At 48.5% G+C, this 59305-nt stretch overlaps 1 protein-coding gene and 1 pseudogene across 3 annotated transcripts; one reads left to right on the top strand and one right to left on the bottom strand.

Annotated features, from left to right (window-relative positions):
* Window positions 1–5846: 5846 nt before the first annotated feature.
* Window positions 5847–54693, bottom strand: LOC106996457 (SH3 domain and tetratricopeptide repeat-containing protein 1). 3 transcript variants are annotated; one of them, XM_078005039.1, is made up of 9 exons: window positions 54577–54693; window positions 31754–31803; window positions 31502–31619; window positions 16523–16703; window positions 15197–15347; window positions 11094–11216; window positions 10232–10388; window positions 9075–9271; window positions 5847–6247 (listed from the first exon to the last, which is right to left on the bottom strand). In XM_078005039.1, exons 2-5 carry the CDS (start codon window positions 31778–31780, stop codon window positions 15314–15316), a joined length of 360 nt encoding a protein of 119 aa, XP_077861165.1. In that variant the 5' UTR covers window positions 31781–31803; window positions 54577–54693; the 3' UTR covers window positions 5847–6247; window positions 9075–9271; window positions 10232–10388; window positions 11094–11216; window positions 15197–15313. The 3 variants fall into 3 exon arrangements, with proteins under 3 accessions (XP_077861165.1, XP_077861164.1, XP_077861163.1); XM_078005038.1 differs by lacking the exon at window positions 54577–54693 and having other exon boundaries at window positions 31754–33014; XM_078005037.1 differs by lacking the exons at window positions 31502–31619; window positions 31754–31803; window positions 54577–54693 and adding an exon at window positions 17226–17543.
* A 2358-nt stretch (window positions 54694–57051) lies between these two features.
* On the top strand, window positions 57052–58124 carry LOC144341283 (uncharacterized; annotated as a pseudogene).
* The last annotated feature ends 1181 nt before the right edge of the window (window positions 58125–59305 follow it).

A 59305-nucleotide genomic window follows, 5' to 3' on the forward strand; every position in this document is an offset into this window, starting at 1 on the left:
GGGGACCAATAGCCACCCCCTCTCCCCCCCTTGGCTATTGGGAGCCACCTCGCAGGGGGGTGAGCCACCCCCCGCGAGGTGGGGACCAATAGCCACCCCCTCTCCCCCCCTTGGCTATTGGGAGCCACCTCGCAGGGGGGTGAGCCACCCCCCGCGAGGTGGGGACCAATAGCCACCCCCTCTCCCCCCCTTGGCTATTGGGAGCCATGGTGGACTCACAGCCTGGTTCCTATATTTTGAGTAGTATCATCTGCCTCTCTGGAAATAATGTACTGTTTCACAGACGGGTGTACACCCTCAGTGTATTGCTCTAGGAGCAATAATATAATTAATTATTATGCATCAATGATCGATTTTAATAATTATCAGTAATACTATCAATTAATAATTTTCTATTAATTACTGATAAATGTTTGAAATAGATTATGATCTACTCCGAGAATTATTGTTTAATATTAATGTCATTTATCAATATTATTATTTCTTAATATTAATTATTAATTTTTTGCCAACATCCCTTAGTATTGATTTAAGTCACATTAGTTGTTGATATCATTATTTTATTATTAGTTGTGTTAATATTATTAATTATTAGTAATTATTATTAATTATTAATACTAATCGTTAACATTTTTCACCAGTATTTATATTATCTTAATTGTGGTTTTTAATATCTGTGATTAATATTAATTTTTATATTTATTAATATTAATAATTAATAATCTTGTTTCTGATATCCTGCCAAGAGAGGATTATATTACTCCCAGTGTCGCAGAAAGTATACACCCCTCTATGATGTTATTCCTAGTAGCCAGGGGGTAAAGCATGACATTATTGAAACTACCGCAGTGTGTGTACATGCCGTCGGTCAGCTTGTTCCTTCTATCCAGGGTGGGAGAGGTTGATATGACTCCTAATATCACCGTGGGCGTGGACCTCCACCGTGATATTTTCCCTAACATCCAAAGGTGGAGAGGGTGATGTTTCTTCCGATTTCGCTGGGGTTGTATACCACCCCTGTTATATGTTTCCTACTATCCAGCTGGCGAGAGGATGATATCAGTCTCAATATTGCAGGAGGTGTACACTCCTTGGTGATATTGTTCCTAATATCCAGGGACGGAGAGGATGATATCACTCCCATTAAAGCAGGGGGTGTACACCTCTTCTGTGACATTGTTCCTAATAGCCAGCCAGGGAGAGGAAGATATTACCGCCAATATCGCAGGGGTGTACACCCCCTTATGATATTGTTCCTTATATCCTGGGAGAGAGACGATGATACTAGTGGCAATGTCGCAGGGGTTGTACACACCCACTGTGCTATTGTTCCGAATAACACGATATGACTCCCAATATCACAGGGGGGAGGTACCTCCTCCTGTGATATTGTTTCTTATATTCAGGGGGAGAGGATGATATGACTCCCAATATCACAGGGGTTGTACACACCTCCTGCAATATTGTTCCTAATATCCCGAAGGGGAGAGCATAATATTACTCTCAATATCTCAGGGGGTGTACACCTCCTTTGTAATATTTTTCTTCATATCCATGATAGGAGAGGATGATAAGACTCCCAGTATGGCAAGAAGTGTACAGCCGGCTGTGATATAGTTCCTTATATCCAGGTAGGGAGAGGATGATGTTGCTGCCCATATCGTACAAAGTGTAAAACCCCTTCCATATTTTGCCTACAATCCTGAGGGGAGAGGATGATATTACTCCCAAAATCGAAGAAGGTGTACACCCCCCTGGGACACTGCGCCCAATATTCACGTTGGGAGACGATGACAATATGCCCAATATCGCAGGGGATGTACACCCACCCTAGGATATTGTTCCTATATCAAGTGTGGGAGAAGACGCTATTACTCCCAATAACGGAGGGGCTGTGGCTGTACACCCCTCCTGTGATATTGTTCTTTATATCCTAGGGAAAAGAGGATGATATTACACCCAATACTGCAGGGGGTGTACACCCACTCAGTGATGTTGTTCTTAATGTACTCCACCTCCCACCACCAGGGATATCGTTCCTAATATCCAGGGGAAGAGAGGATAACATTATGCCCAATATTGCTGGGGAGTATACACACCCTCTGTGATGTTGTTCCTAGTATCCAAAGGTAGAGACGATGATATTACTGGCCATTTCGCAGGGGGTGTACACCCTTCTGTGATATCGTTTTTGACATTCAGTTGGGGGAGAGGATCACATTAATCCCAATATCGCAGAAGGTGTACAGACCCCTGTGATGTGGTTCCTAATGTACAGCGGAAAGAGAAGAATATTATTCTCAATATCGCAGGGTATGTAACCACCCTATCCCCTGTATATTGTCCCTAATATGCAGAGGGGTGGAGGCTGACAGTACTCCCAATATCCCAGAAGGTGCACACACACCTGTGATATAGTTTCTAATATCCAGCGGGAAAGAGGCTGATTTTACTTTCGATATCACAGTGGGTGTACACCGTCCCCAACCCCGGGGTATCGTTCCTAATATCCAGGCGGGAAGAAGATGACATTGCTGACAATATCGAAGGGGGTGGACAACTCTTCTGTGATATGGTTCCTGATATCCAGGGGGTGAGTGGATGATGTGTACACCCCGCCTGTGATATGAATCCTAAAACCTAGAAGAAGAGAGAATGACATTGCTTCCAAAAACACACGGGGTGTACACCCCCCGCTGTGATATTGTTCCTCATAACTTGTAGGGGAGAGCGTGATATTACTTCCAATATGACAGTGGCTTGACACCCAGTCTGTGATATTGGTTCTGCACACCAACTCTGTGCCCCTCTTTTCCATGCGTTCTCTCCTCACTGTTGGAACCTCGGGGGAGGCTTTATCTCTGGTTACAGATGAAGAGACGAGGGGTCTGAGAGGTTAAGCAAGTTTGTTACTGGAAAGGGGTCCCGATCCAGACTCCAAGAGAGGTTTCTTGGATCTCACAGAAGAAAGAATTCGGGGCGAGTCCATCAAGTGAAAGCAACTTTATGAGGAAAGAAAAGGAATAAAAGAATGGCTACTCTGGCCGGGCGCAGCGGCTCACTCCTGTAATCCTAGAACTTTGGGATGCCGAGGCAGGTGGATCACCTGAGGTGAGAAGTTCGAGACCAGCCTGGTCCAACATGGCAAAACCCTGTCTCCACTAAAATACAAAACATTAACGGTGTGGTGGCAGGTGCCTGTAATCCCAGCTACTAGGAAGGCTGAGGCAGGAGAATCGTTTAACCCAGGAGGCGGAGGTTGTAGTGAGCCAAGATCATGCCATTGCATTCTAGTTCGGCCAACAGAGCAAGACTCCATCTCAAAAAAAAAAAAAAGAAAAAAAAAGAATGGCTGCTCCACAGGCAGAGTGGCCCCAAAAGCTGCTGGTTGCCCATTTTCATGGTTATTTCTTGATCATACGCTAAACAAGGGTTGGACGATTCATGAGTGTTCCAGGAAAGGGGTGGGCAATTCCCAGAACTGAGAGTTTCTGCCTTCCCTTCTGAGACCGTGTAGGGCAACCTCCAGATGTTGCCATGGCATCTGTAAACTGTCGTGGCGCTGGTGGGAGTGTCTTGTAGCAGTTAAGGCATTATAATTAGCACATAATGAGCTGTGAGGGCAATCAGAGGTCACTCTCGTGGCCATCTTGGGTTTGGGGCTTTGACCGACTTCTTTACTGCAACCTGCTTTATCAGCAAGGTCTTTATGACCTGTATCTTGTGGGGACCTCCTATCTCATCCTGTGACGAAGAATGCCTAGCCTACTGGGAATGCGGCCCAGCAGGTCTCAGCCTCCTTTTACCCAGCCCCCATTCAAGATGGAGTCGCTCTGGTTCACGTGCCTCTGACAAGCTGGCCTGGGTTGAGTGTCCCCTAGTGTGTGGTTGTTGGAGCTGTTCCTAGGAGTAAGAGGGATTGTCAGTAGGAAACAGGCCTCGGTTAGCCCTGGGGCTGGCACTCTGCCCCAGTATGTCGGTCTCATTTTAGTGGTGACAAAACTGGGGCTCAGAGACATCAACTCCCTCACCCCGAACCCCCAGACTGTGCGTGGTGGGCTGGGGTTTGAATGTGGGGCTTGAAGACCCATCATCTCCTCTGGTCCCCCAGTCTCTGCTGCCCAGGAGAAACAGGATCCCAGGATCCAGGCCCCTCATGGCACCAGCCAGGGTGGGTGGAGATGAGGAGGCACAGTTCCAAAGACCCCCGGACTCTGAGGCAGGTCGGGGGCCGAGAGCAACCCGGACCTGCGGACCCCACCCCGAGAAGAATGGCTGCAGGCCCGGCCCAGCGGGCAGGAGGTCTGTGTCCTCAGTCAACTTGACGGCGCTTCCCGCTCCTCCAGCCAGGCCGTGCCGTCTTCACGTTTCCAGTCATGCGGCCTCCTCTCCAATTCCCAAGCCCAACCCACAGAGACAACGATCTGGGGTCAACGTGAGGTTTGTCAGCAGCTCTGACCCGCTGCTTCCCGCCAGCCCCGCGGCCCGTTCTGGAAAACTCTCTGCTGTCCCCTGGTGGGGAGGCTCGGGGCAGGGCTCTGGTTGCAAGCATGGGGTCCCAGAACCTCCTGGCTCTGTCACCTCTGCTGGGTGGCAAACCAACCCAGGACTGAACCAGTGACACCTGTGGCGCTCCCAGAACCTCCTGGCTCTGTCACCTCTGCTCGGTGGAACACCAACCCAGGACTGAAGCAGCAGATGGGTGCCTGATTCCTTATTATCAGAGCTCCGCCCACTGGCAAGTCCCTCTCCGGGCCTCAGTTTCCCCTTCCATTAAACAAGGGGCTTGGGGGATACAAAGGAGAGGTAACAGCTTAGTGAGGATGGGAGGTTTCTTCTGGGGAGATGAATACATTTATGAAACTTGATGGCGTGAGTGGTTGCACAGGACTGTGAATGCACAAATGCCACATTATTTGCGTTGAAATAGTTCATTGCATGCGATGTGAAAGTCACCTCATTTAAAGTGTTTAAAAGAGGGGCCTGGGAGAGTGCAGTGTATGTGAGAATCACGTGGGACACCCACAGTCTCTAACCTCGGTTTCCTTGCCGTAAACTGGCAGAGACCGTGTGAGCTGTGTTCCTTGGGCCAAGATTCCAAGAAGGAAAACCTGGGTTTCCAGGGACTGGGATGAGGGCCGGAGGCTGGAAGGGGAGGGGTATGTGGGGACGGCTGGGGGGCAGCCCAGATAAGGCTTTCAATACTGGGTAGCAGCGTCTACACAGGCGGAGATCCCCGCATCTCACTTCCCGCAGGGCTGACCAGTGGTCAGAGGTGGGACTGGCCAGGCCCGGCCCAACCAAGTCTGGGAGCAGAGGACACTGAGTGAGGGATCCCTGGGGCCACCCTCACTGGCCTGTGGCTCTCCTGACACCACAAGAGAGGTCCAGGAGCTGACCTTGGGTCCTAATGGGGGACATCTTCCTGGCTGCAGGCTGGCAGGGTGGTGTGGTGGTCAGTGTACTGGGCTCTGCGTCTCCGCCCCTACCTGCTGTGTGACGGTGGGCCAGACACCTAACCTCTCTGTGCCTCTATTTCTTCAATGGCGAACAGGGACACTAGCAGCCCCCACATCCAGGCACAGTGGCCTGAAGGTTAAAGGCAAGGGCGGCACGAGACCTACAGCAAGAGCTCTGAGCAGGGAGAGCAAGGAGCTGCCCAGAGTTCCACCACCATCTCCCCTCTGGCCGCCGAGGAAACCGAGGCTCATGATGACCTGGCCCAGGTCTGTTGGACTCACAGTTGTTCTCATCCCCAAGATCAGCGGGCTGCCACCAGGGAAGGAGATGGCCCCCAGACACAGCCCAGGAAGCACACAGGGAAGGATGCCCTGGGGACTTCGGTATGTTATTGCAAAAAAAAAACCATTTATTGCTATTTGAACCCTGCTTTCATGCCTCCATTTCCCAGAAAATGAGCCACGGGAGACACCAGGAGAGGGAGGAGACCATCCTCCTTGCACAAAACCCACTCCCTCGGATGCTGTCCTCAGCGAGGGTGGCTGGGGGCCAACCAGGGGGCCCACCCGCAGAGTGGCAGAGGAGGCAGGTTGACCCTGCGGATGTTGAGCTCTGTGGCGAAGGTCCTGGCCTTCTGGTAGAAGAGGAGCGACTTCTCACGGTCCAGGAGGAAGTTGTGGGAGATGGTGGCCGGCCGCGTGTAGATCTTCAGCTGTGCCTTCTTGTTGCCCAGGTCCACGGCGGCTGCCAGTGCCAGCTGGTAGTACCCGGCTGCATCAAACGGGTCCTGAAGGGGACAGGTCATGCTCAGCAAAAGGGGGACTCGGAGCCCGTCTTCCCAGAGGCCGTTCCTGTCTCCAGGTCATTCCACATGTCCAGCCAATGCTGGCTCACCCCATGATCCCTGAAGCCTGTGACACTGCTGTGGTCTCAGCTGCAGGAGGTGGGGATGACCCTGACACCCCTGGAAGCCTTCCTGACTGCCCCTACGCCCCACTCACCCCAAGTCTCCTGCCCCAGTGCCACCCTCTCTGCAGGCAGTGGCTGCTTTCCCCATGGGCTGAGGTCAGGGCAGATCCTGCCTGCTCTGAGAGTTCCATGCAGGGCCCGTGGCTCCAAGCCACAGCAGGGGCACAGCGTTGAGTGACCCAGGCTCCCCTCTGGCCCCTGTCCATGCTGACCATTTCCAGGCCCTCCACGGGACAGGCCAGGTACAAAACCATCTCACAGGTGTTCTCTCTGGCAATGTTCCCTGAAATATTGACGGAGTGTGACTCCCCAGACATCCACTCCCATTTTCAATGCATCTTTGGCTCAAACTCACCATCCCTGGGTTGGGATGCCGTCTCCCAGACCTCCTCCTTGACCCTCCCATCCCCCACCCGGCTTCTCCCCAGGCGCCTCCTCCACATGGGGTCACCCAAGGGACCTCTCTAAGACCCATGCCTAGCCTGTCCCTCTTTACCATCTCAAGATGACTCCCAGGGCCAAGGACAAAGTCCAAGATGCAGCAGTCCATTCCCCCACTGCCCCGCCCCACACACGGCGCAGGGGCGTGAGAAGGCCCCGAGTCACCGCCACTGCTCATCCAATGCCCCCCGGCCCAGCCGAACACTGGACTCTGTGCTGGGTACGTGGCTGAGCCTAATGTCCTTGCTCCCAGTCTGAGGGACCTGGGAGTGAACACTGACCACACAGGGTGGCCCGGGCTGTGGCAGAGGGAAGCCCAGGAGCCTGTGGGGGGCCCAGGAGGCCCCAGACTCAGCCAGGGGTGGAAGGCAAAGGCTTCCTGAAGGGGTGGGGGCATCCCAACTAAACAGGAAGGAGCCAGCCAATGCATATGTCTCTGCGTGTGCCTGTGCATGTGTCTGTGCATATTTGGGTGCCTGTGTGTCTGTGCGTGTTTGTGTGCCTGTGTGCATGCCTGTGTGTGTGTGCGTGTCTGTGTGTGCGCGCCTGTGTGTGCGTGTGCCTGTGCCCGTGTGCATTTGCGTGTGCATTTCCATGTGCCTGTAGTGTGTGCAGCAGCTAGTGAGTGGCAGGCTGAGCCAGGACACACCTAATCCTACCTATTCCAGGGCTCGCTCTCACGTGTAGACTAAAGGGGACCCCTTTTTAGAGGCAATCGGCAAAGATGCCCATTTACCCCTGCCTCTCTGCCAGCCTTCCAGGCCCCATGCAGCCCGGCTTTTTCTCCTACTCCTCTGGGCCCTGGGTCCAGAGCCTACTACACAAGGAGGAGGGTGTAGCCTTGGAAAGACAGCCGCCCTTGGGGAATTCCAAGGGGGCCTCCCTGTGGGAAGCTGGCCTGCGCTGACAGCATAGTCACGATGAGGCCCAGAGGGCTGTGCATGGGAAGGAAGACTGTGCATGGGAAGGAGGGCTGTGCATGGGAAGGAGGTGAAGGAGGCCTCTGCCCCTCAACCCCAACCGTGGACTTTGGCCTCTCAGGTACTACTTGGCCCTTTCCTTCCTCCTGGGCAGGCGGAGTGGGCGGCAGGCTTGACCAAAACAGAGAAAGGCCTCTTCTGGGAGGCCCGTCCACCTGGGTCCCAGGCGAGCCCCTGAGCGGTGAGCAGCGTCCCTCTAGGTCTGACACTTGGCACCTCCCTGTCTGGCTGGGACTTGGGAGGCCACAGGGACCACTTCTGACCACCAGGTGTCGTCAGCACTGGGCGGGGGCCTTCCGGGCAGCCCCAGGCCTGCGGTGGGGGATATGCGGCGGGGTCTTAGGGCTGCCCCAGCTCCTCATGTTGTTCTAAGGCCCCCAAGATCTCGGCCGCAGGACTGGAGTGTCCTGGCCCCTCAGCCCATAAGGAGCACTGACGCGGTGCCGGTGCGATGCTGAGGAGGGGCGGTGCCTGCTGGGCAGAGGGGTGGAGACACCCCAGGTCTGAGTCTGACAGTCCCAGCTCTCCACCCCTGCAGGGCTGGGGGCAGAGGGAGCACAGCACCTCCCCTCGAGACAGACCCGACCCAGCAAGGCCTCAGCCTGGCTGGCTGGGGCCCCGCCCCACCGCACCTGCCCTGAGCTGGGGTTTCCCTGTCTGTGAACCCAATGGTAAGACACTGGTCCCACCCCACCCTTCCTGGGTGATGTGAAAATTCAAGGTGTCTTGGAACTCCAGGAAGGAGTTGCCCAGTGCAGGCTGGCACCCTGGGCAGGCTTCCTAGACGAGGCGCCAGGATTTGGGTTGGATCTTGCAACGTTGATTCAATGTGAGGATGATGCCGTCCTCCGAAATGTCCTTCTCCCGACCCTGTTTTCTTTGTTAAATGCAACTTGACACTTGACTGTCAAGAATCAGCTTTGGTGTCATCTCCTCCAGGAGGGCCCCCCGACTGCAATCCTCCTTCTTTATCCAGAGGACACCATTGCCTACTCATGTGTCAGCCTCCCTGGCTGAGACTGAGTTCTTGAGGGTGGGGCCTGGCCAGCTTGGGAGCTAGATTGTATCTGCTGACCTTGCCGGCTCCTCCAGCCACTTGCAGAGCTCCATGGAGGCCACTGGGCCATTCCTAAGGAAGGCTGGAACCCAGGCCTCTGGGGTCTGGGTGGAGATCCCACTCCAAGGGGGCCGGGAACACCCCAAGCCCTGCCCCTCCCCACCCACCTTCAGGTCGTAGAAGATGATGTCACCGAGCACCTGGTACACATTCACGTAGTGGAGGGTCTCCTCGTCGAACTCCAGCGGCGAGTTGCAGAGCTATAGGGCCTTGAGGTAGAAGTGCTCTGCCAGCTTGCCATGACCCAGCTGATGGTGCAGGGCGGCCAGCCGGTGGTAGGCCATGCGCTCATTCAGCTGGTCCCCTGGGGTGGAGGCCAAAGGGGCAGGTGTGAGGATGTGGCTCCCTGGGGCAGGGAGGGCACAGGCCCCTCTGGAGCAGGTATGCAGACCCCAGGCAGTACACCTGGCTTGCCTGCAGGCACCTGCGGTCACCTGGGCAGCTCTGGCCGGTCCCTTCTGGGTTCCCAGACTCACTTTCCCATCTGCAAAGCAGAATTAATAAGGCCTGCCCCTGTCTACTGTGAGGCTTTGGCAAAGTCGGACTTGGATGGCCCAGCTCTGTGCCTACACATAGCCACCTGCCTATGCTCACTGGTTTTAACCAGGGGAGCCCAAAAGCCATGCAGTCCAGGTGCTCCCAGGCACCCCGGCTCCAGGCAACCCACAGACATAACATCCGACTCCTCCTGGGTGTGTCACAATCGGAGCCCCCTACTTTGGGGAGTCAGCTGCACACCTACTGTGTACTGGGCCACAGGGCACAAGGCGCTGGGGCATGCGGCCTGCCTAGGGTTCCCTGTCTCTGGAGGGGGACAGACGACCCTGGCACAGCACCAGGGGATGCCCGGCCTTAAGGGGCAGACTGTTGGAAGGGGAATTGGGATTTTATCAGCCAGAGAGCTGGGTGGTTGATGAGGGTGGGAAGGGTACAAGAGAAAGGGAATATGCCACTCAGCCTGGCACATACAGGGACCAACGAGATGCCTGGCATGTCTGGAAGGCAGAGGGCACACTGGGCGGCCCTTGTGGTCAGCAGCGGGAACAGGCAGAGGAAACAGAGCTCAGTCAGGCAGGGAGCTCTGCACTGCGTGAGACCTCGGGCTGTGCCGCACAGCTGGACGGGGAAGCCAGTTGGGCAGATCTGCCTGCCTGGACAGGAGACCAGGAAAATCCAGCAGCTGTTTCAGCTCCTGCCCTGCAGTCCTGGAGGCTGGGCTCTGGCAAAGTGTGGGTCCTGGCAGGGTGGGGCTCAGGGGACTTACCCAGAGTGATGCTGAGTGCTAGGGCCACGTAGGCAAACTCCAAGCACTCCTGGGGATTTTCCAGTGTGGCCAGCAGTGCCACCAGCTTGTTGCACAGCTGTAGCTGCAGCTCCGCCTTGCGGTTGCCTGTAGTCATTGCCAGGGCCAGGACCCGGTCCTACCACACAGGCAGGTGGGGTCAGGTTTCCCGTAGCACCCACCTTGCCCAGCGCCCTCCTCAGAGCTCAAACATGTGCTTGGAGCTTCCCACACCCCAGCTACACCTGTACCTCCACACAGCTCTGTGCTCTGGGATAACACACAGTTCAGACACCCAAGTTGGGGGCTGAAGAGTCACCTGAGGCCCATCCAGCTACACCCGGCAGCCTCAGACCCGTATTTCCCACCTGGTCACCGGGGGTCTGACTCGGGGGAGCCAGCACTCCTCTCTGCTCTAAAAACACCACATTTATCTGTGCCCAGGGCTGAGCCACACCGTGAGCTCAGAGGAAGGGAGAAGCCGTCCCACTTCGGGGTGCATGCAGACCCGGGCCTCCCACTGACATGCTGTGTGTCCTCTGACATGTCCCTGTGCCTCTCTGAGCCTCAGTTTCCTCATCTGAAAGATGGGGACAGAACTTCCCGCTCATGGTTGCTTGAGATCATCAGGTACAAGGGTAGAGCCATTGTCACATCCAGGCCCCGAGCGTTTGTCCCGGGCAGGGGCACGGTCAATATCATGCCCGGTGAGACCACTTGGAAACTAGCATGTGCATGGGTGGCCCTGCCTCCAGGTGGGAGGCCTCTGCCCTGCCACACCTGTGCCTCAGCCCTCCAGGTGCCCCCCTGAGGCCCACCCACATCAGCCCACAGGCCAGCTCACCCAGTAGAAGGACACAGCTTTCTCCTGCTCCCAGGCCCCACTGAAGAAGATGTCTCCAGCTGCCTCAAACAGCTCCGGCCCCAGGTTGGGGTCACCTGTGTACAGGACCACATTCTGTGCCACCTGAAAGGAGACAGAAGTTCCCTCAAGACCCACACCTGGTGAGGTGGCCATGCCCACCTTTTCCAGCCTCCTTCCTCTCACACACTACAGGTACACCTGAGCATTTTTCAGACCCTGTGCATTAGGGCTGCCCCCACCACTGGCATGAGGACAATGAACTGATGCACCTGAGTGCCAGGAGATGACTGAGCAGCTGCAGCCCAGGAGCCCGACACCTGTGAATCCTACCACCAGGGCTAGCCCTAGCCCACTCCCCCTGCACTCAAACCAGTCTCCGTGGCCCCCAGATTGCTGGGAGCCCATCCCCTGGCTCCTTTCTGCGTTGCCACATCCCTGCCACATCAACAGTGTTTGTGGGTGGGCCTGGTCCCCTCTTGGCCATGAGCTCTTGATCCCTCTCCTCAGCTCAAGGAGGTATACAGCAGGTGCTCAGTAATGAAAGCTTCACCAGGCTCGTGGGCTTCACAATTTGTTCCGGACCACACTGTGTTTGGGAAAGCCTCTGAAAACAGCCACTATGATAGATTCATTTTGTAAGGAGATGTGCCACGTGTTGCTTGGAGCAAGTTCTTCTGTGTGTTAACTGAGTGGTCACATTATTTGAGCATGTGCTGTATTTGAGCAGGTGCTGGGCACTGTGAGGGGCTGCGCCTCTGCCCTCAGGGAGAAGATGCTGGCCACTGGGGGAGGATATGAGGGAACCAGTTGGAGGGAGGAAAAAGGCACACAACAGGTGCTCAGCAGTGGCTTAGGAATGAGTGGATGGATGGATGAATGGATGAGGAGATGTAGACACATGGATGGATGGATGAGTGTGTGGATAGATTAATGCTGGGATGGATGGATGGACGGATGGATGGATGGATGGATGAATGGATGGATGGATGGATGGATGGATGGATGGATGGATGGATGGACGGACGGATGGACGGACGGGTGGGTGGATGGATGGGTGGATGGGTGGATGGTTGGATGGGTGGATGAGTGGATGGATGGATGGATGGATGGATGGATGGATGGATGGATGGATGGCTGGCTGGCTGGGTGGAATGATGTGTGTATGTCTGTATGTATGTATGGGTGGGTAGATAATGTATGGATGGGTGGAGGGTAGATGATGTATGTGCATATGGATGGATAGATGGTAGATGAATGTATGGATAAACAAATTGACAGATAGATGAATGGAGGGATGGATTAATAGGTAGATTGGTGGGTGGATGGATGAATGATGGATGGATGGACGAACAGTGAATGGATGGATGGGAGAAAGGATGGATGGAAGGATGGATGGATGGATGAATGGATGGGTGAATGGATGATGGATGGATGGAAGGATGAACAGGAGGATGGATGGATGATGGAAGCATGGATGGATGATGGAAGCATGGATGGATGATGGATGGATGGATGAATGGATAAAAGGATATGTGGATGGATGATGGATGGATGGAAGGATAAACTGGTGATTGGATGGATGATGGAAGGATGAACGGACAGATGGATGGAACAACAGGTGAATGGATGGATAGACGGGTGAATGGATGGATAAAAGGATGGATGAATGATGGATGGGTGAATGATGGATGGATGAATGGACAGATGGATGAATGGACAGATGGATGGATGAATGGACAGATGGATGGATGATGGATGGATGGATGGATGGATGGATGGATGGATGATGGATGGATGGATGAACAAATGAATGGATGGATGATGGAAGGATGGATGGATGAATGGATAAATGGATAGATGGATGAATGATGGATGGATGGATGAACAGGAGGTGAGTGGATGGTCGATGGAAGGATGGATGGATGACAGATGGATATATGGATGAATGGATAAATGGATGAATGGATAAATGGATGAATGGATGAATGATGGATGGATGAATGGTGGATGGATGAATGATAGATGGATGGAAGGATGAACAGGTGGATGGATGGAAGGATGGAAGGATGAACAGGTGAATGGATGGTTGATGGAAGGATGAATGGACGGATGGATGGATGAACAGGTGAATGGATGGATAGACGGGTAAATGGATGTATGATAAAAGGATGGATGATAAAAGGATGGATGGATGAATGGACAGATGGATGGATGAATGGACAGATGGATGGATGATGGATGGATGGATGGATGGATGATGGATGGATGGATGAACAGATGAATGGATGGATGATGGAAGGATGGATGGATGAATGGATAAATGGATAGATGGATGAATGATGGATGGATGGATGAACAGGAGGTGAGTGGATGGTTGATGGAAGGATGAATGGATGATAGATGGATATATGGATGAATGGATAAATGGATGAATGGATAAATGGATGAATGGATGAATGATGGATGGATGAATGGTGGATGGATGAATGGTAGATGGATGGAAGGATGAACAGGTGGGTGGATGGAAGGATGAACAGGTGAATGGATGGTTGATGGAAGGATGAATGGACGGATGGATGGATGAACAGGTGAATGGATGGATAGACGGGTGAATGGATGGATGATAAATGGATGTATGATAAAAGGATGGATGATAAAAGGATGGATAGATGAATGGACAGATGGATGGATGATGGCTGGATGGATGATGGATGGATGGATAAATGGATGGATGGATGGATGATGGATAGATGGAAGGATGAACAGATGAATGGATGGATGATGGAAGGATAGATGATGGAAAGATGGGTGGATGATGGAAGGATGGATGGATGGATGAATGGATAAATGGATGGATGGAAGGATGAACAGGAGGTGAGTGGATGGATGATGGAAGGATAGATGGATGATAGATGGATGGATGAATAAATGGATGAATGGATAAAATGGATGGATGGATGGATGAATGATGGATGGATGGAAGGACGAACAGGTGAATGGATGGATGATGGAAGGATGGATGGATGAATGGACGAACAGGTGGATGGATGGTGGCTGAATGAATGGATGATAAAAGAATGGATGAATGATGGATGGATGAATGGATGGATGGATGGACGATACATGGATGAATGGAAGGATGAACAGGTGAATGGAAGGATGAACAGGTGAATGGATGTATGATAGAAGGATGGATGGATGGATGGATGGAAGGATGAGCAGGCGAGTGGATGAATGATGGAAGGATGGATGGATGATGGATGGATGGAAGAATGAACAGGTGAATGGATGATGGAAGGATGGAAGAATGGACAGAGAGATGGATGAACAGCTCAATGGATGGATGGATGATAAAAGGATGGATGATGAATGAATGGATGGATGGATGGACAGCTGAATGAAAGCATCATGGATGGATGGAAGACGGTTGGATGGATAATGGAAAGATGGATGGAAGGATGGATGGAAGGATGGACGAACAGGTGAATGGATGGACGAAGAGGTGAACAGAAGCATGATGGATGGACAGATGGATAGAAGGATGAACAGTTGGATGGATGATGGAAAGATAGATGGAAGGATGGATGGATGGACGAACAGGTGAATGGATGGATGGACAGGTGAATGGATGGATGATAAAAGGATGGATGGATGATAGATGGATGGATGGACGGAGGGATGGATGGATGGACGGAGGGATGGATGATGGATGGATGGATGGATGCGTGGAAAGACAAACAGGTGAATGGATGGATGATGGAAGGATGGAAGGATGGATGGATGGATGATAGATGGATAGATGGAAGGACCCACAGGTATATGGGAAGATGATGGAAGAATGGATGGATGATGGATGGATGGATGGAAGGATGAGCAGGTAAACAGATAGATGATGGAAGGATGAATGGATGGGTGGATGGACAGGTGAATGGATGGATAGATGGGTGAATAGATGGATGAGAAAAGGATGGATGAATGATGGATGGATGGATGGACAGATGGATGGATGGACAGATGAATGGATGGGTGGATGGACAGAGAGTGAACAGCACAGGGGTCCTCCTGCATCCCTTGCCACTCACCTGGATGTACAGGTCCACCAGCTCGCTCTGCTGCAGGCTGTAGTAGATCTTCCCTGCTTGCAGGCAGGCACGCGCCTCCTTCTCTTTCTTCTGAAGATCAATGAAAATCCCCAGACTTCATTTAGTGTAGTCCAGAGTGGATTTGTAGGCCCTGGAATCAGACACAGGTGTCAGAACAAGGGCTTTCATCCTCCTGGAACCAGTCTGCCTCCTCCTGTGGGTCTGGTGACAGATGAATCTGGAATGTGCGGACTGGGAACGGCCCTCTTGTGTGTGCAGTGTTCTGCCCTTCCCAGGCTACTGGGAGGGCCAGGGTGAACACACACAGCATGGAAAAGATGAAGGATATCCTTCTGAGGGAATTGAGCATCATGCTGCCCTGTGGCAGGAGGAGTGTGCTAGTCCATCTCCCCTGCCTTCCAGACATGGCCTGTGTCTTCTCCAGACGCACCAGGAGCCGTTAGTGTTCAGAGGCTATCTGGGCCGATGGTTCTCAAGGTGTGCAGGTATCACAGTCACCCGGAGGCCTGTCCCTATAGCTTGCTGGCCCTGCCCACAGAGCTTCCGGCTCCACAGGCCTGGGGCAGGCCCTAGAACTCCCACTTGCCACAGGCTCCTAGGTGACATGGATCCTGCTCTGCTGGTCCAGGGACTACACTTTGAGAAGCATGGCTCTAGCACACTGGCCCATTTTCCTTCTGTGAACCTGAGGCCAAGACTGGAGCCAGTCTCCCAGGTCCCCATGGAATCTGGCTCCTTCCCTGCTCTCTCAGTAAGTCTGACACTCGAGGGGGTGTGACTGCAGCAATGTCACTGGGCCCTGTGGGTGGAGTGGCCAGGGCCATGGTTACCCCACCAGGTCAGGATGCTTGGGGGAAGCCGAGTAGGCCACATATGGGATGTGAGACCTTGAAACCCTGCCCCAGGGAAGCAGGTGACACAACTGGCTCTGTCTTCTGTGGGAGAGAAGCCACAGGTGGCTGCTGTGGTCACATTTAAGGGGACAGATGAAGGCCAGGAGTAAAGATTCGGGGCAGTCAGAGGTCAGATGACAAAAGCCACCATAGTAGGAAGAACAGCCCGAGTGCACGTACTGCCTCTGCTGGGGTGGAGATGACCTTTGACCCAACAAGGGAGGCTCAAGCTGGGACTCACGGGCCAGCAGCAGCCCTGGAACGACCCCAGGCCCACCAGCTCAAAGCATCTGATGCCAAGGAACCAAATGATCAAAAGGAGAGGGGCTGCTGGGGTCCTGGGCCAGATTTCTTGTGCCCCCCTCCCTGCCCTGCCCGTCCCCACCTCCACCACTGCAAAGCCAGCCCTTACCGCTCGGTACCCAGGGACAGGTAGAGCTGACTGATGGTCTCCAGGAGCTGCCCCTCCAGCACCTTGTCGGCCACCTTGCGGGCCAGGGAGAGCTGGAGCTCATGGTAGATGACACACTGGGCCTCACTGGGCATGACAGTGCCGTAGAAGTAGCACAGCCGCTGGAAGGACCGCAGCTGGCCTGGGCAGAAGACAAAATGGAAGACGTTAGTCTCCCAGCATTGAAGCGAGGCTGGCTGGGCTCGGAGGACCCTGCGCCATGCTTGCCTCTTTCACACCTCTGTGAGCCTGGGCCCCATAGGTGGGGAGACTGAGCACAGACAGGCCATGCACCCATTTCAGGACAGATTCCGAACACACAGTTACATGGGCACACCTTGGTGCAGATGCTCATGGTAGAGGCCGGCCTTCTTTACAACTCCCAGGGCTGAGGTCCTGGCCAGGCTCGGCCCCTGCACCAGGCCATCTATTTCTGCTTCACAAAGCCTCTCTGGCCAGGACCAGGGCCGCCTTCAGCCTGAGCTGATGAGGCCAGGGGCACAAGTAGCCCCTGTCGCAGATGGAACCCTGAGAGAGCAAAGCCAAGCATCATGTCTGCCACATACGGCATCATGTTGGGGGAACGGGGTTCAAAGCTGGGCCCTGGCGTTCCCACACATGCTTCTCTCATGCAACCAGGCTCCCAAGCCACAGGCTCACTGACCTCTCCCAAAGCCAGGGCGCTGGGAACAGTGGAAAGCTTCTGATTTTCTAGTGCCAGAAACATTCCGGAGATTAACACAGGAAACCAGGTACGCCAAATGGACAGCTGTTACACACACCACCCAACAACAGCTGAATACACAGTCCTCTCGAGCACCCATGGGACATTCCCCATGACAGACCATGTGCCAGGCCACAAAATGAGCCTCAGTGAATGGAGAAGGTCTGAGACCAAAGCAGAGGTGTTCTTCAGCTGTACTGGCATGAAACTGGAAATCAACAGTGAAGGAAATGTGAGAAATTCAAAAATATGTGGAAATTACACACTCCTAAACAACCAGTGAGTCAAAGAGACCATCAGGGAAACTGAAAACTAATTTGAGAAGAATGCAAACAAATGCACAGCCCGGGCCAGCGCGGTGGCTCACGCCTGTCATCCCAGCACTGTGGGAGGCTGAGGCGGGAGGATCGCTTGAGTCCAGGAGTTTGAGAACAGCCTGGGAAACATGGTGAAATCCCGTCTCTATAAAAAAAAAAATATAAAAATTAGCCGGGTAGGGTGGTGCATGTCTGTAATCCCAGCTACTCGGGAGGCTGAGGCATGAGAATGGCTTGAACCTGGGTAGAAGTTGCAGTGAGCCAAGATTACACCACTGCACCCCACCCTGGGCAATAGAGCAAAACTCTGTCTTTAAAAAAAAAAAAAAAAAAAAAAAGCACAGTGTATCAAAAATTCCAACATGCAGCTAAGGCAGTGCTGAAAGGGAAATTTATAACTGTAAATGTCTACATTCAAAGATGAAGAAAAATCTCAAATCAAAAACCTAACCTTCCACCTTGAGAAACTAGAAAAAGAATGAACTAAACCCAAAGCAAATAAAAGGAAGAAAATAATAAATATGAGAGTGGAAATGGGAAGTAAAAATACAGAGAATGGAAAAACAAAAGAGATAATCAACAGAACCAAAAGTGGGTTTTTTGAAAATAATAACAAAATTGACAAATCTTTCACCAGACTGACCAAGAAAAGAAAGAGGGACACAAATGACCGAAATCAGAGACTGAGCACCATGGCTCACGCCTGTCATCCCAGCGCTTTGTGAGGCCGAGGTGGAAGGATCGCTGAGGCCAGCATTCAAGACTAGCCTGGGGGAACATGATGAGACCCCATCTCTAATAAAAAGAAATAAATAAAAAATTAAAAACCCAAGTTTCTAAAATGAGAAATGAAAGAGGAAACATTATTGCCAACCTGACAGAAATAAAAGGATTCCATGAAAACACTACGAACAACTCTACACCAACAAATCAGACCATCTAGACACAACAGCCAAACTCCTAAAATGACACAAACTACCAAAAGTGACTCAAAAATGACCCCAAGTAAGCATGTGGGGTATCAGCGCCGCCCTCGGTCTCCTTGACCATTCAGGGCAGGGTAGGGAGATAGGGAGGCATGATCCCCGTTCCCTGGCCTGCATTTCCAAGTCTGAATCCCCCAGCACCCTGGGGAGGGCCTCGTAGGAGGAGGTGCCACAGGCTATTGTGCCAGGAGCCACGGGAGGCTGCAGTGGGGGTTGGGGCGCTGGATTCCTGGAGGGTCTCCTTCCAGTCAGAGAATGCCCCTGGGGAAGAAGCCTGGGTCTGAACCCCCCACCCCTCCTTGGGCAGATATGTGGGACCGGGGCCCCTTCACATGGTCCTTCCCAAAATCTCATCCCTCCTAGGGCCAGGAGTGGGTGCCAGGCCTGTGCTGGGAAATGGGCAGATTTGGCCACAGCCCCTGGGGCTCTGGTCCAGGCCACAGGAGGCAGCTCTGAGTGCTCTCACTATGCCATGACAAAGCACTGCAAGGCAGAGGGGACCCACAACAGTATCCCTTGTCTCGGCCATTTCCCTGGACTCAACTTCCTCATCTATCCTCTGCGGCCTAGATTTCGGACAGCCCTGCCCACCTACTGTCCATTCACTGCTCAGTCTGCAGTGACTGTTGGATAGCACTCCATGGCTCCCCAGTGCTCTTGGGGAAAAGGCCAAGCCACAGCCTGAGGCCCCAGGCCCTGCTTAGCTCTCCAGAAGAGCTTCTCACCATCCAGCACCCAACCCACGCACTCCTAACTCTGCACCTCCCTGCATAAGCCCTGCTCACTCACCCCCGCTCACACCCCACTTATCCCCGCTCACACTTCCGCTCACTCACCCCAATCACACCTCCGCTCACTCACCCCCACTCAGTCATCCCCGCTCACACTCCCACTCACTCACCCCATCACACCTCCGCTCACTCACCCCCACTCACTCATCTCCACTCACACTCCCGCTCACTCATCCCCACTCACTCACCACCGCACCCCACTCATCCCGGCTCACACTCCTGATCACTCACTCCCATCACACCTCTGCTCACTCACCCCCACTCATCCCCGCTCACTGACCATCACACCTCCGCTCACTCACCACCACTCACTCATCCCCGCTCACTCACCCCCACTCAATCACCCCCACTCACTCACCGCCCCTCACACCCCCTTTGTCCCCGCTCACTCACCCCCACTCGCTCACCCCTGCTCACACCCCACTCATCCCCGCTCACACTCCCACTCACCCCCATCACACCTCCACTCACTCACCCCCACTCACTCATCCCCGCTCACTCACCCCCACTCACTCACCACCACTCACCCCCACTAGCTTATCCCTGGTCCTTCACACAGGCTACACCACCAGCCCCTCCACCACCACCTATTACTTGACTAAATCCTCTCAACCCTCTGGTCCCAGACTAAGAGGCTTCCCTAACCCGGGGCCAAGTGCTGCCCCGCCATCACGCCACTCACCCTTTTGTGGCTTCTCTGGCCTAAAACTCACATTCCCACGCTCAGTCCCTGCCACCCGAGGACCCCACAAGCCCCATTTATGGGTGGGGCCTGGCACACACTGCACAACGAGCTGCTTTTGCATGAACTGCTCTGCGGCTTCGGGCAATCACCCGCCCCGTGTCCTTTGTGAAGTGGGATGACAGGTGCGCAGCCTGCCAACACACCAAGCAGATAAGACGGGAACAAGAACCGGCGTTCAGGGCCTGGCTCATGGAGGGGCCCCAAGTCCCAGCTCAGCAGAGCCTGTCTTGATCCCAGGGTTATGGCTAGGGATTCCCAGCACGCAGGACTTTCCGTGCTCAAGGCAGCATGGTCCCTGGGCAAACTGGGAAGAGCTGGCTGCCCCAGTAGGGCAGAGGGCCTGGCCTTGCATGGGAACCGCCTGTCTCCAGGGCGCTTGCCAACATCTGCTGCTGGCCATGACTCAGCACTTTCGATGGTGGAAAAACCACCACTTGTTTCTGAATCACAAACCCCAGGTGTGCCCTGATGCGAGTGGCCCCGGAAGGTGAACAGGAGGAACCGGGGCACTCACTCTCCACATGGCCCATCTCCACAGCGACTGGAAGGGCCCACTCATAGTAGCCCTTGCCCTGCTGGGCCGGACCCTGGTGGGTGCAGAGGTGGCCCAGCTGCAGGAGCACGTGGGTGAAGTCCCGGCCACACTCCCTGCAGGGCAGCCTTGAGAACAGCCGCACGGCCTCCAGGAGGTGGTGCTGGGCCAGCCTGCTGGCACCCGCGTGCAGGCACAGGGTCCCGAAGTTGGCCAGCACCACTGCCTGGTTCCTCCGCTGGCCCAGGTCCTGAGCCGCCCGCAGGGTGCGGTAGTAGCCCTAGGCTGCCTGTCTCATCCGGCCCAGCAGGGCAAGGGCTACTATGCCTTCAGAGCCACGTCTCTCTCTTGTCATCTAACCCATTTAAACTCTCCTTTCAAACTATATGCCAGACCTAACCACTTCTCACCTTTCTCATCATTTCCAACCAGGTCCAGCCCTCATCACAGCGCTCTGGGTTACTGCAAAAGCCTCCCAATCGCCAGGCACAGTGGCTCATGCTTGTAATCCCAGTACTTTGGTAGGCCAAGGCAGGTGGATCATCAGAGGTCAGGAGTTCAAGACCAGCCTGGCCAACATGGTGAAACCCCTCTACTAAAAATACAAAAAATTAGCCAAGCATGGTGGTGGGTGCCTGTAATCCCAGCTATTCGGGAGGCTGAAGCAGGAGAATCACTTGAACACAGAAGGCAGAGGTTACAGTGAGCCGAGATCGTGCCATTGCACTCCAGCCTGGGTGACAAGAGCGAAACTCCATCTCAGAAGGTTTAAAAAAAAAAAAAAAAGCCTCCCAACCTACCTCTCTCCTTCCACCTTTCACCCTACCCTGCATTCTACCTTCCACTCTCAAACATTTCAGAAAAAAAAAAAAAGTTATATCCACAGAGAGAGAAAGAGAAAGTACAAATGGGGTGAAATGTTTGGGGAATCTGAGGGAAGAGTATATGGGAATTCTCTGTACTATTTTTGCAACTTTTCCATAAGTCTGGATTATTTTGAATTCAAGAGTTAAACAAAGAAAAAACAAAAACCAAAACAAAAACAAAACACTATCTCCATTTGTGAATCCATCCTGTCTTTCCCCTGGCAACTGAAGGATGCTCTCAACTAAGCACATCTATTTTTTCATGAACACTAAAAGAATCCTTGCCTAGTTTTGACTTTCTGTGCTTGGCAGTAGAATTTCATATATGTGTGTGTGTACATATATGTGTGTGGTGTGTGTGTATATACAGAAAGGGAGAAATATATATGTGTGTATATATATAAATATATTGTAAATTTATAATGGTAATGTGTATATATATAAATATATGTGTGTGTTTAGATATATATAATACATACCCCATAGGCTGTCCTTAACCAGTTCTAAACTTAGTCAGAAAAACACATACCTAAGCAGAGAATTTCAAAATAATAAGATGAATATTTTGATAGAGGGATGTGTTGCTATGGAACATGCTGCTAAGACACAAAACCTCCTAGATGGGGCAAAGAATGAACGAAGTTTTGCACCTATAGGCACCCCCTCTGATATCCCCTCAAACGTTTATATTTATATGCATTTGCTTCCCCCAGGACCCCCGTTTCATAAGGGTTAGTCCTAGAGCCTAGCAAGTTCCTACTACAGCTGGCACACATATGCCATTCAAGAAACAGTGGCTGAGTGAATGACGAGTTAAGAACCATTTGTCAGCCAGTGCTCAGTAATACAAAATGCACTGGTATGCAAACTATATTTTTGTTGAAAGCAAGGGCAGGATCACAAATTATCTTTCCAGAGAAACCAAACCTCAAAAGCTTCTTTACCCTACTAAAGCACGTTATAAGAAGCTCCCCTTACATAAAAGAAAACCTCCTCATTCGTTATCAATGGCATGGAAACCTAATAAGCCTTCACCTCTGATGACATCTCTTCCATCCCCAGGGCTAGAAGAAGGAGGTTCTGGAAACCCTGGTAGTTGTGAAGGTGGCTCCCAGCTCTGACAGTCTTGAACCCTGCGGGTGCGGAGGTCACACAGCAGAAGAACAACAGAGGGAAGCATCATCAGGCTTTGAATATGTTTGAACCAGAGATGGCAAATAGGCTGCAGCCAACTGAAAACACCAGAGATTCATGGTGGCCACCTGAGGGGTTGTGCTCTTAAAAAACAAAAATAAAAATTAAAAATTAAAAAATTAAAAAAGGAAGGGGTCAAGAATCCATCAGGTCTGACTGAGATGTGTATCAGTGACTAACACCTCATATGGCAAAAGTACTCCGGTGCGCTTTGGGTACTCACAGCTTCAGCAGTATTCAAAGGCGTGTGCTTCCCTAAGACTAAGCCACGGGAATACCCCCAGCAACAATGCCAGGAGAAACGTCTAACATGGATTTGGCTAGAAATACAGTTGTCTTTAACAAATTAACACTGAATAAATCCTGACTTATTAGAGCCTGCGAGAATGACATTCTCAATAACAGTTATCACTACAATCTCCAAACATCTGCAATCCTGCAAGGAGGAACTGTGACAGCGCAGGCCACGTGTCCAGACGGCTTCCCAGACTGCCTGTCACAGAATAAAAGAAATGAAACCCCCCCTAAGAATGTCTTCACTCTCATTTAGCCAGTTGTTCCTTTGTGTGCATCTCTTTGCTAAAATGGCCATTCTTCCCCACAGCCTGAAGTCATACACTAAAATAAATGAGACTCACATGAAGCCAGAAACGTGCAGATGCCAAGGAAACCAACACAAACGAAATGGGCTGGAGAGTGTGGCCAGGAGGATGGTACTTCCCAGGAAGCAATTACTTCATCTCTGCCCATGAAGCAGGCAGCTGTCACTGTCCCCCAGGCCCACGCCAGCCACTCGAAGTAGGTTCTAACCAAACTACCTCCAACAATCAACATAAATACACCACACAATTGGCTTCTGAAAGGACACCTTGCAACCAACAAGAAACTGCTAGCACAGCTTTGAAAAACTGTGCAACTAAAATCCTTGGAAAGGGATCAACACTGCCACATTTTGACTCAAATACTGTTTCGTGGTAGCACTGCAATAATTCACTGAAACAAAAGAATGAATGAGGAACATTATATAAATGAATATAAAAGAATGAATGAAGAATGAACATTATATAAATGAATGTTTATATAGGAATCAGAGGAAGCATGACTAATCATTTAAAGAAATAGGTCAAGAAACTGCTAGGTTCAGATGCTACCGTGAGACACTGTCAGGGCCTTAGGCAAATTCACTTCTCTTGGTCCTGTTTCTAGGTTCATCAAAAATCAGCTTCGGATTAGGGAATCTGTTGCTTTCCAATGCCTTCCTTCTGCGATTCCAGCCCAGATTTTAGGACTGCTCTCCCACTTGGTATATGAAAGCACTTTCTATGTACAATAGCAAGAGTACATTTCTGTGTTGAATGCGGTTTGGGACCTACTCTATGAGGCAGAATATCATCATGTAATTTTAAGCATGACAACAAGGCACACTCTAGATAAGGATAACACATAAGGCATGGCCATACACCTGTGTGTGCCTGGCAGGGAGATGGGGAAGTCTCATTTAATGAAGCCGGGGTGCCTGTTGCACCTTAACATCCTCAGTCCACATCAAGTTCACAACGTCCTTCTGACATCAAACCACAGGTATCACATACTTTTCCATACTTTCCACCCAAGATTAAAATATGCAGAGCACACCGTGATAAAGACGCCTCCATCCCCAGCATGTGGGCTCACATTCTGTAGAATTACATACTTTCAGGGCAAAATGGTGACCAGGTTGTAGTGGCAAGCAAGACTGGGCTCCGTGGGGACAGCAGGCCCTGCAGCAGCCACCACTCCAGTTGCCACAGTCTGATGCAGCTGCAGAGAAGCTGTGGCTGAGGCCATTCACTTTGTGAGAGAACCGCACAGGAGGGAAAAGGTAGGGAAGGTAGGGAAGAGGGCAATGTCAGGCTTCTGAGCCCAAGCCAAGCCATCGCATCCCCTGTGACTTGCACATATATGCCCAGATGGCCTGAAGTAACTGAAGAATCACAAAAGAAGTGCAAATGCCCTGTCCGGCCTTAACTGATGACATTCCACCACAAAAGAAGTGAAAATGGCCGGTTCTTGCCTTAAGTGATGATATTATCTTGTGAAATTCCTTTTCCTGGCTCATCCTGGCTCAAAAAGCTCCCACACTGAGCACCTTGTGACCCCCACTCCTGCCCACCAGAGAACAACCCCCCTTTGACTGTAATTTTCCTTTACCTACCCAAATCCTATAAAATGGCCCCACCCTTATCTCCCTCCACTGACTCTCTTTTAGGACTCAGCCCGCCTGCACCCAGGTGATTAAAAAGCTTTATTGCTCACACAAAGCCTGTTTGGTGGTCTCTTCACACGGACGTACATGACAGGCAGGTGCAGAGCCAGGGAAGGATCTGTGATGAGACCAGAAAGGAATGCGCCTCCCTGTACACACACTCGGAGTTTATGACAATGTGGGTAGGGGGCTGAACTGGATGCCTGAGAACATTCCTCCAAGTTCCTTTGCTGATTTTCTAAATATTGGTGTAAACTCTGAACTCAGAAAATTTTTTTAAATCACTTCAATCAACATCTTTGTCTGGTGCTCAGCATCATCATGTCTACATGATTATCTAGAAAACCAACTTCAGTTCTAAGGCTCACGTCCTCCTACAGTGTCCCAGGGATTTTACAAGGGAATGCACCTCTCATTCGCATCAAGAACACACACAACTACCATTAAATAAATGCTTAATTTGCTTACACAATTTTTTAAACACCCAGATTTGAAATACAATAGAGAAGACAACTTTTTGATAGCTCTGCTTGCCAACTGGAGAAAATAACCTGCCATGATTTCTAACCAGTCAACCACCTGTCTTCCCTGGCTGCAGTAGGAGCAATCTTTCTGAGCTCAGGATGAAAAAGAACCTAGCTGGTTAAGGGACAGATAATCATCAGTTCTCAGCAGGCCTCCTGGGTCCCAAATCCCCATGTGATACGTGGAAGTAAAAAGCTATCAATGACCAAGCATCTGGACGCTTATCCCACCTTGCCATCTGCTTCTCCTGCCATGCAAATATAAAATTAATAAGCCTGCTATTAGAGAACAGAGTTGGTGCTGCATCTGTCTTCCTAAAATTACGGATAATTACCAGCCCACAATGGCTTCTAATCAGATTTGAGTGGTCCCTTAGACAGGAAGCTAAAGTGCCTCAGCCCTAAACTGAGAAGAAAACAGAAACTGGAATGTTCTAGGTTTGATTTTTTTCGCCCTTGTTCTAAAGTTGCTGTCCCCAAATCTCCTTCTACTGTCTTGTTTATAAAATGTATGAGAAACAGGGAAATTTAAAGACACTATAGAAATGGCCACTTTTTCTAGGTACAAACTTCGTCAACATGATTTTCAGCTGCTGGGCTTTTTCTCCACAAACTGTGAGCCTGGAGTACATTTTTCTCCCTCGTGGTTACACATTCAGAGTCAGGGAAAGTGGCTTTAGCAGTAAAGAGGGGAGTGCAGTGAGAAGTGACCGGGCACTGAGAAGGGCAGACAGGGACTCTACCTCGGTGGCCTGCAGCATTCCTGGGCCTCGGCCTTTACTTTTCTATCTGTACAAGGGATCTAAAGGCCCGTGATTCTAGGCCACGACAGCTCTTCATACACACATACGCAAATATCACACGCCTATGTGAAAAGCTGTGACACTTGGCTGATTTCCTGAAGAAGTTATCTTGTATCATTTCTACTCAAGTACTCCACCTCCTTCCAGACAAGTATCTGAGGATGATGGGCGATCCCACAGCAATGTGTGTAACCTCTCCTGCTTATGATCCCTGTTCACATAGCATTTTCCAAAAGCATTTGGTGTGAAGTGCCAGAAGAAAGAAGAAGAAGGTTCTTTTAGCCCATTCATTCATTCAACAAATATTGACTGACTAACTACGTGCCAGGCACTGGTGATATAACAAGGAACATACATATTTTTGTAGGTAGAGACAGACAACCAAAAAGTATGTTAAAGAGTGATCAATGCTGTAGAGGAAAATACACCAGGAAACAGGAAAGAAGAATACCCCTAGCCACCCTACACTGGGGTGATGCTAGCGTTACAAAATGGAAACAGCGGCCGGGCACGGTGGCTCACACCTGTAATCTCAGCTCTTTGGGAGACTGAGGCAGGCAGATCATCTGAGTTCAGGAGTTCAAGATCAGCCTGACCAATACGGCGAAACTCTGTCTCTACTAAAAACATAAAAATTAGCTGGACGTGGTGGCACACACCTGTAATCCCAGTTACTCAGGAAGATGAGGCACAAGAATCACTTGAACCTGGGAGGCAGAGGTTGGAGTGAGCCGAGGTCGTGCCACTGCACTCCAGCCTGGGTGACAGAGCAAGACTCTGTCTCAAAAAAAGTAAAAATAAAAATAAAATGTAAACAGAGAATAAGATACCAAAAGAAAGAACGTGAACGATTAATTGTAACAAAAGCCTTTGTAAGCTGATACTTTCCTTCCTGGATCCTTTTACCTTACAAATGGAAAAAAACGGTGGGTAGGGGTAGCATCAAAATTATGGTGATGTTTTAAGATGGCTTTGGGTTTCAGATATCTGACAGCCATACTCATGTACTTCAAGGAGAAAGCTCTAGCTCTGTAAGCCATCTGGGCAATGGTTTAATGTCTTTTTTTTTTTTTTTTTTTTTTTTCCCAGAGGATTTTTAAAGTACAGGAAAACGTGTGTGTTTATTTGGCTGCTCTGTGCCCGCACACGTGCAAACTGTGCTAACAGGTTTTTCCATGTTTTGCTGAATTTGCCAGCTTGCCATAAACAGGCTTCCATGTCTTAATTGTCTATAAATAGCACGAACACACAAAAATGCAAATCAAGACAAACTGTCCCTTCAACTGCTGCTGCCATGATGACAGCGAGCGACAATTGGCCAAATCAATACATGGAGACTGAAGCTGTCCGGCAGAGAGCACAGGGCCGACTGCTTTTCCCATAGCATTTAAAGAAACAAGCGGAAACAGCTCTCCACACAGGACAGACACGTCCTTTGTTCTTTGAATAAATGCTGCCAATGCCCAAAATACTTTCTCCATCACACTATCTATATGGAATTCAAGTTCCTTCCAATACCATGAGTAACACCAGTGATAGACTATGTTTAGCCATAATGACCCATTAGCATTCTTTTTCCTCTAAAATGTTGAAATAATAACATTGAGTGTGCACTCACGAGGTGCCAGGCTCTGAGTTTGATCTCGTTTAGTTCTCATTGAAATCCGGTAAGATCAGTACCATATTCTCTCATTTTTCATAGATGAGGAAACTGAGTCATAGAAAGGCTAAGTAAGTTGTCCATGGTCACAGGTTATTTAGGAACTTTTCTCCAAACTTTCAAAAGTTAACTACTGCCACTATTACTAATGGGTTTCTGTTTGTTTGTTTTTCTTTTTTTTTTTTTTGAGACAGGGTCTTGCTCTGACCAGACTGGAGTGCAGTGGCGTAATGATGTTTCACTGCAGCCTCGACTTCCCGGGCTCAAGTGATTCTCGCACCTCAGCCTCTCCAGTAGCTGGGATTACAGGCATGAGCCACCACACCTGGCTAATTTTTTAATTTTTATTTTTTGTAGGGATGGGGTTTCACCATGTTGCCCAGACTGGTTCCGAACTCTGGGCTCAAGAGATCCTCCCAGGTCGGCCTCCCAAAGTGCTGGGATTACAGGTGTAAACCACTGTGCACAGCCCTACAAATGCGACTTGTACAAAGTCAGAGCAGTGAGCAGGAAGAGAACAGAGACTTCAGTGAGTCTCCTGGCTGTTGCAACACCATATCCCTCCTCCATACCGTAATGTGTCTACACCCACCAAGCTCCTAGATGTTGAAGGCAGGCCAGCTCAGAGCCGAAACAGCAGTAAAGAAAGAGAAGATGCAGACATGCGTCTTGATTTCAGTTCCAGCGTGCGTCTCTCCCCTGCAGCTGCACAGGCAGAAACCAGGGGCCTGAGTCTGAGGCAGTGTGTTTGGTTCCTGGCAGGTAATCTTTTGGGAGACCATCCCATACAATTAGTGTTACACTTCTCAAAAAGGAAGTGAGACTTTTATAGAAAAATCGATTCCATTTGGGAGAAAGGTCTAATAAAACTACAAAAGGATAATACAACAACAAATTAAATTCATCTGTCCAAACTGAAATCCCAAAGCCCTCTGGGCACACAGCTGCTTTTCTGAGCTGAAATTCAGCTCCAGCTAAGAAACAGGTCAACTTTTCTAAAAAGATTCTTTTTCACAAGCCTTCAATAAAAATTCCTTTCCCTCACTTGTCATTTTCCAGATTTAATGGCTCCGTTGGCCTTCCTCTTATTTAGGCCATGAGCACTGACTGCATGTCTGCTATGGCTGGGACTCCAAGGGAGGCACCCTAGGGAACACAGATGACGGCAGCACAGCGACACCCTCAAGGAGCACACACGGGGAAGGCAAGATGATACCATGGCAGCCTTCAAACAGAAAAGAACTTGGCCTCCATACCCCGTCTCATTTCTAGAAAACAACGATGCTGAGTCAGTAACATTTACCGAACAGCCTGCAGTGTGAAGGCAGGCACGAGGGGGCTCCATGCGGGGAAGAGCACCTTCAGAAGGGGGCATGCAAGCAACGTGCAGGCAGGAGACACTCCCACTCACAAGGGCCAGCCTGGGGGCCTGCAGAAATGCCCATGCATCTGGGAGGAGGGAGAGAGGACAAGATACTTAAATGCTCCAAAATGAATAGAAGCATCCCAAGAACCTCCCCCAAAATGGGGCAGGGATTTACGAAAGACCAAACCGAGCATGCGCAGTTACCTGAGCATAGCGCCACCAGAGCGAGCTATCAAGGAAGAAACAGGGTCACTAGAAGCCTGAGCCTCTACTCCCAGCTCTGCAACTCATTCACCCTATGACCTTGGTGAAGGCTCTTAGCTTCTGTGAGCCACAAGAGAATCACGGGAAAACAGAAGATATGAAAACTGCTCTGCCTTTTTCACAGAACTGCTGAGGGAATAAAATCAGATAATGGATTTTTAAATTCTCTGTGAATTACGAAGCAAAATACAAACGTATGAAATCATTCTTACCATTAATAACAGCACTGTAAAATTAAGAGCAGAGTTAAGACCACAGCATTTTCCACCCCCCGACTCCCGAGAGAAATAGTGAGTCCAGCTGATGTATTTGGGCAACCCCAGTATCTAGGCTTTGAGAGCCTCAAACAGCTCAGGAACTCTGACAGTATCACTCCAGCCCAGTGCTCATTAAGTTCTCCAAGACAGCCACTGACATAAAATACTACAGCTTTTTCAGCTGGGCTTGAAGCCCTCCTCCAAGCTCACAGCACAGCTAAACAATGAAGAAGAGGCTTTCTGCTACTAGGCTCAAAAGCTGGCTTTTGTAGATTCCCATAGAAAGAACATTCAAGGCCAGGCGTGGTGGCTCATGCCTGTAATCCCAGCAATTTGGGAAGCCGAGGCAGGAGGATCACCTGAGGTCAGAAGATCAAGAACAGCCTGGCCAATATGGCGAAGCCCCGTCTGTACTAAAAATACAAAAATTAGCCGGGCATGCTGGCGGGCACCTGTAATCCCAGCTACTCGGGAGGCTGAGGCAGGAAAATCGCTTGAACTCAGGAGGCCGAGGTTGCAGTGAGCTGAGATCACGCCACTGCACTCCAGCCTGAGGGACAAGAGCGAAACTCCATCTCTAAGAAAAAAAAAATAAAGAAAGAGCATTCTTTTTTGCTGATGTTTAATTTCCTGTGCTTAATACAGAGAAATCATACAACACTGAAATCCTGAAAAACATATCATAAAAAGCATTTAGTGACTGAAAAGACATTCAATATAACCTGTAACAGTGAGTTCCCCTCCTCTTTCCAGCGAGCTCCACTAATGCTGTGACTCTTAACAATGCTTTCACTAACACAGAGAAAATTTAATAGGACCGCTTACCCCTCTCAGCTGACAGCTAAACCAGTGCTTCTCCCTGGGCTCACTAAAGATTGCCTTTACCTACAACCAGGCTGCAATGACCCTGTAGATGTTGACTAACAATTTCAAAATTCCCATATTCTTTGTCCACTCCTAAGGAAGGTGAACTGAAGCCAGGTGTCTCCAAGTCAGAACTAACAGAGGCCTTAAACATCAATGGCCCATCCCCTTCTTTGACAACCAGGGGATCTAAAGCTGAGATTATGGAAGAAAACAGCCTGCTTAGGAACAAAGCGGAAACCAAAGCCTAGTCACTTAACCTCTGGTCCAGAAATCCTGTGACAATCCAGCACCCATATAGGATGAGTCTCCCTAACCAGAAACTCCGAAATCCACAACTTTTTGAGTGCCGACGTGACGCTCAAAGAAATGTTCATTGGAGCAGCTCAGATTCTGGATTTTTGAATTCAGGATGCTCAACCAGCAAGTGCAATACAAATATTCAAAAATCCAAAAATGCAAAAAAATCTGAGACACTTCTGATTCCAAGCAGTTTGGATGAGGGATATTCAACCTGCATTTTTTTTTTTCCTCTAATGAAGGAAATTAAAAATGAGGACCGAGCAAAGTCATTCAACCCATACTAAAGTCATTCAATAGTTTAATTAGTACCCATTTAAAGTTAAGTGCTACCCGCAGATATTTAAAAGGATGAACACATACATGCCTATAATCCCAGAACTTTGGAAGGCCGAGATGGGAGGATCACCTGATGTCAGGAGTTCAAGACCAGCACGGCTAGCATGGTGAAACTCCATCTCTACTAAAAATGCAAAAATTAACCAGGCATGGTGGTGCACACCTGTTATCCCAGCTACTCGGGGGGCTGAAGCACGAGAATCGCTTGAACCTGGGGGGAGCACGTTGCAGTGAGCCAAGATCACACCACTGTACTCCAGCCTGGATGACAAAGCAAGACTCTGTCCAAAAAAAAAAAAAAGAAAAAAGAAAATTAATTTAAATTGTGTTTTCACATGCAGCCCATGTTCCCAGAACACAAGCCCTGCTCTGTGCTCCAAGGGCACACAGGGTGCCCCTTTATCTTAATACTCACCATATTCCATGGCAGCCATTGGCACATGTCTGTCCATCACACTAGACTTCCTGTGCATGAGGCAGGGATCATATATTATTACCTTTCTGTCCCCAATGTCTGGCCTAGAAGACACTCAGTAAATGATTACTGAACTAAGTCAGTTACTAAGACATGTTAAACTTGTATTAACAAAAATGTCTGGCCTAGAAGACACTCAGTAAATGATTACTGAACTGAGTCAGTTACTGAGACATGTTAAACTTGTATTAACAAAAATGTCTGGCCTAGAAGACACTCAGTAAATGATTACTGAACTAAGTCAGTTACTAAGACATGTTAAACTTGTATTAACAAAATTAATTCAATAAGTTTGCCAATGCAGCGTTCATACCACACAGCTTAAATCTCAACCTGCGGATTTATCTTGTGTTCTGCTAGATTATCACCTATTAACATTCAGGAGGCACCTAGTATGTGCTAGGCATTACTAATTGCTGGGGACCTAGCAGTGACAAAACAACATTCCTTGTTCGAAGAGGAGTTCTAATAGAAAGAGGAATAGAAGGAACAGGCTAGATTGATGAGAGAGCTAAGAAAAGGACAGGCTGCCATGGGAAGCACCTGGTCTTGTCTGGATGGTACATAGTTAACGACGTCTGAGTGCTTCATATGGCATAAGATCATCTCCTCCAAAGAAGCGAATGAAGCTTTGATTCCCCAGTACCGGAAGTCACCATAAAGATGCACACAGCCACATGCTTAGTGTAGGAAGTGAAACCAACCAACCAAACAAAGCTCCAACTTCCAGAGGCAACAGTCCAATTATGAAATCCTCTGGCTACGTTCAATTGAAATTCAAGGTATTCAAGAGGCTAATATTTAAGTGATAAATTAACCCAACCACTTAAAACTAAACTAGTCTTTGGTTCAAGGCGTAAGGGTATATACTACCTTTACAAATTTATTAGCTCTTAATATTTACATTTAAATATGATGATGATGGTGTAATAATAACTTTACTGAGTAGTTACTATGTGTTAGGCACCAAACTAAGCACTTTACACACACATTTGCACAATCCTGTGAGATGATAATGACTCCTTGTCATCCCATTTCATAGCTGAAAGTCAGGTTTATATAAGCTTAAAAACTTGCCCCAGATGACACAGCTAGTTAGCAAGACGCAGGCAGCCTGACTCCATAGGCCTTGTTTAAAGAAGGAATATTTATAAACTGTCCAGCACAGCAGTGGTACAAACAAGAGTTCAATAAATGCCTAAAGAGTACTTCATACCCAAAATTGTTTCCCGCCAATCAAACTACACTTACTCTGGTTCTGCATAACCAACTGTCAAATCATTGTTCCATGAAGAAAAGGTGGAACGGGTAGAGATCAGAATAGAGTGAATAACTGGTAAATATACTTCATGGCAGGTAGTAACAGGAGGTGGCATTTAGGCTATTTCCACATTTGTTTGCATAACACTTTTTTTTCACAGTTCTAAAGCACAAGAACCATTCTAAGCTGGTGAAAGCATAAGGCATGTCTATGATCCAGGACTCCAATTCACTGTGGATCAGTGGATCTCAACCTTTATGGTATATCAGTTTTTAACAGCACTATAGCTGCCCAGGCTCCATTCCTGCAGATTCTATTTCAACTGGTCTGGAGTAAGCACGCATGCTTTTTTCACAGTCCCCCAGATGCAGCTAGGTTTGCAAACCACTATCCAAGATGTTCTCACACTTCCGCTCAGTTCAACACACACTCACTGAGATTCTAAGCACTACGAATCGGGCTAAGTTAACAAGTCAGGCTCGACTCCCTAATAATATTGGCAAAGAAACCAATATCAGAGATTTATTCCAGTCCAAACCAAATAAATTGCCGGGTGAAAAAAATGCCCAGGCAAAGTTTGCCACACAAAACAACTTCCTGTATCTTCCCGGTCCGTAGCCTAGAGACTGACTCTGAGCCATGAGAATTCAGAATCAGGGGAAAATGCCAGTCTGAGGCATCTGCCACACTCCTAACACACCCCCAAAAGTGCCCAGCTACATTTCACATCCACTGTCCTAACAGGGGTCGAAATAGGGAAGAGCAGTGCAATACAGAAAACAGAGCCTGCTGGGTGCCAAAAGGCTGAGGAATTCCAGTCCTAGCCCTGCTACCAATCGGTCTGGTCACTTCTCTCTGGTCCTGGTGTGGCCAACAGTTACGCGAGAGGGTGAGGCATAAAACCACAGATGTCAAGCAAGCTCCAGCATCCAAAATACATAGAAATTAAAAAGCATTAAGGTGATATCAAGGAATATATGCCATCAACCAGAAAAGTAACTGAAGTATTCCTTTTCCCATTCATAAGAAATCAAATGTGGAAGCAGAAAACTGAGCAATCAGCCTACCAAGTTGACTGGGGCAACAGAATACACTCACGGATTCTGTTCAAAACAGCGGGGGTGACAGGCCAAAAGGAGAATGGCAGAGCGTCCCTCTCTCCTCTGTCCACCCATGCCACCAGCACGTGAGTGCGTCCACACGCAGCGCCCAGTCTCCTGTTGCACTGACGCCAGCGTCCACTCATCGCAAGCCTACTAAGTGCCACATCTGCTATGATGCTCCCTCATCTCATCACCATAGACATCCCTGCTGGAGGTGAGTATGTGACAGACGAAAATCACGGAGGCCTAGGGAGGTTGAGACCTGCATTCCCACTGCGGTGAGGGCGTGCTTGAGAGGGACCCCACGGCTGGGCTCTCCATGCTGCTCTCCTCAGTAACCACTCCCAGAGCAGAGCAGCGAGGGGGAATTTTCTTCCTCTCACTATTTTCAGCCCCTTGGCTGACCCAGCATTCCCCAGAAAGCTATCGAGTCCTGACAGCTCTGAGGCCACAAAGCCATAAACGCAGGGGACACACAGCCCATCTGTCTCTAACGGGTCTTTTACTTGTCATGCTGGTCATTTCTAAGAGCAGATGGGTTAAGAAAGACGTGGCAGGTTACCACGAAATGACCCCTCCACTCCTCCCTGGGGGAAGGCTGACTAGCGAGCAGTCAGGCCGGCTTTCTCCCCCCCACTCCCTGCATTCCTGTCCCTAGGGAACCACAGACAATTCCACCAAATATAGGCAGGAGACAGCCACCTCCTTCCTACAGCTGGAGGGGGGAAGGGTCCTCTCGGGCCTTTCTAACTGCATGAAAACCAAACTGTGAGCCGTACTGACCCGGGCCTCACTCATGTTGCAGGCATGTACAACACAGGTGCCCAGTGGTATCATCAGGCAGAAATATGAATGTGCTTTCCATCGTTTTCATACAGTGATTCCAGAACCGCTATTCACACAGCTCCACTTCTCACACATATAACGGGCTTCATGGATTACACAGCATTTTCACCAAGCCCCTCATCCGCTCCTCCCAGCAGCCTTGTGTGATCCCTTCAGTAAGCTTCCTCATCTCCATTTCTTAAGAAATGGAGTTTCTGAGGTTATGAAACCAAAACTTTCCCAAGAACATCCAGCTGGTGTTAGAACCAGGATATGAGGGCTTCTGATTCTACAACCAGTATTTGTGCCAATATTCCACATGGGCCCCTCCAGGGATTTCTGCCTGATCTTAAAATGCAGACAGCAAATCCGTCTCTCTAGAGTTCTGGGGTTCCCTATAGACAAGAAGTAAAACTTCTAACAGAAAGCTTATACTTATTTGGAAGGCTACGTGGGATATTCCTTTAAGTTAGTTTGTTCATGTTTTGGAAAGATTGTTCCAATGACAATGCGGGGCATCAAGTGTAGAAAGGATTCCATGATGAGGCAGAGAAACAATTCAGTGGCTCTTACAATAGTTCAAATGAGGCATGAGGCGCAACCAGAAAGGACAGAGGGAAAATGCATTGGAAAGAAATGCAAAATGAAGTCCACTCAGACCCAGGATGGAAAAAAGGGGATTAAGCATGATAGTGGTTTCTAGTTTGAAAGACTGATGAACAACGATGTCATTAACTACTGCAGAGTGGTATCTGGGGCCTGGGTGCACCAGTTTGTTTAACCATTCACCTGCTGAGCAGTTTCCAGGCTGTTTCCAGTTTCTAGCCTTTATAAATAATGCTGCTATGAACAGATACATAAAGGCTTTTGTGTGAACATAAGTCTTCATTTCTCTGGGATAACTGCCCATGAATGTGACTGCTGCATCCTATGGCAATTGCACATTTAGTTTTTTCAGAAACTGTCAGCTGTTTTCCAGAATGGCTGTACCATCTTCCATTCCCACCAGCCAAGTGTGAGTGATCCCATTTCCTTGCATCCTCACCAGCATTGGTCTTGTTACTACCTTTTATTTTAGGCATTCTGATAGGTGTATAGTGATGTGGCTTTAGTGTGCATTTTTCTGATGGCTCATGATGTTGAACATCTTTTCCTGTGCTTATATGTTATCTGAAATGCCTCTTCAGGTCTTTTATTCATTTTCAAAGTAGATGATTTGGTTTCACTGCTGAATTTTGATAGTTCTTTATATATTATAGATATGAGTCCTTTATCAGACATCTGGTTTGCAAATAGTTTCTCCCAGTCTCTAGCTCCTCTTTTCATCTTTATTTTGCACTGTACATTTTAGTCCATGATCCATTTTGAGTTAATTTTTGTACGAGGTATAAGGTTTAGATCAGAGTTCAGGTTTTTTTCCTATGAATAATCAGGTAGCCATTAACATTTTTTAAGAGACAAGGTCTCACTCTGTCACCCAGGCTGGAATGCAATGACAAGAACAGAGCTCACTGCAGCTTTGACTCCTGGGCTCAAGTTATCCTCCTGCCTCAGCCTCCTGGAGTAGCTGGGACCACAGGCAGGTACCACCACGACCAGTTAATTTTTTTAGTTCTTGTAGAGACAGGGTCTTGAGCCATGTTCCCAGGCTGGTGTGGAACTCCTAGGCTAAAGTCATCATCCCACTTATATGCGGCCAGGCAGTGGCACATGACTGTAATCACAACACTTTGGGAGAATGAAGCAGGAGAATCACTTGAACCCAGGAATTCCAGACCAGCCTGAGCAACAGAGGGAGGCCCTGTCTCTGCAAAAAATTTTAAACATTAGCTGGGCATGGTGTTGTACACCTGTGGTCCCAGCTACTTGAGAGGCTGAGGTGGGAGGATCTCTCGAGCCTATGAGGCTGAGGCTGTAGTGAGCCATGATTGCACCACTACATTCCAGCCTGGGAGAAAGTGGAACACAAAAAAAAAAAAAAAAAAAAAAGAAAAGAAAGAAACAAACAAACAAAACATGCTAGAGCATCACCCATATGAGACAGGTATTGTCTTTTTGAAAATTTAATTACAGTTATATAATAGACATGTAAAATGTCCACTTTGAAAGCTTGAAAAATATATAACTCTAAGTATTCTTACCTTAAAATTCTGATTCCTACCTAAGATATCACATACTGTTTACATAAGTATCACAATGCCTGGACAACAACTAAAAATGTGTACGAGGGAGAAAAATGAGCATGTATGCCTATTAATTAAGGTATATTTCCCCCTCATTACACAAAAAGTCATCACGGCAAACCCCTGTGACTGTATCTAAAGCAAGCCTACAGTTTTACTTCTCTGTATAATAAAATGCAAGGCTAAAATTCAAATACTAAACATTTCCTGAAGCCAAGGGTAGTTTACTTAAAATAAATGCCCCGGGTCTATATCAAAAATATGAAAAAGCTAGCTACTTAGCCATTGCAATCTAAGTTCAGCTTTTTCTTTTTAAATTGACACATAATTGTGCACTCTACATATGTATGGAGTACACATAGTGATGTTATATTACATGTAATTTATGTGATCAGCGTAATTAGCATATCCACCATCTCAAACATTTATCATTTCTTTGTGTTGGTAACGTTCAATACCCTTCCTCCAATTATCTGGAACTATATATTCTTTTTTTTTTTTTTTGTGAGACAAAGTCTTGCTCTGTTGCCCAGGCTGGAGTGCAGTGGTGTGATCTCAGCTTACTGCAACATCTGCTTCCCAGGTTCAAGCTATTCTCCTGCCTCGGCCTCCCTGGTAGCTGGGGTTACAGGCACCCACCACTATGCCCGGCTAATTTTTGTATTTTTAGTAGAGATGGGGTTTCACCACATTGGCCAGGCTGCTCTCAAACTCCTGACTTCAGGTGATCCACCCACCTCAGCCTCCCAAAGTGCTAGGATTACATACATGAGCCATGGTGCCCAGCCTGAAACTATATATTCTTGTTAACTATAGTCGTCCTATGTTATAAAACACTAGAACTTACTCCTATCCAGCTATAATTTTGCATCCTTTAACAAATTTCTCCCTATCTCCCTCTTCCCCCACCCTTCCAACGCTCTAGGATCCTCTGTCTACTTTCAACTTCCAAGAGATCCACTCCTTTTGCCTTCCACATAAGAGAATATATGCTGTGTAACTTTCTGTCCCTGGCTTATTTCACATAATATCTTCCAGTTCCATCCACATTGTTGAGAATAACAGGACTTCATCCTGTGTTATGGCTGACTAGTACTCCACTGTGTATAAAGACCACATTTTCTCTATCCATCATCTGCTGTTGGACACCGAGGCTGATTCCATACCTTGGCTATGGTGAACAGTGCTGCAGGAAACACAGAGGTGTGGATGCCCCTCCAACACTGATTTCCTTTTCTTTGGGTATCTACACTGTAGTGGGACTGCTGGATCACACTGTAATTTCATTTGCAGTTTTCTGAGGGACTTCCATACTGTTTGCCATAGTGGGTGCCCTAGCTTACTCTTACTCTTTTTCATTTTTCTCTTTGAGACAGAGTCTCACTGTTGCCCAAGCTGGAGTATAGTGGTGCAATCTCGGCTCGCTCACTGTAGCATCCGCCTCCCGGGTTCCAGTGGTTCTCATGCCTCGGCCTCCTGAGTAGCGGGGATTACAGGCGCCTGCCACTGCACCTGGCAAATTTTTGTATTTTTTAGTAGAGATGCGGTTTCACCACGTTGGCCAGGCTGGTCTTGAACTCCTGGCCTCAAGTGATCCGCCCACCTCAGTCGCCCAACAGTGCTGGGATTACAGGTGTGATCCACCATGCCCAGATAATTTTTGTGTTTTTAGTAGAGACGGGGTTTCACCATGTTGGCCAAGCTGGTTTCAAACTCCTGACATCAGGTGATCTGCCCATCTCGGCCTCCCAAAGTGCTGGGATGTCCGCGTGCACCCCGCGCCCAGCCAGCTGCTCTAGTTTACACCCCCCTACACCCTGTAAGAGCTCCCTTGTCTCCATATCCTTGCCAGCACTTGTTATTTTTTGTCTTTTTGATAATACCCATCCTAATCGGTGAGATGATACCTCACTGCGGTTTTGATTTGCATTTCTCTGATTGTAAGTGATACTGAACATTTTTTTCACATATTTTTTGGCCATTTGTATGTCTTCTTTCAAGAAATGTCTGTTCGGTTGGGTGTGGTGACACAAACCTGTAAGCCCAGCACTCAGAACGCTAAGGCAGGAGGACAGCTTGAGCCTAGACCAGCCTAGGCAGCATAGCAAAACCCTAGCTCAAAAAGAAAAAAAAAAAAAAAAAAAAGAAATATCTGTGTCTGTTCAGCTTTTTGACCTCCAAAAATTAAGAGCCCATTTTGGAATCGGACGACCTGCCTGATTCAGAGACAATCTGTGTTTGGTTCTACTCTGCTACTTCCTATGTGACTTTGGGAAGTTCCCTTAGCCACTTTGAGCTCAACTTCCTCAACATTAACCAGGAATAAGTACCACCTGCCTCTGCTGGTTAACGCTGAGGACTGAAAGGAGAACCTCAACGCCACTTGACGATGCTGCCTGGCGGAAGCCCCTCAATGCGGGACTGGTAGGATCATCTGAAGCTAAGTACAACTTTCCTTTCCACTGTCCTAGGCTCACTCTGCATGCGATTAGAAAGGAATAGCGAATAAAGGAAACCAAAATAATTGCTTAATTTTTAATAAGAAATTTTTAAAAAGTGGGGGTGGTGGCAAAATAGGAGGGAGAGGAGGGGAAGGAAAAAGCAGCCAGTCCCAAATTCTAGTCCAGGGCTCATCCCTGGCCTCCTCACTCAGGCAATCACCAGTCCCCACCTCCTGGGGAGGGGTACTTTCTCCGCTGGATTCACCTACAGGGAAGGCACTGCCACAGGTGTTCAGAAACCAGGAGCACCTTGAAATGGGCAATGTGCTTTGGGTAGGAGACCTACAATTTACCCAAAGAAACCACGGCACAAAAGTGACCCACATAGGAGGGACCAATGGCTGTAAATACTTGGTGGCAAAAACTGATGTCATACCGTCTGTAAAGGAGACACACACCCAAATAAAATTTGCCAAAATAGCATGAAAAAAATTCAGCAGACATCCAGTGCCATTCTGTTACTGAAATATGTATATCCCAAAGCCAGGGACCTCTCTGGAACACTGTCTTTATTTCCACGTTTCATGGAAGATGTTTGAGTGCACTCACGTGTGTCTCAACAAACCTCCAGTCCCTGCTCTAAACCCTGTGACTCCTCAGCAAAACCCAAAAACAAGTATCAGTTTTCCTTCCAAATGGGAAATTTCCTGACCTAGCGAAACCAGCATCAAATCCACTTATTATGAGATAGCTGATTACAGGCAAAGCCCTCTATAGTCCAGGATGACTCCCCTCCTGCAGGAGCGGGAAGGATGGGCATAGCACTGGCCTTCCAGACCACATCTCCAGGCAGTTTGAAACCATGGCTGCTCAGGTGAGCCATGATAAAAATCAAAACCAAGTATCTCTGAAAAGTGTACATGTCAAGACCCAGACCTCGGACCAGACTCAGCAGAAATGGATGTTGCAAGGTTTGTTCAGAGACCTCCTCTCCATACCCCCTCTCCCCGGGACCTCCCTCCTTGCACTAGCGGTCCAGGGCCAATGGACCGCTCCCTTACCTCTAGCCCAGTGCATTTTCAGGACCAGCTCCCAGACTGTACCAGACCCTGAAATGTATTCGCTGAATGCACTATTTCTTGAAATGATCATAAATCACCTGATTATAGCAACAATTGTTTTAAAAGTGTTCTCTCCCTCTCAGGAATCATGCCATGAGTTTGAGCAAGCAGCTTTGCTTCTCTCTACTGCAATTCTATCATTTGCAAAATGTTAACAATTACTGTGTTCACCCATAGCATTGTTGTAAAAAGCCTTAAGACCCACTTCATGTAGCCTGCCTGGAGCACAGACCCTGTCACATGGTAAATGCCCACTGAAGGTGAGTTATCTGTAGCTATTATTACCTGCCCCTCCAGCGAACAAAAGGAGTCGATCAGGTCTCATCGTATCACCATGAAAGGATGTCCATGTAGACTGTGCAGTGGGAGTAGGGGAACTCAATGTTTATCAGGTACTATTTTGTTTTTTACAAAGTGTACATATATATTTGTAGGTACACTGGAAAAGATCTGGAAGGAAATACACCCAGTGTTAATAGTGACTACCCCAAAGACACATTCATCCAAACACACAACAGAAAAACACTCACTATCTTTCTGTCTTCCATATCATTTGAACTATTTTCAATAAGCATCTATGGCTTTTGTAAAGTTTTTGAAAGCAATTTATTGCATTTTTTTCTGGAGAAACAAGCAGGAGCACGAAAAAGGTGGAAACAGAAGGTAAAATGGAATGGGACTCAATGGAATTGAGTCCCAGCCAGGCTCAGCAGGCACACGAACCACACACCTCTCACTACAACTCAACACCAGCTCTCTCTTCTCTTGGTCCAATGGCCCAAGACTTAGAGATAAAATGTTTATTGTGATCACATCAATCACACCAAGGAACTTGGAACCACCCTTTCAAACTCCTCTCGTTGTGTGTACCTGCCCAGGGCTGTTAGCTTTCCTCCTGTGTCTTTGGCTGGCCTGTAATCCCCTAGCAGTGGAAATGCATCCTGACACTTAGCCATCATCCCCACAACACTCAGCACCGCATAGAGACCAGGGCAGTGATGCCCACTCGGACTGCGATTCACTTATAAAGCAAAGGACCAGGGGCCAGATGCGACTTGTCTTTGGTAACTCACCAGCTGTTGCTTGAACCAGAACAAAGCCAGGTCTCCTGATGCCCAGAAAAGAGCTAGTGCCTGTACCCCTAGAAAAGTGGTGAAAATGTTTTGCTTGCTGTGAAAAGACGCACTACTGGAGAAGATGGGTGCAACTTCTCATGGAGCCACTCAGCCCAGATCACCAGGAAACAGGGCTGCCGGATGACACACTAAGCCCAGATCACCAGGAAACAGGACTGCCATATGAGACACTAAGCCCATCCACTGGAAAGGAAATCTGGCTGGGCAGTAGAAGGAAATTCACACAGGTTACCCCAGCCCAACGGCAGGAACAACATGAAGAAAGCAAAAAATAACTGACTGGAAAGCCATAGCCTGGCTAGCAAATTCAAAACAGAGCCACAATCCTAGCAGCACATATCACTGCAACACAGAGCTTCAGTCAGTGTGCTCACACTTTAAGTAGAAAGGTAAAATGTCCATGTTTTTGGAACAAAGGGCTATTTTTATGTGTGTGTGTGATGTCAGAACAAACTGTTGGCAAGGAAATAGAAATAGGCGCCCTTACACATTGACAGTGAGATAACAGTATGGCCCTAACAGAAGGGAATCGAGCAACACCCATCAACATTTAAAATGTGCAGAACCCTGAATCCCACAATTCCATTTCTAGCAATGCATCCTATGAACATATTGATGCAAATATGGAAGAATTACGTACAACTCAGCATTGATTAATCCAAACGGTTGGGAATAACCTAAATATTTACCAGTGGGGAACTGATGGAGAACACTGTTTATCTTATGCCAACATCTGTGTTTTAAAAAGAAGATACATAGGCTGGGTGCAGTCGCTCACACATGTAATCCCAGCACCTTGAGAGGCTGAGGCAGGTGGATCAAGAAGCCAAGATATCCAGACCATCCTGGCCAACACGGTGAAACCCCGTCTCTACTAAAAATACAAAAATAATCTGGGCATAGTGGCGCGCGCCTGTAGTCCCAGCCACTCAGGAGGTTGAGGCAGGAGAATCGCTTGAACCCAAGAGGTGGAGGTTGCAGTGAGCTGAGATCACGCCAGCCTGGTGACAGAGCAAGACTCCATCTTGGAAAAACAAACAAGCAAACAAACAAACAAAACTGGCAACAGTGGTCACAGAGCAGTGATGGGAGTAGGACTGCCTTTCACTCTCCAGGACCTTTTGAATGTCGCTCATATTACATACTCAAAATATATGACTACAGTAAATATTTTCAGAGTAACTATGAAAAACTGGGGAAATAATAATATCTAACACACAGGACTGCTGCATAATTAAAGGATGAAAAACATTAATCACTATCAGAGTTCAAAGGAAGAAAGATTAATTCTAGCTTGGATGTCAGAGCGGGGATCATGTAAAGGAAGTGAGTATTTCAAGTCTTGAAGGATGGAGAAGATTTAAAGAGGCAGAAGTGTGGAGATGATGTCCCAGATGGAGATAAGAACATAGGCGAAGACGATGTCCCAGACGGAAATAAGAACACAGGTGAAGACGATGTCCCAGATGGAGATAAGTACATAGGCAAAGACGATGTCCCAGACGGAAATAAGAACACAGGTGAAGACGATGTCCCAGATGGAGATAAGAACATAGGCAAAGAAGATGAAGAGATGAGAAGGTATAAATTCTAAATGCAGCTCTCAGGCTGGGCTTCAGAACAGCGCTTAGGCAACAAGTTGGAATGCAAGGCTGATGGCGGGAATGGAAACACTGAAACCCAACTTGCATATCACGCCCAGATCATGAGCCTTGAATGCCAAGCCAGGGAACCCGTCCTTGATCTTAACAACAAAAAATCACTGGGCTGGGCGTGTGGCTCACGCCTGTAATCCAGTGCTTTGAGAGGCTGAGGTGAGAGGACTGCTTGAGGCCAGGAGTTTGAAACCACTCTGGACAACACAGCAAGACTCTGACCTTACAAAAAATTTAAAAATTAGCTAGGCAGTGCTGGGATTACAGGTGTGAGCCACCACACCCGGCCTGGTTTCTCTACTTCTAAGGGCACTAATCCTGTCAGACCAGGGCCCACGCTCATGACCTCATCTAACCCTAATCACCTCTCAAAGGTCCTATCCCCTAATACCATCACACTGGCAGTTAGGGTTCCAGTACAAGAATCTGGAGGGGACATTAACATTCAGTTTATAACAATGTCTTTTCAATCCTGTTGAAAAAAACAACCAAATGAGTAGGCAAAGAAGTACCTTATATGTAAACAAGTCAGAACTTTTCATATTTCTGCGAACACATTAAGGTCAATTTAAAATGTCTGATAACAAGAGTCAGAAGCAGAGATAAATGAAAGTTAGTTACTCTGCATTTTAGGCCCACCTTGAGTTGTCTTCCAATGACATTGTGGCACAAAGAACACTGCTTTCTATTCCTGGTTTTGCCACCAAAGAAGCTGGAACATTTCCCTGTATTTCTGTTTATCTTGAAAATCACTGGGCTGACCTAGCAGACCTCCAAGGTCCCTTCCATTCACAAATTCCACAAATAACTTCCTACCAACAGAGGCTACACAAATAAACTACACTGACGAAGGGGAAAGCTAACACTAGCAAACAATGAGATGCACACAAGACAAGACGTATAGAGAAGTGGATCAACCACAAACTGGTGGACGATGAGCCGGCGGGGGATAAAAACACATTCCCTAACGATGGACAGACAGGAAATGGCGCTGAGGTAGTATTGTTGAAGATTTCCTATTTTACAACTTCAAGATAAATGGCCCAATTGTTTATATTCATTCTGATTAAATGTGAACGTGAAAACTTCCTCCAGGGGACACAGACATCTAAAAAGTTCCCAATGTATCCAATTTGTCATTTGATATTTTTACTGACAAGAAAAATGAGGGACTGAATATACAAACAGAACATGCCTGATCATATGTATAAAGACAGAACTCAGACCACAACCTGTAGCTGCCCACCCAGGAAACCAATCCCCTATCTACAGTAAACAGCTAGGAGGCCAGCCAGTCTAGCACATGAGACAGGAAGCCAGACTGCTCTCTCTCCACAACCCAGAAACTAAACCACGATTCTGTCCGTGGCCAGGACTTGACTCAAAACTGACAGCCACCCTAATTTTGGCCCCTATTTCCATTTAGGATAATTCAAAGAAAGCCAAATACACCCCTAACGAATCACATAGGACACCCCACTTCTGCACAGCCGCCTCCAGCCCCCACAACAGCCTCCACTGAGAGCCATTCTTTTCCATCCTGAAGCTTCCCCACTCCTCATCTGCCACTCACTTGCATGTCAGTCTCTGCCACACGCAAGTGATGGTGCCGACTCCCTTGCCACAGCAGCTCTGAGAAAGTCATCTCTGCCTGTCTCATGTGGGCGGCCTTCCTTTATTTCCCCCAAAGAATAAGTCTTAAATGAGGGGCTTCTCTCTATATGGCCCAGCTACACAATTCAGAAGCCCAGCATGGCAATTCCAAGCCTGGAAAGACCATACACCCCTCAGGTCTTCTTTCCACAAAACACAACTTCCTTGAGTTCTTCAGTCACTCCCCACTAACCGGGGAAGGAACCATGTGTTATGGAAAGATCAAGGGCTTTGAAGTCAAACTTCTGAGTTCATCAAGTACTTCATCTTTCCACTTAAATTACATGGCCCTGCCCAGGCGTGGTGGCTCACACCTGTAATCCCAGCACTTTGGGAGGCCGAGTTGGGCGGATCACCCAAGGTTGGGAGTTCAAGACCAGCCTAACCAACATGGAAAAACCCCGTCCCTACTAAAAATATGAAATCAGCCTGGTGTGGTGGCTCATGCCTGTCATCCCAGCTACTCGGGAGGCTGAGGCAGGAGAATCACTTGAACTTGGGAAGCAGAGGTTGTGGTGAGCCAAGATCACGCCATTGCACTCCAGCCTAGACAAGAAGAGCAAAACTCTGTCTCAAAAAAAAAAAAAAAAAAAAAAAAAAACAAAAAAAAAAACAAATGACGTGACCTTGAACAATTTTCTTAACTTCTCTAAGCTTCTATCTTCATCTTCAATAAAATAATTTTACCTCTAAGATTGCATTAAATGGAATCCCACATGTAAAACAGCTGACAAATATTAGGGGCCCAACAGCTGTGTGCTCCTACTGCCGCCCCACTTTACCCCAAGGGAGAAGTGCAAGATGTCCAGAAAAAGCCTGTTGATCCCTACACCTCAGCATCATGTGTTCACACAAGGCGCAGTGGCATCCAGACTTACCTGGGTCACCCAAAGACAAGCCATGTTTTGATTTGTCAACTTAGGTACACATGGCTTCTAACGTTCACCATATATGATCCATAATTTAGAAGAGATTTTCCTACACTACCCCGCGGTTCTATTTTAGCAGACTTAGATGTGCCATAATAGCTCACTCTCTTAAGCCCTCTTCAGTATCAAAAACAAAACTTTAATCTGTAACACAGTTATCAGCCGTGAAAGTGGAAAAGGTACCTATGAGTCAAAATGACCCTCTGCCCCGCTCCACCCCACCCTACAAAAAGCTGTTCAGGAGTATTTGGGCTGCTTATGAGAATGCTGTCTGTATTCCCAGGAACAGACAAACGCCTACCCTGGTTAGAAGCTGCACTGCTCAGCCTCCAGGGTAGAAAGCTCCCCACACCCTCTACCCAAGGAGAAGAGAAGCAAATGGGGTGGCCAGGCTCCAGGACGTGGACTGTTTAGTGTGGTTTCTGCAGTCCAGGTCACCGCCATGGGTGAAGCTTTTCCTTCCTTCTTTTCCAACCAAGTGGCCAAGGTCCTACGGCTGCTGTAGGGCCTCTTCCCCAGGATGAGACAGCCCAGCCATTCCCCTTCCCTCTTTTTTTTTTTTTTTTTTTGAGATGGAGTCTCACTCTGTCACCCAATCTGCACTGCAGTGGTGCAATCTTAGCTCACTGCCACCTCTGCCTCCCGGGTTCAAACAATTCTGCCTCAGCCTCCCTGGTAGCTGGAGTTACAGGCGCCCAGCACCACGCCCAGTTAATTTTTATATTTTTAGTACAGATGGAGTTTCAACTTGTTGGCCAGGCTGCTCTCGAACTCCCGACCTCAGGTGATCCACCTGCCTCGGCCTCCCAAAGTGCTGGGATTACAGGCATGAGCCACCGCATCTGGCCGAGTCAGCCCAGCCATCTTGACTTTTTGTTCTGGCAAAATTACTCTCTTCCACGTCTGCCTTCCAAGTAGCTAAATCAGAGATCTGGCCTTGGGGCAGGCTTGAAGAACCCCTGTTTTTTGGTCCTCAAGAGCTCCTACCAGGGTCTGGGACAATTCCAAGACTTGTGTTCTTAAAGAGGAAAGAAACCTCACATACACGGCTCTCGCAGAGCTCAGGCAGAGCTCAGGCAAGGCTTGGGAGGTGGCCCTAAGGTTTGGGTGTGCCATCTATGATCACAGCTAAGAGATCTGAAGGCAGCTGTCTGGGTTCCAACCTCAATTCCAACAGCACTGGCTGTGTGATGTTAGACAACGTCCCCAGCCTCTCTGTGGTTCAGTTTCCTCACTGTAAAAGGGACACAACAATAGAGCTTCTCTAAAAATTAAGTGAATTGGTGCATATAAGGTATTCAGAACAATGCTTGGCACATGGGGGAGTTCAATAGACACGTAATGAACAGAGTAACTTAGCAATTAGTAAATATACTCATCCAGGACAGGCGCGGTGGCTCACGCCTGTAATTCCAAAACTTTGGGAGGCTGAGGCGAGAGGATCACTTGAGCCCAGGAGTTTGAGACTAGCATGGGCAACACAGCAATATTCCATCTCTAAAAATGTGTTTCTGTAACATATATGTATATATAGACTCATATATTCACAGTGTATTTATAATACACAAAATAGCGGAATACAGACTTAACTGTTCACAATGGTTACTTCTAGAGAAGGGGAAATGCAAATTTCAGCTTTTTATGCTACACATATATTCTTGTATCATCTGAAATATTTAAGCAAATTGTATGTATAAATTTGCCCCAAAACACATAGCAGAACAATGTAGTTTTGACTCAAAAATCTTCAAATCATGATGGAATTGTCCTGTGAAAGTAAAGTTATAGAGATGAAAAGTCTCCCTCCAGCCTAAATGCTCTTTCATATGACCTATATTACACACACCAATGCAGACGCCCCAATCCTTTCCCCACGGTCATAAGAATTTTTCAGTGAACTGTATTCCCCTTTACAAACTAGATGATAGTTAGAGTTACCAGGCAAGAACGTGGATCCAGTTCTGCTTTTTCAAAGCCCAATGTTCCTCACATAATAGCAATGCATTCTTCAACCGGTCAACTGCCCCCAACACCTGAGCTCTCTGTTGTACACAACTCAGCGAGGCCTGGGAGAAAGCAGGTGCAAATTTCACTTACTCAGTAACAACACATCCCACCTGATTCCTCTGCTGGGCTAGTTCTCAAGTCATCTTTTTCTAAGCTTTCATTCGGCTCTACCACATGTACCTAGGCTGGGTAAAATACTTTACCAGGTTTTTTTTTTTTTTGAGATGGAGTTTCACTCTCTAGCCCAGGCTGGAGTGCAGTGACACCATCTCGGCTCACTGTAACCTCCACCTCCCGGGTTCAAACGATTCTCCTGCTTCAGCCTCTCAAGTAGCTGGGACTACAGGCACACCCAGGACTACCACCACACCCAGCTAATTTTTGTATTTTTAGCAAAGATGGGGTTTCGCCATATTGGCCAGGCTGGTCTCAAACTCCTGACCTCATGATCCGTCCGCCTTGGCCTCCCAAAGTGCTGGGAATACAGGCGTAAGTCACCGCACCTGGCCTACTTTACCAGTTTTATTCCTGAATTAAACCTGTTATTACTATCAATAACGTCAATCAGTGCCATTTCATTCACCGTATGACACACACACACAAAGCACTCCATACTCGCTCCACCTATCTGCTTTTCTGCAATGGCCACAGTGTTCCCCATCTTACATGAGAGGCACACACAAAGACAATGACTTCTCCAAGGTTTTGTAATTCACAATCAGTGGCAGAACCAACATGACCAACCACGTCTGGCCGAGGCCTGTGTTTCAGCCACACCATCTGGTTGCTGCCCCAAGGCTCAATGGGCAAGTAACAGATCACTCCGATTGCAGAGGCTTCAGAAATGCCTTCCACCATGGTACAATGGACGGTTCGCTCTCAGAAGGGGAGGCAGGGGTGGAATCAGCACACAGTTCTGCTAGGTTTCTCATGCAGGGCACAGACTATGTGTATTTTGTGCCTTGCTTTGCAGTTGAAATGTCTCCTGCCCCCTGTACAACAGCTTTCTTTGTCCTCTCCACATAAAAGTACAACTGAGGTCCTCAGGGGAAGGCAGTGATCACTGCCCTGTGCCACACCTGACTGATGTCCAAACAAGTGGACACACAGGCTCTTCTCTTATGGCCCAGGCTGCCCCCATCTGCTAAGCATCAACAACTACACATAGGATTTGCAGAACATGAATGACATGGAGGTGACTGCTTTATCTCTGTTGAAAACTTACTGCACTCTCTTAAAAAAGGGAATTCAGGAAAAACTGAACATTTGAGGCTGGCTGGCTGTAATCTTCAGCTGCTGAGAAAGCCTCAGCTGCTCGGTTCCACTGTGGAAATCCAACTCCTCCCTCAAAGTCCAACTCAAGTACACCTCCTCTGCGGTGACTGCCCCTTCCTCCCTTTCACAAGCATGTGTTCTCTCTGCAGTCCCAGAGCATTCTATCGCCACCTCTGGAGCCACACTGTCCCAGCCTACAGCCAGCTCAGCGCACAGCTGCCTCTCCCTTTGTGTACCTGCAGGCCCCACCTGGGCTGGAAGGCTGCCTCCTTCTCCTCCGCACAGAGGCGGCACTCAGGAACTACTGAATGAGGGAGGGAGTGGATGAGCAAGATCAGCCAAGGGCTACAGGGAGTGACCTGCAGCTCCCAGCAGGAACAGCCCCTGCCCTGCCAATCCGGAGGTGCTGGCTCTGTTCTCAGCAGGGCCGCTAAAAGCTCCCTTATAACAGCTCTAGGCCACAACGGTCAACTTGGTGTCAGGCCCTAGAGACACCGAAACTCCTAACAAATAAAGAGGCCGCGTATGCAGCATGCTCGTTAAAAGCACAGGCTTCAGAGTCAGAGCTTGAATTCCGCTTATTATGTGACCTTGAGCAAGTTACTCAATGCATCAGTCTCATTTTGTCACCGGCAAAATGAGGACATTATCTGCCACACAGTGTTGCTGAAAAAGTAAGAGAGGTGACAGACGCAAAGTGCTTGGCACTTACTTACTCTTATTGGTTTATTACAAAGAAGAGAACACGGGAACGGCCAAATGCAAGAGAGGCACAGGGCACACCACGGGGCAGAGAGGTCGAGGCTCCCATGCCTGGAAGTGCCACCTCCCCAGCACCAAATGAGTTCACCAAACCAGAAGCTCCCCAAACCCAGTATTTAGAGGGTTTTATGGAGTTTTAATAACATCAACATGATTAAGTCACTGGCTACCCGTGACTAGCTCAATCTCCAGCCTGTCTCATCTCCCCTCCCAGAGGTAGGTGTGGGGCTGACATGTCCAACTCTATAATCATGACTCATCTTTCTGGCAACCAGCCCTGATCCTGAACCTGTCTAGGGGCCGAAGCCCCCTGTCATCTCATTATCATACAAAAGACACTCCTATCGCCCCAGAGATTCCCAAAGTCTTAGAAGCTCTTGTGTCAGGTATTGAAACCTAAGACCAAATATTATAACCAATGATGTTCCTATCACTCAGGAAATTACAAGGGTTTTAGAAGCTGTGGGCCAAAAACCAGGAAGAATACTAAATATATACACTATTATACTATGTATCCCACTATCACAATAATTTTTTTTGAGACAGAGTCTACCTCTGTTGCCCAGGTTGGAGTGCAGTGGTGCAATCTCAGCTTATGGTGCGATCTCAGCTCACTGCAACCTCCACCTCTCAGGTTCAAGCAATTCTTGTGCCTTATCCTCCTGAGTAGCTGGAACTACAGGTGTGCAACACTACAACTGACTAATTTTTGTATTTTTTAGTAGAGACGGGGTTTCACTGTGTTGGCCAGGCTGGCCTTCAACTCCTGGCCTCAAGTGATCTGCCCACCTCGGCCTCCCAAAAATCTGGGATAAGTCACGAGCCACCGTGCCTGGCCTCACTATCACAATAATTATACTGAGAGGATGGGGGAGAAAAACGTGGGCAACAGGAGGAGCGGGGAAGGTAAGCAGCCTGAATCCTTGTCTTCCATAGTAGGACACCTCCCTGTCTTTCACACAATCTAGAAGAACGAGCTAAAACATAAACACAGTAACCTCCAAGGAGCAGGGATCAGAGTGGAGAAGGGTAAGGTGGGGGATTGCTGGGTTTTGTCCTAAGCCTTGTTAATTTCTGACTCTTAGAACTGTAGGCCTGTACAACTTTGCTAAAAATGAGTATTTACCTGTAATCCCAGCACTTTGGGAAGCCAACGTGGGCGGATCACGAGGTCAGGAGATCGAGACCATCCTGGCTAACACGGTGAAACCCCGTCTCTACTAAAAATACAAAATACTAGCCAGGCGTGCTGGCAGGCGCCTGTAGTCCCAGCTACTCAGGAGGTTGAGGCAGGAGAATGGTGTGAACCCAGGAGGCGGAGCTTGCAGTGAGCTGAGACTATGCCACTGCACTCCAGCCTGGGCGACAGAGCGAGACTCCATCTCAAAAAAAAAAAAAAGAGTATTTAGTTTTTAAACAAAATCTGATATTTGACCAACAACAATAGTATATTAAGTGATATGGTTTTTTGTTTTTGTTTGAGAGAGGGTCTTGCTCTGTTGCCTGGGCTGGAGTGCGGTGGTATAATTCTAACTTACTACAGCCTCAAATTATTGGGATCAGGTGATCAACCTCTCGAGCAGCTAGAACCACAGGTGTGCACCACCATGCCCAGCATTCTTTCTCTCTTTTTTTTTTTTTTTTGGTAGAGGTGGAGGTCTTGCTATGTTGCTGGTCTTAAATTGCTGACCTCAGTGGATCCTACTGCCTCAGCCTCCCTAAGTTCTGGGATTACAGGTGTGAGCCACCACACCAGGCCAAAGTGGTGTATTCTAAAATTTTTTGGAATCCAACCACTTTGAAAAAGTATGGAGAGCTATAAATCATCTCCCCATAAACACACATGGATGCAGATACACAAAATTGTTGCACAGGATTTTGGGGACTTCATAAAGTCCTGAAAGCCAGGTTAAAAACCTTAGGACTATACATTCTGGTTTCTTTTTTTTTCTTTTTTTTTTTTTTTGAGACAGTCTTGCTTTGTCATTCAGGCTGGAGTGCAGTGGCGTGATCTCCGCTCACTGCAAGGTCTGCCTCCCAGGTTCACGCCATTCTCCTGCCTCAGCCTCCCGAGGACCTGGGACTACAGGCGCCCGCCACCATGCCCGGCTAATTTTTTGTATTTTTAGTAGAGGCAGGGTTTCACCATAGCCAGGATGGTCTCAATCTCCTGACCTCGTGATCCACCCTCCTCGGTCTCCCAAAGTCTGGGATTACAGGCGTGAACCACCGCGCCCGGCCCTAGATTCTGGTTTATTAAAGGAAATGCATTTCAAGTCAGAGTTTGTCATTTATTGCACAGGAAAATAAAAACTTAGTTAAGAAAATCAAAAACACCCACATGATAAAATGAGGTCCTACTTGGTTTTAAACTACTTGGTGACCACCATCAGCTGTTTGCTTGACCACAGGATGCACCTAATTCCTAACTATGAATAAAGGTACAAACATTGTTTATTGGGCTTTTGGCTTCAGCCTTGAAACAATCAGATTCTCTCAAACTCAGGAATGTGAATCGCTGTTGGGTTGATGCAGCTGTTTCCATTCTAGAAATGGACCTGGAATCATGTACTTTTCGCCCATGAAGAGTCCTTTGTGCAAAACTTGAAAAGGGAAGGTCCCAAATTCCCCATATGGTATTTCTTCCAGTAGAGGAATTACTCTAATGACTTCTTAGCAAAACTTACATGATCAGGGCAGGCCATCAAAATACTCCAGAAAACAAAGTTTAGCTCCATTTCTGATGGACCTGTCTCCACTGCTATCAGTCTCACCAACAGCCTCACATCAAGTCAGAGGAACGGTTTTTTCATTTAAGAAGGATCTTCATGGCTGGGTGTGGTCGCTCACGCCTGTAATCCCAGCACTTTGGGAGGCCAAGTTGGGTGGATCACGAGGTCAGGATTTGGTGACCAGCCTGGCCAACATACTGAAACCCCGTCTGTACTAAAAATACAAAAATTAGCCAGGCTTGGTGGCACGTGCCTGTGGTCCCAGCTACTTAGGAGGCTGAGGCAGGAGAACTGCTTGAACCTGGGAGGTGGAAGTTGTGGTGAGCCAAGACTGCACCACTGCACTTCAGCCCGGGCAAGAGAATGAGACTCCGTCTCAAAAGAAAAAAAAAAAAAAAAAAGGACCTTCATGTTCCTGCCAATTTGCAAAAAAATTAAATAAATAAATAAATAAATAATTGATATCTGTTAACCAGAGGTGACAAAAAGCACCTCCCAGGCTGCTGTAGTAAGTGGATCCGTAACTGTGGTGGGAGATTCCAACCCCCGAGACCTGTGACTATGTCGTGCAGCAAAAGGGCTTGGCCACAGGCCTTAGGAAGAGTATCCTGGGCTATCCAGGGAGGTCCAATCTAATCCCATGAGCCTCTAAGAGCATAGAACTGGCCAGGCGCGGTGGCTCACACCCGTAATCTCCACACTTTGGAAGGCTAAGGCAGGCAGATCACGAGATCAAGAGATGGAGACCATCCTGGCTAAAATGGTGAAACCCATCTCTACTAAAAATACAAAAATTAGTTGGGTGTCATCGCGGGCAACTGTAGTCCCAGCTACTCAGGAGGCTGAAGCAGGGGAATCACTTGAACCCAGGAGGTAGAGGTTGCAGTGAGCTGAGTTCATGCTACTGCACTCCAGCCTGGGCAACAGTGCGAGATTCCATCTCAAAAAAATATTTTAAAATAGGGAATAGAACTTTCTCCGAGTGCAAGAAGAGAAATGCACAAAGGGGAACGGGAGAGCCTGACCAGGTCCCTGGCCTACCTAGTCCTGAGCTGATGGGACCACGTACAAAGACCAGATAGAGGCCTCAGGAGCTGAGGGCAGCTCCCAACAGATGGAGAGCAAGGGAACAGACACCTCAGTCCTGCAACCACAAGGAACTATATTTGGCCAAAAGCACTTGGAAACAATTCTCCAGTGAGGAATGCAGCCCAGCCCACATGGTGATTTTTGCCCAGTCACATCCACGTCAGTCTTCTGCCCCATAGAACTGTGAGATGATACAATTTCAATTGTTTTAAGCCACTAAATTTGTGGAAATGTGGTAAAGCAGCAACAGAAATGAATACAGTGATTCACGTGGAAACCCCTAGAAGAGTTCCTGGCACAGTGTTGACACCTGACAAGCGTTTCCTGATTTCCTTACATCGCAAGGCAGGGCTGGCCACACTCCATCCAAAACAATAAATGATAGACTTGTTCTGACAAAACAGATTCAGTGAATTATAAATGGCCCAGAACACCTACAAATTTTAGGTTTCAGGTAAGTGATTGCCTTTCTTTTCACTTAGAAACCTCCCAATGCTCATCTTACTGATAAACTCTAAGTACCAGGCAGGAGACTAAACACCAGACAAACCCAGCCCCAGATGCCCCAAGGGAGCCCATCCCAGCACTCACTCTCCGCTGCACTGAAATGATGTCCAGGTCAGTTTATCCCACTAGACCAAGAACTCCAGCTCTCCACGTGTGAGTCACCAGTGCTGCCTCTTCATCTCTGCTTCTAGGATGGTGCTTCTGCACTTCACAGGAAATCTGTATCAATGTTTGTCAACACTATATATGACAGTGTCACTTAATATCTGCACAGAAAACATAAATTCTTTGAGGACCAGGGCTGGGTTTATTAGCCTTTGTAATCCCACTGCCACTGTCTGAGACATCAGAGGCACTCGGTAGAAGTTGGTGAAGAGAAAGAAAAGGCAGAGGAGAGACAGGAAAGCAGGACCAACACCGCAGACACAGATTCTGAGGTGGCCGGAGGAGAGGCAGGGCAGAGAAACTTCCTGGATGCTGGAATGGGGTTCACTGTGATATCTGCTGCTGGATTTCAAATGTCAAAGGTGACGCTTTGCTGACCTTGACCTCTGACTGCCCTTTAGCTTTCCCAACCTCAACACAGGGCACTTAGAAACTGCAATGTCAAGAAATTATGCTTCATTAAAGCATGGGAATGTTATTTACATGGACGTTCATTACTGAATTTTTTACATGGGAATGTAAATAATTGAAGAGATTGTTAAAGATTAAATCATGCACATTCAATAACTTTGTAAAATATTAATGATAACTGAAACACAAATTTTGATGTTCCCCAAAAATGCTAAAATATAAAAAAATACTGGCCAATTAAAGATAGAAAACAATCCTAATGCAGCTCCCCAACAGACACATTAAAACTTCTCTATACATTAAATATTTCGGATTTCAAAGGAAAACCCAGATTCATTCCATTCTTAATATGGCGTTAAAAACAAAAAATCTTAGGTAATACAATATTTCATTTAAAATTTACAAAATTCCATTACATTCATTATTTCATTGGATCCTCAAAACAATCTCCTGAGTTAGGCAGAACAGGTATTATTAACAACTAACTCCATTTTACAGGTAAGGGAACTGAAGTTCAGCAAGTACTTGGGCTTAACAAAAGCTTTAATAGGGCCACATATCAAAACCAAATCCTCTGCTCAAAAGAACTAGAATAAGTTATCTTTTACATATTATTCATACTTATATCCTGTCAATATCCAAAAATGTTTTCAGGTAGCCTGCAATAATAGACACCTATCCAATAAAAACATTAAAACGAAAAACAGGGGGAAAAAAAACAGCAGGTGACATGGGAGACAGACGAAGGTAGATAGCAAAGACTGAGACTTATAATCTAAGAAAACTTCATCTCTGACCTTCCAGTTCCAGGGAGATAACGCTAAAGGAAACAAGATGGTTTATAGACTCATAAACTGACAAAAGAGAGGTTGCATCAGTTCTTAACTCTGAAACACTCCTAGCAGCCACAGCAAATCTCTAGGACAACATACCAATGGCATCAAAGCAAGAGTATACTTCGGGATAGAGTGAATTAAGTTCCCTGTTTGGGACCCAGGCCAGGGCTAGAGAAAAGAACTCTGAAATGTAGAGCTCAAAAATACATCCTCTGTCGGCCAGGCGCAGTGGCTCACACCTGTAATCCCCAGCACTCTGGAAGGCCGAGGCGGGCAGATCACGAAGTCAGGAGATGGAGACCATCCTGCCTAGCACAGTGAAATCCTGTTTCTACTAAAAATACAAAAAATTAGCCGGGCATGGTGGCAGGCGCCTATAGTCCCAGCTGCTTGGGAGGCTGAGGTAGGAGAATGGAGTGAAGCCAGGAGGCGGAGCTTGCAGTGGGCCAAGATCCTGCCACTGCACTCCAGCATGGGCAACAGAGCAAAACTCCGTCACCAAAAAAAAAAAAAAAAACCATATATATATATATACATATACCCTCTGTCTTCTCCATACCCATGTGTCCCCTTCTGTGAGAGACTTCCTTACACCATTGCGGGGAAGAGAATTTTTCTCTGCTATATTTGCTTGAAAGAATTAAAGGTGTAGGGCAAAAATTCTTGGAAATTATGTAGTTTACGATCCTCAAAAGTGAGAAAAATGAAGCCCAGAAGAGAAGGCCTTCCAGGAAAATTCCAGAGCCAGAGGTAGACCCAGTACATTGTTTTTGTTTTTGTTTTGAGAGGAAGTCTCACTCTATGGCCCAGGCTGGAGTGCAGTGCAGCCATTTCACTCACTGCCACCTCCGCCTCCTGGGTTCAAGCTATTCTCCTGCCTCAGCCTCCTGAGGAGCTGCGATTACAGGCGCCCACCACCACACCCAACTAATTTTTGTATTTTTAGTAGAGACAGGGTTTCACCATGTTGGCCAGGTTGGTCTCCAACTCCTGACCTCAAGTGATCCGCCTGCCTAGACCTCCCAAAGTCCTCGGATTACAGGCGTGAGCCACCGTACCAGGCAGACCTGTTAAGTTTTAATCAAGTACTCTGAACTATGCAACAAACCTAGGAAGTAATAGAAAAAAAATTAATCTAAAAACCCTCTGGAGAGTCAAAGAATTGCAGATTTAAAATAGCACGAATACTTGGATTCACGGTATTGAAAAAGGACCTCGCATTTACCCACGCGCGCGGGTCCACGCAGCCACCTATATAGGTGACAAAACACTCAGGAAGCCCTCATGCGGGGCCGGGAAAGAGCCCCCACGCAGAGTCACGGACTCCCTCGTCCGAAGGTCCGCGCAGTCCCCTCGGTGAGTCTAGGGAAGCAGTCTCGCTGCGAGGGAGGGCGAGGAGGGCGGCGGAGTCTCCCTCTCGCGGTGGCCCGGACCCCGCCCCACGAGTGGGCCCTCGCAGGGCCCCCTCTGCTGCACGCGGGGACCAGCCACGCTGCGGGGAACCGGGCAGAAGCCAGCGCCTGGGTCCATGCAGTCCCCTCCGCGGCAGACGCGGGGAGCCGGGGAGCAGTAGGGACCGGCCCTCACCCGCAGGGCGACCAGGACACCCCGCGGGCCCACGAGGTACCGCAGCAGGCGCTAAGCCCCCGGTGCCGCCCAAGGCCGAGACAAAGCCCTGGAGCAAGGACCCCGGATCCCAACCTCAGACCCTGCGGAGCCCAGCTCGGAGCCGCCAGGCGCGGGGCAGAGACCCCCGCCCGGTCCGGAGACCCCGTCGCCCGTCGCGCCCTCTCACCTCAGGCTGCCGCCTCGCAGCGCTCGCTCCTCGCCGCGGCGCCTGGGCCGACTGGAGCGCAGCTGAGCAGCCGACAGAGCCGCGGCAGCCTCAACAATGGAGCCCCGGTGCGGGGCCGCCGCCGCCGCTTCAGCCCGTGTTCCCCGCTCAGGATCCGGCTCGGATCAAGGAGCTGCAGCTGGCGCGGGGTTGCGGCCGGGAAACACACCGCGCAGGTGCACACGGCCCAGCCCGCCGCCCGCAGCCCCGCCCCCAGCGGAGCCGGGCGCCCAGGGCCCGCCCCCCGGGCAATGGGGAGCGAGCTGCGCGGAGAGGGCGGGGCCTGGGGGAACAAAGGCAGGTTGGGCGGGGCGGCGCTGGGACTGGGCGTGCGGTGTCCCGCGGGAGGACCGGACCCAAGAGCTGGCCGGATCCTGGCCTCCTAGAAGACCCAGCTCAACGTCCACCTGCAGTCTGCCCTACAGGACGCGCTCATCTCAAGCCCAGAACTCAGGCTTTTAGGGCAGAGAGCGAGAGACAGGCTTGCTTTACAAAAAAGGAAACTGAGGTTCAAGGAATAGGATTGCCTGCTGCCCGAAGTCACGTAGTCCCATTCATTCGTTCACCTTGTCATTCAGCAAACATTTGGAAGCACGTATGGTGGGCGTTAGGAGTGAAGTAGGGCCAGGCGCGGTGGCTCGCTCCTGTAATCCCAGCAGTTTGTGGGACGGAGGCAGGTGGATCACTTGAGGCCAGGAGTTCGAAACCAGCCTGGCCAACAAGATGAAACCCCATCTCTGCTAAAAATAAAAAAACTTAGCCGATCGTGGTGACGCGTCCCTATGGTCCCAGTTACTGGGAAGACTGAGGCAGGAGAATCGTTTGAGCCCGGGAGGTGGAGGTTGCAGTGAGCTGAGATGGTGCCACTGCATGCGCTCCAGCCTGGGCGACAGAATGAGACTCTGTCTCCAAAAAAAAAAAAAAAAAAAAAAAAAAAAAAAAAAAAATTAATAGAGGGGAAGTAAAAACGAACTTAGGCCTTCCCTGAAGGAGCTCGGCCAAGGAGTACCTGAAATGTCTCTGCATCTCTTTAAGGTCTGATAAAGGAACCAGGAGCAAGCGCTAATCACTTCCCTTTCCTACCTCAGAACTTTCATGTGTTTGCTGTTCCCCGCCTGAAATGCCAAGTACCAATGGTATTTATTTATTTATTTATAGAAATGAGGTCTCCCTATGTTGCCCAGGCTGGTCTCAAACTCCTGGCCTCAAGCTATCCTCTCGTCTCAGCCTCCCAAAGTATTGGGATTGCAGGCATGAACCACTGTCCCAGCCCTGATCGTCTTTAAAACGTCTTTCCTCATCTTATTTGAGTTTCCTGCTCCATGTGACCCCACACCCTTGGTTTCCCTGTACTTCCATAGCTGCTCCTCGGTGGGTCCTGGGGACCCACCCCCTTCTCTGCCCAACTTGTATATGTCTGGACTCAGGCCAAATGCCCTTCCATTTGCAGTGGGCACTGCCACAAGAAATCTCATGCCTTTCCAGGCTTCACAAACCATCCACATGCTCTGCTGCCTGCCAGAGACATCCATCCCAGTCAGATGCCCAGCCCTGACCTTTCCCAAAG

This window comes from Macaca mulatta, chromosome 6 (genome assembly GCF_049350105.2).
Source record: "Macaca mulatta isolate MMU2019108-1 chromosome 6, T2T-MMU8v2.0, whole genome shotgun sequence".
Taxonomy (NCBI): Eukaryota; Metazoa; Chordata; class Mammalia; order Primates; family Cercopithecidae; genus Macaca; species Macaca mulatta.

What these genes read in the sequence shown, in the direction of transcription:
- LOC106996457 (XM_078005037.1), bottom strand. Translation starts at nt 17,409, where the DNA reads ATGGTCTGTCATGGGGAATGTCCCATGGGTGCTCGAGAGGACTGTGTA. An exon ending in GCGCCCTGGCTTTGGGAGAG is followed by an intron (nt 16,704 to 17,225) that starts GTCAGTGAGCCT and finishes TCTTCTGCCCAG; the next exon opens with GCCAGCTGCGGTCCTTCCAG. An exon ending in CTGTCCCTGGGTACCGAGCG is followed by an intron (nt 15,348 to 16,522) that starts GTAAGGGCTGGC and finishes GTCTGATTCCAG; the next exon opens with GGCCTACAAATCCACTCTGG.